Genomic DNA, 72,089 nt, shown 5'->3' with positions numbered 1-72,089 from the left:
TGAAATAGATGTCATTTCTTCTATTGATAATTCTTTGGTTTAAATTTCTTAGTTTCTTAACGATCGTGTGAGTGTGTACTGTTAATAGTGGTGTACGGTATGCTAGTTCAGACATAATGGTAACAGGTAAGTACAAATACACTGAGAAAAACACAAAGACTTACACTTCTCGTACAATTGCCGTGATGAAATAATAATCAGTGATGTCGAGAAACCCACTTGTTGAGAAATATATATATACAAACGGCTCGTTTGGGTTGAGAAAATATTTTACGTAGAGGAGCGAACAACGTTTCGACCTTCTTCGGTCATCGTCAGGTTCACATAAAATTATCTTCATGAAAAACAATTTATTATTGTATTTAAGTACAAATAAAAAATAAACGAAAAAATTAACTACAAATATAAACTAAAAGACTCCAACTAGAAAAGCAACACCCCCAAATCAGTGGACCTAACTTTTTGTCTCTCTCTCGGGGTTTCGGTATCATATGTACCATGGAGGGTCACGTGCTCTTTGACCTCTTCTTCCTTTCTTTACTTATGTGGTCATGCAGTGTTTGTTTGGTGTTAGTTTTTGGGTCAGAGTGAGCTGAATTACTCCAACCCTTTTCAGGGAATGTCCATGTACTAGTACACATATATAAATATTCTATTGCCCTATCAGTAAGATGTCTAGTTTGTTGGTGGCCCTTTATATATATATATATATATATTACTTTTTATTTATATTTTATGAATATTTATGCTGCTTGTAGGTTTTGATTCTTGAATTTCGCTCAAAGCTACACGGGAGTTATCTGCGCTAACCGCTCCTAACTTAGCAGTGTAAGACTAGAAGGGAAGGTAGTTAGTCATCATCACCCACCGCCAACTCTTAGGTTACTCTTTTACCTATAAATAATGTGATTGACCGTAACATCATAACGTCCTCACAGTAAAGGGCGATCTTATTTGATGTGACAGGGATTCGAACACGCAATCCTCGTATTACGAGCCGTGCGCCCCCTAACCATCTGACCATGCAGGGCAATATGTTAGATACGTCATGTATTTTGCCACTATGACTGTTCAACATCAAAATGTCTCCCGATACATCAATAATAACGATAAATTAAATTGAACCAGCATTTTCGTCAGTAAAATATGGATGTATTTCATGTTTTCATGATTGTACGAAATTTAACAATGGAACATCCCGTGAAAGATAAAAACCAAACGCTTTCACGTCAAGTATGCAGCTTAGAATAAATGCACTTGTCCCTGAATATAACAAATTGTCTTACGCAGAACAAGAATCGTAAAAGATGAGTCTACCCATATTCGAGATTTGTAAAGTAAAACAGTTAAAACTTTCCATAACTACATTAACTGTCTTTTATTGTCGCAATTAACAAAGGTAAACAACTTTCCATGTGATAACTTTATCTCGCAGTTGTGATTTTTTTTAATGTTAGTTCTTTATTACACATAATGAAAAATTGCTTTGAAAAACAAAAAAGACAGAGAGGGTGAAAAGAAATAGTGTTCTCACAAAAAATACCTTGAAATATTTCTCATTTATTGGTAAACTAAACAATAATTAATCGCTTGAAGGGGAAAAAATAAACATTTTTAAGACACACACGTTCGTGCCCAAACTAATGTTTAAGTTAAAAATTTACCATAAATCGAATACCTAATGAATTTGGATAACATACGTTCAAGCTAATTTCTTTTCTAACAGACAACCTTTAAAAGACACTGACAAATAGAACTGAACTGTGGACAATCGAGTATCTTAGTTTATGATAAATTTAACACTCAAGCTCATATTTATGCTTGGGATGTGCATTTAGTGCCATCTATTACCAAATAAACAAACAAAACAAACTGAATAAAAATTTTGTTCGTTATATATGTAAAAAACGGCTCGTATGGGTTTGTGAACCTGACGATGACCGAAGAAGGTCGAAACGTTGTTTGCTCCTCTACATAGTGCATTCGCTACCTATACCAGCCATTTTTACATATATAATTTTGTCTACAAGTGAGTTTTCTCGTCATCATGGATTAAAAAATGTATTCGATCTCTTGCAGAAGCTATTCGACGGCTATCTTGGGAGACGATAATTGTCTCCCAAGTGTTTATTTTTGACTTTCGCGCGAAAGCTCACGAGAGTTATCTGCACTAGCCATCCCTAATTCAGCAATGTAAGACGAGAGGGAAGGTAACTAGTCATCACCACCCACCGCCATCTCTTGGAATACTCTTTTACTCACAAATAGCGGTTTGACCGTCACATTATAACGCTCCCACGTCTGAAAGGGCGAGCATGTTTGGTGTGACTGGGATTCAATCTTGTTACCCTCAGATAGCTAGTTGATCATCCTAACCACTTGGTCATGTTGGGCCATAGATGGCTTGAAACCAATTTGACTAAACAAAATGGTGAACGTGTTTCTTTGTTATTCTATGAATTAAAATTCAAAACTGAATATATGCACTTATTTTCCTGGAAACTTATCAAAGAAAAATAGAGTATTCCTTATATCTTGAAAACTGTTCAGTTAATGAATAGACGAAATATATTTAACATAGAAAATAAACTATCGTATTTTGTTACATAAATGTTGGTTAACGCGTGTTCATCCTGATGTAAGACAAGTTACGAGAAAAATTCCTAACAAACAGAAGCTAAAAAGTATATTACTTGAATGTTACTGCAAAATCATATAAGTGAAAGGAAAACAAAAACATAATTTATATTCTTCTAAATTTATCTAACAACATTTCGGTTTTATTGAAAATTTAGGTTTATTTGATTAAAGCTAGTTCGATGTTCATTTCCTACCAAGGTAAAGCTAAGTACAGAATAAAATGTTTTACAACAATGTGAACAAGTTACAATAACATCGTATCTTTTTTCATCATTTCACCAAAATAAAATTTAAAAGAAATTGAAACCAACTTTATAATACTGTCTCTGAATGAATTTATCAAATAAAAGTCTTTCAGATGGCTAAATATAATTCATATCAGCTATTAAATCCTTTGTGATTGCAGGAACCAATGAAAGTGCAAAGAAATCATCGAGTATGCTAAGCTCCTTAAGCCTTGTAAAATCTTCGACTGGGTGAACCATGAGAAATTAATAGAAATCCCGCGTTAGAGGCCGGTAGATTGAGCACATATTAGAATACTAAAAACTCCGTACTGAAATCGATAAACAACGGTTCGAATTGGCATAGAATTAGACGGTTGGATTTTGGTTAAGACTGTTGTCACACGTTATTTAATTTGTATGCAATGTGGTTAGTGAAGGAGGTAATTGTTGATACAAACTGAATCAAGGGCACGAAAAGATAACCTGCAATACGAAATACACTGATAATACAGTAACATAAAGTTGCATCTGAGGAAGAGAAACAATGGTTGTAACAGTATTGTTGGTAAAGGTAAAGACTATGAGATCAGAATGGCTGCCAACATCAAAAAGGCAGTGGTATTTTGCGATCTGAAACAGCTCTAAAGATACACTCAGAACTTAATTATTTAGGAACAAATATCAGTAGTGACGACAAAAAGAGATAAAACGAAGAATGGACATTACAAAAAAAAACAAAACACCTTCATTTACTTTCAATGTTATGCCCTGGAAACATTATCAACTTTCACTGAAGAAGAGACAACTGCAATGTCACGTGTGGCTATTCCTATTCCACGGGATAGAAACGTTGACCACGTTCGTTGAAACAAAACTATGGTTAGATACATTTGAAAGTTGTTTGTTCTGTGTTGTTTTTTTTGTTTTGTTATGTTCGCAAAGTTGTTATACAAAACAATTTATGTTATAATATATATATATATATATGTAATGATTACCCAACGTCCTAAGTGCCACAGCGGAATGTTTGTTTACTTACAACGCTAGAAAGCGAGTTTCGATACACGTGGTGGGAAAAGCACAGATAACCCAATGTGTAGTTCAATAACCAATATATTTATAAGACATCGTATCCTAAACTTTCTCGGTGCGTGGCGCTCTCAGAGTCTCAGCAATTTTTTCATGCCGCCCCTAGGCAAAAAGAAAAACCTAACAGTTCCGTTTATTAAGTAGTTAGGTCCAGACAACTTAATACTTAATAAGTACTTACGTCGTAACAGCTTAGTAGCCGTTTGAAAGAATAATACGCGTAAATTGAAAGTAAAAACAATATTTGTATTTCATTTTTAAATAATCACAATTACTAATGGGGTATGTGCATCTGTTGGGCACTACACAATTTCTCAAACCTTGGAATCAGATTGGATACCGCTACCCTCATTTCCTGTTCCACATTAATTATTGCGTGGTACTTGCTTTTTATTACAGCAACCGCCGAAACCCAGCTTTGCAAAGATATGACGTCACAAATAGAATTAGTATTCTCTGAGCTTTAGCACTTAGCAGTGGATATTCATCATTTACTGATATCCAAAACTCAATTAGTTCCATGCTGCCAAATTTTTTTTTAAAGTCTTGTCACAAGACAGCTCAATAAGATTTTCTTTTTCAGCAGAGGTAAATTCAGATGGGGCCTTGGCCTAGAATGGGTCTTTGGATCCATATCTTCCGGAAGTAATTTTCAAACCAGTCACTAAACTATGTTAGGGGCTTCTCAAAAATAGATTTTATTTCGTACGTCAAATCAACTTCATTGGATATAAAAAACAGTCTTTGCCACCATCTTCATTCATTTTTCTTCTCCACAGTAGTAACTTTTTTCTGAAGTCTGAAACCTTCTCTGCGAGTTTCAGAGTGTGCGTGTTGCTTCTCTGCAGAGAGAAATTCAACGCATTCAGTTTTTCGAACAGATCACACAGGTATGCTACTTTTGACAAAAAAAAATCAGTATCCAAGAAATTTTTAGCACATTGGTGTTCTTCTTCTTCGAGATAAGAGTGGAGTTCCTGTCGTTATTCGAACACACGGAACAGTACATTCCCACGGGAGAGCCATCGCGAGCTACAGTAGTACAACAAAGATGTGTGCTCAGATCCCGTATCCTTACACAGTTTTTTAAAAGCCTTCGCCTTCTGTGGCTGAATTTTTATACAGTTCACCACTTTCAACACACTTTCCAGGGCTAGATTCAGTGGAGGACTCAGGTGCTTTGACGCAAGGGCTTCCCTGTGAATTATGCAGTGAGTTCGCAACGCATCAAGATGTTTGCTTTGCATGAATGCCTGCAATCTTCCATAGCAGCCGGACATAGAGCAACCACCATCGATATAGACGCTAACGCACTTAGTCCAGTTTAAGCTGTTTTCACACATAAAAGTGTCAAGGATCTCAAACAAGTCTTCAGCCTTTGTACCTGCAGCCTTCAGCCTTTGTACTTTTACAAAAGAGGTTTTCTACAATTTTGTCACCATCCATGAATTGTGTGTAGCAAATCAAATTAGCACTATTGTCTTATATAGCTGTAACCCGAATTTCTTTCTATTCATTTTGTTCGCGTAGCTGATCGTTGAGGTTTTCAGCCATGCGTTGGAATCTACGACTGATAGTGTTGTTGGATAAAGGCACCTTTGAAAGCAGTCTTCCAGCAGATTCACCAACTATGATGTTCACCATATCCACTTCAGCCGGTAAAATCAGTCCATCTATGATGGTGTGAACCTTTTCACATTTTGCAACACTACACGCCACCTTGTAGGATGCTAGCAAAACATTACATTACTTTTTTTTCTTTCAATTATTTTAATTTTCGTTTCATCACAAGTTTGCCACTGGTCTGTGGTTTACCATCCTTTTCTTCACTCCCACATTTCTTATTAATGTTCAAAAATATTTCCATTTTTATGTACAATAACTAAACATTAACAAAATAATTCACTGAACTTCACTAGACCTTGCAGACACGTGATCTCAACACCCTTCAGTTATTTAGACTACTGATGGATCTGGAGAGTCGACAGGTATTTATATACAAAATCTAAGAAAGGAGAAAGCTCGAAAAGTTACTGGCGTTGCCGAAAGTACAAGTAAACAAAAACATATCTCAAACATTAGAGAACGTCATCGAAAGGAATGTAGTACGATCTAATGTTAAACTGTGAAATAATTCGAGCTAGTAGTTCGCGTGGTATCCGACAGATGCCGATATCGCTGTGTTTCCCTCGAAAATTTGAAATATTCAGCGACGCCTCTGTGAGTTCGCCGCAGCGCACAGTGTTGGAAACACTGGTATAACATTCTATTCTACCCTACTATCTATTGTGAGCAATAAAACTCATAACTATTTTATTTTCTACACACATTTCTTTAAAGAGAAGACAATTTTCTCACATATTTTGTTATTCTTTCTTTCTCTTCTCTCTTTTGAATTTCGCGTAAAGCTACTCGAGGTCTATCTGCGCTAGCCATCCCTAATTTAGCAGTGCAAGACTAGAGGGAAGGCAGCTAGTCATCATCACTCACCGCCAACTCTTGGGCTCTTTTTTATCAACGAATAATGGGATTGACTGTCACATTATAACGCCCCAACAGCTGAAAGGGCGAGTATGTTTGGTGCGACCGGGATTCGAATCCACAACCCTCGGATTACGAGTCGAACCCTTCTTTCCTTTACACAGACAACACTTCCTATATTTGAGTTCAAAGCAGTTTTTTGGTACACTAAAGGATTAAAATATCACTGAAATTTAGAAACAGAAATGAGCATTTGAAGTTCAGTTATATCATACTATAATGGAACTCTTGCTTATATGAAAGTGGAAAAAACGTTTTTTACGCAATCTACAACCCCCAACATCGCGAAATGTTTACAATGTATGCACGTAGATTTGTAATAAAGGTCACTATTTGCCAGTTTTGTCTCCACTTTCTGTCGCAAAGAACTTTATGTTCTCCATTATCGGTGTGCAGATATGACGTCAGAATACGTCACACACGGATATAATGCAGTGGCGTCATCTATATAATTATAATAGTGTTGTCTGTTATGTGTCCATAAATACTTTACAGGGTGTGGATGGATCTTCACTAACATTGGTATAGGGGCTCATTAGGTCCATTAGGAAATACACACAAAATTTCAATTTTGCATTTTGCGGTTTTTATCAGTTTAACGTTTTTTTGTATTTTTTGTTACCATTACTTCGTCCCTGTCGATGGACTTTCACCACATTTAGCATGAAGGTTTGTTGGGTCATGAGAAGATACATGCTAGTTTACGGTTTCATATTTTGTGTTGTATTGTTTTTATGAGTTTTGAGTTTTTTAATTATATATGTAAAGGAAAGAACTTTTCTTGTCCTAAGATGATAACCTTTCATTAACCATGAATTTACGTAACTTCCGTCCAGGGTACTGAACTGGTATCCCAACTAGTATATATAATTTATGTTGATCAGTTATTTTATTTTATCAGTTTCTTTGAAAAGGTCCTTATATAATAGTTTTACTTGACAAATCACAAGCTTCCAAGTGTGTTAATTTAATGAAAGAATAATGTGAAATTGTGCTTTATAAATCACTTGAAAATTTATTGCTTTTGTGATTTTTTATACATTAAAATTGCCAAATTAAACTATTAATGGAAAGTAGCAAATAAAATTGTTAACAAACTTAAACAATTCTGTATTGAAGCGAAGTCTAAATCATGTGCAATGATAGCTATTCATTATATTTTAACAAAGCCAATTTTAATATTTCTTTAAGGTTTGAAAACATATATCTTGTTTTAATTATTGTCAAACTGCACACTACAACTGAACGAGAACTGGTTCAAATATATTACTAATAGTTTATTTCCAGTGTTGGTCAGAAATACTTTTCTACAACTTTAACAGTCAGAATACACTGCTAACTAACACATTAGAACACACTTTCTTTCATATGCTAGTCTTTATTCCTTTAAGAATTTAATCAAGAGAAACATCAAATAAATCATTTGTGAAACAAATGCTCTTGTAGACATGCATATTAAGCTCAAAGAGGAGACATTTTAGTTCATTTCTATTGAAGTCAGTATTTCATATTAACTTATAGAACTAATAACACGAGGAAATTATACTATGTGTTACATAATTTTTAAAAATCAAAGGATATGTTCTAGCACTAAAAACGCGAAGAAATTACGCTATTTGTAGACGTATGTTAAATAATTTTTAAAAATCAAAGGAAATGTTCTAGCACTAAAAACGCGAAGAAATTACGCTATTTGTAGACGTATGTTACATAATTTTTAGAAATCAAAGAAAACTTATCATTGGGTATTATAAATGATTTTACGTTGAAGATTGGTCTCGAGGATTTTATTCAAATGTTATTCAGTGGTTAATACTACGATAATAAAAATAACACTCAGAAAAACATAGAACCAAAAAAATAAACGATCAGTGACTGATGCAAACATTTTCCATTTCATCTTTGATTTGTTCAACATTGATGCTTCGGATGTAGATGTCACTTGTGAAGATGTTCCCTCCTCTTTAATCTCTTCAAAATATCTAGAATCTTCCATAACCAGGAAATACTCTTCAACTTTCATGCTTTCTGTGTAAGTTGGGAAACACAGGAACCGAACTAGCCAGCCGGGCAACTCAATGAAACGTTCCAAGACCAAAGGAAACGTTATATTTAGGTTTCTAATCGCCAGGGCCAATATAGAGTGGATAATAGAGAGAAGTGCAACCATCAGAGAAATGGCAGCATAATCAACTAAAATATCGCAAATATAAAACATATTAAAGACATAAACTTAAAAAGACACACACAAAAACAGCTTTTTAACTTGGAGCTCTTAATTCTTTCTGTATCAGACTAGCTTGCCCAACGCGCCCCCTAGTGGCACAACAGTATGTCTGTGAACTTACAACTCTAGAAACCGACTTTTGGATACCCATGTTGGGTAAAGTACACATAGCCCATTCTGTAGTTTTGTGCTTAATTACAAACAAGATCCAAGCAGTTGAAAATTATTCCTAAACGTAGGCGAACATAGACAAATACGGCATGTTATCTATGTTCGGGTTACAGGGAATGAATTACGTTTGTGATGAAAGAAATACTGTGCATCTAGTTATACGTAACTTTACTAAATGTAGAATCTGCAGTTTTGCAAGAACGAAGTACTTCCTTCTAAGCACGTTGCGAAATTACCAAATACTCTTTTAAACTAAGTGCCAAATACGTATTACTGAAATAAAGCGATATTTTATTTTAGTATCAATCAGTAATTATTTTATCAACGAAAACTGTGTTTTCTAAAAAGTTTTTTATTTTTTTTACAATACGTACCCAGTAGAGGTCGGCTTGTAGCTGTTGACGGAAGTATATGTGCTAACGCCGTCAGAACTCCCATTGTTGCTGCTACAGCCGCGACCCCTATTGCTGCTCGTGCTGATGACGTAGGAGGTATCCAAAACGTGAGCAAACTGAGGAAGAGGCTAAATATTGCTGGAGTCAGTATACATACAGCTAACGATGGAGTTCGTCGTTCAATAACAAGGGTAAAAACGACGACAGGGTAGTTAGAACCTGTAATAATTATTTAGATTAATTTTCTGCAAATATTTCAGAATGCGTGTAAAAGTATTATTGCAAAAATAAACAGTTTGTCTCTGGGCATAAGACTCAAACTTTAGTATTAGTTTATTCTTGCATTGCTGTTTTTGACTTCTTGGTCATGAAGATACTTCTACGCCCCCTTTATATGAAAAACATTAACTAAACTTAATTTCTATGAACAAGGCTCTTTCAATGGCGAATTTAAAGTTGTGTGGACCCATAAGCTAATATTTTTTGTGGACCTTCCATCCCATGTAATTCTGCATATAATATAATTATCAATGGGTCCCCATTAAGACCATGGGGGACCGGCATGGCCAGGTGGTTAAGGCACTCGACTGGTAATCCGAGGGTCACGGGATCGAATCCCCGTCACACAAAAGATGCTCGCCCTTTCATCCGTGGGGGTGTTATGATGTTACGGTCAATCCCATTATTCGTTGGTAAAAGAGTAGCCCACGAGTCGGCGGTGGGTGATGATGACTAGCTGCCTTCCTCGAGGCTTACACTGCTACATTATGGACGGCGAGCGCAGATAGCCCTCGTGTAGCTTTTCGCGAAATTCAAAACAAACCAGCGAAAAATTCAACAATTAAACGATGAAGCTATTGTTGTAAAACTGGTTTCAAGCATATTTTTGAATTATTATTTATTCTTATTATACATTTAAAATGATTAGGTATTAAAGACGCTATAGTAGACAAAATGTTTAGTAACAGAAGTTAAAGACATCTCAAACTGTAGCTAGAAAATATTTTTCTTTCTCCGATTTTTTGAAATAAATCAAAAATTATATGGATATATTACAAATAAAGCATGTAAAAGTTAGTAACTGTTGGTCTCAAAACGAAGCTCATACATTATGTGTTTTGTATAGTTGTGCCATGAATACGTATACAACTGAAAGGCAAACAAATAACAAATCATACAGGTTTTATTACAGAATAAGTTATGAACAGGGATTGGTTTGTTTGTTTTGAATTTCGCACAAAGTTACTCAAGGGCTATCTGCGCTAGCCGTCATTAATTTAGACATGTAAGACTATAGAGAAGGCAGCTAGTCATCACCACCCACCTAGAACTTTATGGCTACTCTTTTACCAACGAAAAGTGGGATTGACCTTCACATCATAACGCCCCCATGGCTGAAAAAGTGAAGATGTTTGGTGCGATGGGGATTCAAACCCGCGACCCTCAGATTACGAGTCACGTGCCTTAACCACCTGGCCATGCTGTGCCATGAACAACGAAGGATAAACAGAATACCGTGGAAGCCGAATGGATTTGCAGTCGCTTACATACTGCACTCTTCTTGAGGTCTCTATTTCTTTAGATACTGCATTATTTTTTTAATTTATAGTTGTTGTTTTCTTCTTTATGTTTTATTTGTATACCTTATTCTTCTTTAGGCCTATATTTCCTTATATACTCTAATATTCTTTATTCTTCTATTTCCTTAAATACTGTATTATTCTTTAAATTTATATATATATTAGATACCGAATTCTTCTTTAGATCTATTCATAGAAAATACATTATTCTTTAGGCCTATATTTTCTTATGTACTGTATTCTTCTTTAAGCCTATAGTTTCATCAATACTGTATTATTCTTAAGTCTAAATTTACAATTTCCCTTATTGTATGGTAAACATACATACTGCCAGTGATTCAAAGTTGGTTCGAAATTACAGTCACCCTATAAAGACATTGCTCTATACTGTGTTCTATTACGTAATTGCTTGTGCCCAAGGGATGCATTTTGAACACAGATCATTACGTTTGCTGGATTCATGTTATTAGCTAATTAGGAATTTTTGTTGTGGTGTGAGTTCTGTTCAAACTCGACTATTTACAATAGTTACCGTAGTAACGATATAGGGGATATTCTGTAAAATATTTGTACTTTTCAAAATACGGGGAGTTTAATATGAATTTGGTTTGCTCTTGAATTAATAAGTTAGCATGCCAAGTTTGTTTTGGATTGACCAAAACTTAGGAACAGATATGTCTACAGACAGACAGAAAGTTTTCCTTGATAATGGATACTTACCGCACCGGTACGGCATGATGTGAACCTGTGTGAGAAATGCTTTTACCGCACTGTTTGTACTCAGTTATACTCCATTTCGCTCGGAAAAGTGCGATAGAGGTTTACTATTACAACACTAAGATAGTTTTATTATACCCAAGTTTTAAAAGATTGCGTCTTACCTGAAAACATGTAATCCAATCGCCGCGTTTCGGTTTTCGTGTCTACAAGTCTCCAACGAAGATTTTGAGTATAGTTTGCCAAGTAAACAGCTTCATCGGTAATACTTATCCAGAAAATATTTTGTATGTTCAATACGTCCCCCTATAAAGTAAATATATGTATATATAATTATTAACGTAATCTGGTATACGTCCCGTTAGAAACTAAACGATTTTCACAGAACAAAATATATTTCTTTCACGTATTACCGTAATAGGATAAATAACGATTTTAGTCTTACAATGTATAGAGTTAGAAAAAAATCAAATTTCGAAAATACATCTCTGTATGTTCACCAGTGTTTTTAATGGAAATAGTAAACGTTGTAGTTGCGATAGTGTTAAAATAAGTGTTTAGTCTCAGCTGTAACTCACACATTCTATAACATTTTATTATAACTTTAAAAACATTTAAACGGTGATGAAATAATAAACTAAAATAAATATATATCTGCATTAAATGGTGAAATTTTAAAACAATGGGTAATGTTCACAATGATGAATATGAAATAATACACGAGACATCATCCTGAAATCTACTGAGTATTTTAAGCAAACCGAAAACTAGAAGTACTTATTAACACCAGTTTTACTTCTGATGGTTTTAGTGATAATTAATGGAATGCAGATATACCGTTATCTAAAAAAACGGAATAAAACGTGATATTAATATCCTTAGATGGGTATAACTCTATAAAGTAAAATCCACTTTAAATCTGAAAGTACTGTAAGATAGAAGTAAGCCAAAAAACAAAATTAAAGGAATTTCAATACTTATTTCTCAAGATTCCAACGCATGCCACGAAAGCACAGTAGACATTAGGTGATGAAATAAAACATATCACAGAAATACCCTTAACGTGCATTGTGAAGAAAGGGTATTCATAATTTTGTGTTAAAATGTCGCTAACATATCTACTATAATAACTGAAACATTTCTTAAACAGTAATTTTTTCGTATACTACCTACCTACCTTGTCACGTCAGCGGGGCTAGCGCCTAGACAGCTCTGACTAACGTTACAAGATTTTTCAATCTTACTTGATCGGTCTGTAGGTATCCACTTCTGATATTCCGATAAATATATACGGAGTTTTTTTATATAAATGGTAAACATATCATGCACTTGTTTAAATATCTTTTGGACCCAACAGATGGCGAAACAATGAATATGCACGCGACTGTTTCTACAAATAAAATATATACTGCACAGGTATAACATAAAACTACTGAAAAAAGAATATTAAAATAATGAAGTTTAAAATGGAGCAGAGGTTCTGCTACAAAAAGTGATGAATAAGGATTAGAACCACAATCACAAATTTATAAAATGTAATCACTACTTTAGCAGCTTTATAGATTTATCTGTAGGCTAAGGTAAGAATTACATTTTTATGAATTTCTTATTGTGGTTTTAATTCTTTTAAAATCTATAGCTATCAGGGATAATGCTGTACTGAATGTTTATAGATGTTATTTTTATTCCATGGACATGCAGAAAATTAACAGATAAACAGGGAAAAAAAATTAAATTGAGATTTTTGGTTATTCGTGGAATTGCTATAAGAAGTACGCAAAACAAAAAAATAGTACAATAAAAAGTATACAAACAAATAAAGTGATATTAGGCTAGTTGGATAGATTTTAAAACGATTTTCAATTTTATGTTGAAGAGCTTACACTATATTAAACTCTGATCTCAACTAACCTTGGTTTTGCGTCCTTACCTCTTGTTCCCAGGATCCAAACGTAATTTCGCAAGACTGCTGATCAAATGGAAAGAACTTTAAGTTGGGAAGACAGACAGTGTGCAAGATAGCAAAAAGCGAGTAAATCATTTGGCCATCAGAAAATGATATTATATAGGGTTTCTTTCCATACTCCTCCATACTTGCCCTAGTATGAATTAATTATAATGAACCTTACGTATTAAAGCACATATTAAGTAATTATTAGATCAATATTCATCTTATGATACCGATCAGAAAAAGTCTCAAAATCCATAATGCTCTTTATACCCAGGTTTCTAATATTTCCCAGTCGTTTCTTCTTTCAAAGAGTATTATATACATTTACTTCTAAACCGTAGAACCCTGTAACTGTGTATGCAATTATATATATTTTTTCTCTATATGGATATTTATATATATATATATATATATATTTTTTTTTTTGGTATGAATCAAACTAAAATACAACTTCGTTTAGAAATGACCATACTGTACACATGTCAAAACATTTAGAAATGACCATACTGTACACATGTCAAAACATTTAGAAATGACCATACTGTACACATGTCAAAACATTTAGAAATGACCATACTGTACACATGTCAAAACGTTTAGAAATGACCATACTGTACACATGTCAAAACATTTACAAATGACCATACTGTACACATGTCAAAACATTTACAAATGACCATACTGTACACATGTCAAAACATTTAGAAATGACCATACTGTACACATGTCAAAACATTTACAAATGACCATACTGTACACATGTCAAAACATTTACAAATGACCATACTGTACACATGTCAAAACATTTAGAAATGACCATACTGTACACATGTCAAAACATTTACATTATGCAGAAACAAAACTAAAGTAAGAAACTAAAACATTAATTCCAAACAATAACAATTAAGAAATATGGTAATAAAACACCAATATTACAATTCATCATTTAGATAATGTACTTCTAGAAATAACGACTCAGTTGAAAATAAGAATTTTTTTTACCTTTAATTTTAAAATATTTTGCAGTTTGCAAAAATTGGATATTTAAACCGCTATAAAATAGAAATTTAGAGTTTCTTTAAAAGTACATATTAACTGAAGCAAGTTTAACTAGATAAGACAGTATAGACTTTAAAAACGTTAAAATGAAACATTGCAAAAACTAAGATAATGTATATTCGTGCTAGATGTAATAATGCCTTCTGATTTCGAAATTGGATAAATTAACTTAAAGATAAGTTGCGATAACTGTTTAATATACAGACACGAGAATAAGCTTTGGGTTCACAAGATTTACCGATTAAAAACGGATATTTTTGGCTTCCATAATTTTTCTTCTGGTATGCGAAGATACCAAAAGTCCTCATCCTTGATGCCCCATTTTAATCTTTCATCATACCATCCCTAAGAAAAAAAAACCTCACTGGTTACTTATGTAATGATAGTTGTTAATGTTACACTTACATAACTCTGGTTCAACTAACTACTTTAATTAACTTATTTAATGCTAGAATAAAATAATCTATCATGTCAGATTTCACGATTTGCTCAGTTTGAAAAGTTCATGAATTACATTAGTGGCTTATTCAACCCAACTCATGTTAACTGTATGTTATAACGTATCATGCTACAAATATAAACATGCATACACAGATCACTTTGTCCTCCCAACAATGAATAGTTTCTTCCCTTTACAAATAACGAATAACTTACATATTTCTATACATTACAGATATTTCATAAACTTGCTGGAAATTTAACATAAGACTAAAACACTAGGCTTAACTGAAAGGAATGTTTAATGTTTGATGTCCACATGAAGTACACATGTTACAGATATTTCACAAAACTGCTCGAAATTTAACAGGGATCAAAACACTAGGCTTAATTGAAATGAATAGGTAATGTTAAAAGTTCACATATGTTTTTTCCAGCTTAGAACCAAGATAAGTAAACACACTTACCCCAGACGGTGTACACACGGTACTAAGCGTTCCTGTATTCTCCGCCTGAAAAACAGCGATGGTTGATTAGTCATCATTTTGTATTTACATATATATGTTTGAAACAGTAGAAATAGTTCATATACACCTGACCCTCTCAGTACTATAAGACCTAAGCACCGATCATGAGAAAGCAAATATACTACTGCCAAATATCTGTAACATGACATGTCTAAATATATGTAAGGTGATATGCATAAATATCTGTAATGCGACATATATAAGTATCTATAAAATGTTATAACTAAATATAATATCTGTAATGTGACACACCTAAACATCTCTAAGGAGACATACACTGCTAGCCAAAATCTTAAGGCCAATAAACATAAAGAAAAAATATGCATTTTGTGTTGTTAGACTCAACCACTTATTTGAGTTGAGCTTCGAAAGATGAAAATAAAAAAAGGGAAAATAAAAATAAAAACTTTTTTAGCTTTTAATAGGGAAAATGTGAACAGTATGAAATTAGCCTAAATACTAGCTGGTCAAAAGTTTAAGACCATACTGAAACGAAGAGTTAATTGGTAAACACGTAACGAAATATAGTAATTTGTGTTCACGCATTAGCGTTGTCAACATCTCCCACTGCCATCTCCTGTAAAAACATGGCAAAGGCTAAAAAGTTGACAGAGTTTGAACGTGGCAGAACTGTCGAGCTGCAAAAGCAAGGTCTCTCTCAACGTGCCATCGCTGGTGAGATTGGGCGTAGTAAAACTGCTGTTGCAAATTTCTTAAAAGACCCTGAGAGATACGGAACGAGAATTTCAAGTCGTTAGCCCATGAAAATTTTGCCGGCGTTGAACAGGAGGATTCGACGGGTTGTCCGGTAGGACACCAGCCTATCGTCGAATCATATTAAGGCCTTACGGACGCAGAATGCAGCTCAAGAACAATATGACGGCATCTACGAGAGAAAGGCTTCAAAAACCGTGAACGTCTTCAAAGGCCACGCCTCCTTCCACACCAGGAAACAGCTCGGTTAAACTTTGCTGAGAAACACCAAACATGGGATGTAGAAAAATGGAAGAAGGTTTTGTTCTCTGATGAGAAATAATTTAACCTGGATGGTCCAGATGGGTTCCAACGTTACCGGCACAATAAGGATATCCCACCGGAGACATTTTCTGCATCACACAGTGGAGGAGGTTCCATCATGATCTGGGGTGCTTTCTTCTTTCATGGAACAATGGAGCTTCAGGTTATACAGGGGTATCAAATAGCAGCTGGCTACACTAGCATGTTGGAGAGAGCATCCTCATTGATTGAAAGCCCTCGCTTGTGTGGAAATGACTGGATCTTTCAGCAGGACAACGCTGCAATCCACAATGCCCGCAGGACAAAGGACTTTTTCATGGCGAATAACGTGATTCTTTTGGACCATCCAGCGTGTTCGCCCGAACTGAACCCAATTTAAAATGTTTGGGAGTGGATTGCAAGGGAAGTCTATAGAAATGGACGTCAATTGCAAAGAGTGCATGATTTTCATGAAGCCATCTTAACCACTTGGAATAACATTCTAGCCAGCCTTTTGCAAACGCTTATATCGACCATGCCAAAGCGAATGTTTGCAGTTATTCGCAATGACAGTCGTGCAACTCACTACCAAGACCTTTTGTTGGGCATTTCCTACCCTGTTTAGGACTTCTTTTTGGTATGGTTTTAAACTTTTGACCAGCTAACATTTAGGCTAATTTCATAGTGTTCACATTTTCCCTATTAAATGCTAAAAAAAAAAATATTTTCCCTTTTCTTATTTTCATCTTTCAAAGCTCTACTGAAATAAGTGGTTGAGTCTAACAACACAAAATGCATTTTTTTTTTATGTTCATTGATTTTGGCCAGCAGTGCATACAAATATCTATAAAGTGATATATCTAAATATCTGTAAGGTGACACATCTAAATTTCTGTAAGATTATATATCTCTTTACCATTGAGTGTAAAATGTTTTAAGTGATGTAATACGAAATCTTTAAGATTAATATTATCATCGAAACTCTGACAACTAGTCCCTTCCGTTAACTTAACGTTTTTAGAGTTAAATAATAATAATAAATAAACCCTGACTACTACAGTCTCTTCCGTTAACATAACGTTTTTACAGTTGAATAATTTTCAAGTTGTGTTAGTTTACATTGCGGTACCTAGACTTGCACATGTCTATATTTGTCAAACAATGACCATTTCGAATTTTTTTATTTGACGTCTATATTTTAAAGCTGTGGGTACAACTGAGAGTTAAAAGTGAAGGAAATGTCAAAGACGTGAACAAATGTGTCATAAAACATGGTAATAAACAAATCATGTTCAAGAGCAGTGGGTCCCAAACAAATGCTCACGGCACACTATGAAAATAATGATAACTTCGTGTCACACTCGTCTGACTCCGCACCCGGAAAAAGGAGAGTTTTTCTTATTAACAACATAAAATACAATAATTTGTTGCTATTTTGAATGAAATAAAATGCTCTAAATCCAATAATAAGGCCAAGTCATCCTAAATAAACTTGATTATTTCACACGGTCATGAAAAATCATACTTGATGTCATACATTTACACAATTTTGCGGCACTCCGTTGTTTTAGAAAACAACTCCAAAACAGGAGGTAAACACGGAAAACTCCCATATTTTGACAAATGAACAATTATATTGTTATCTGCAACTCCTCAAAAATCAGTGAACTTCTAAATAATTTCTCATTGTGTAGATACCTAATACTTTATCACATTTGTTTTCTAAAAGAGTTTAAAGAAACTTTAAAACAAACTACACTGTTCTTAATTATGTTTTATGTTTTGTTTTACTGCTTATTATTATAAGTAACAACCTGACCAAGTCTATTATAAACAGAAGTCCAAGATGGATAGAAACATTAAATGTGCTGTTATACATCCCAGGAGGAGGAATATACTTGTTTATTCTTTCCAAAATCTGGTTAGTAAACTCATTTTCGGTAACTTGACTGTTTCCCTTGGCTCTTCCTGTAAGAAAAAAAAAAGGTACAATGACAACATGTTAATTTTTTTACTCATAATGCTAAAAAAACCTGGTTTTGATATCCGTGGTGAGCACAGAACAGATAGCCTATTGTGTAGCTTTGTGCTTAACTACAAAAAAGCAAATCCAGCTGCATCAAGACTCTTGACAAAATACCAACAGTTCCAGTTTTTGTGGCCATTTCTCTGGTGACGCATCCAGTATCAAATCCGTTTCTATTATCGGAACCCAAAGGAATAGTGAGTTTCATTGCAATGCTTTTATTATCATTTACTGAATGGGAGAGATTTGAGGGTTTTGTTTCGTAACGATACTCATTACTTTTGTGGACAAATACGTTCCTCACGATTGGTTGTGGCATAATCTTACAGCATATCGTTTGGCCAAGCGAAGTTTTTAATTTTCTTTGTATAACAATGAGTTATCTCTCTCTCAGATTTCCGCATCATTTAGTTCTATAATATGTAGCATCTTTTATTTGTAAATATCTGTTTTAGTAAAGGCTTATATAAACATAACTATTCAAGAACAACCAGTGTGCTGTGTGTGTTTGAAAAGGTGGATATCTTTTCGAATGAATATAATTCGCTGTATAAAAAATATAAATAGACATGTGATACCACATCCGCACCCTCCATTTTTGTGATCCTACATTTGATTTCTGAAAACGTTAAAAGTGTCACATATAGTAACCAGATAAGGCGGGTTAACTCCATGCTGTTATGCTACTTATAAAGGATTAAGTTTTGTGTAGGCCCGGTATGGCCAAGTGTGTTAAGGTGTTCGACTCGTAATCCGATGGTCGCGGGTTCGAATCCCGGTCGCACCAAACATGCTCGCCTTTTCAGCCGTGGGGGCGTAATAATGTGACTGTCAATCCCACTATTCGTTGGTAAAAGAGTATCCCAAGAGTTAGCGGTGGGTGGTGATGACTAGCTGCCTTCCCTCTAGTCTTATACTGCTAAATTACGGACGACTAGCACAGATAGCTCTCGAGTAGCTTTGTGCGAAATTTAAAAAAATCCAACAAAAAACAAACAGCTTTTGTGTAATTTAAAATGATTCGTTATGATACAACATTAACCAATAAAAAAAACGTATGGTGATGTCATGAGTTTCACCCAGTATATTAAATATCACGTTTTATCGCAAGATGTTTTAAAATGGCTCCTATGGATAGTTTTCAAGCAACCTGTATTATGTTCTTGATTATTATTCAATTGTTCACCAACATACTATTGTTTAGGTTTACAAGTAAGTTATATTTAAAAGTTATGTTTATATTGAAAAGGAAATAATACGCTGAGGCACAAACATTTTAACGAATTGAAAGACAATATCTTGGGACAATATTTTAAGAACATAAAAATGTTTTGGTAAAAGCGTTAAACGACACCATAATCGATTATTTTAGCGCAAAGTTACATAATGGATGGCTTGTACACCGTATGGATGTGAGCTCCATACTGGGACGTTGTAATTCCGTAAACATACCACCAACCAACCACGGGACACGTTAAAAGAAAAGGAGCTTTTTTTTTACATAAGTAAAGAAACAGTGTTATTCTGCCATCACTCCTAATTCCTTTACATATTTCACTCAAAACATAATAAAGTAATACAGCTTTAAATATACATGACTTGTATGGCTCTTCCAGCCTTGTCAGTACAGAATCACATGAAATTGTCCAAAGAAATATTCAATCATCTAACATGTAGAATAGAAATACACTTCTAAAACTTTTATAAAATAGTTCTTGTCACGGCAAAACGCTTTTTTTTGCTTTAGTAAAAGAGATTGTAAATGTAGGAGTAATTATACTTAGTACAAAATACATACCAGAAAAACAAATGAGGATGAAAACGAAACATACCACCGTCTCCAGGTAAAGAATATTATCTTTTTTGGTCATTTTAATAGTTCCCTTAACATTATAAGTACCACTCAGTCTCTGTTTCTGTAAACGATGATAACCAGTTGGGTGTCTTCTTTCGTTCTACTCTTTTACATACTTCATCAAAGTCGACACTTTATAAATACGAATATTTCGTTGTTTCATTAGGGCAGTGCGTTAATATATATATATATTGAATTCGATATGTTTTTCGTTCAGAATATTTTTTGCATTTTGAACTGCTTAGCTCTTTTGAGAATTAAACAGCTTTACCTAAACCTAAATTTATCTTCAAAATTTCCAAAATTATAGAATTCAAAAAAGATGCGCCTAACGTCTCTGAATTTATTACTCTAAGATAAAGAATCACTCCAATGTCTGACACGAAACTGGTGGGAGGATGTTTGAGACGTCGAGGGTAGTGCTGTCGCAGAGTCAAGTTTCGATCACCTCCTCTCTTTTAGAAGAGCGCCATCTGGTAACTAAAACCTAAAGTGATTGAATAAAACGTACGTTTAAACTTCAACTCCATATTTGCTTGGAGAAGTGAGCCTTTAAGTAAATATATATTCATTTCCTGTGCCCCTTGTGTCATGTTGTAACATTTCTCGAAATAGAACACTTTTTTATTATCTTTTCCATAAAAGACCATTCAATTATATATACAAAACATTTACAAAAGATTAATATATGTAAATATTAATGTAATTTAATAACAAAAGGAACGAGAAATTTCCAAACTATTAAATGATTCATCTCGATATATTTATTTTTCTTTTCTTCTTTTTTTTTACATGTCCCTGGTACAGCGATAAGTTTACAGATTTACAATGCTAAAAGCAAGGGGTTCGTTTCCCCTCGGGCCTGGCATAGCCAAGCGTGTTAAGGCGTGCGACTCGTAATTTGAGGGTCGCGGGTTCGCATCCAGGTCGCGCCAAACATGCTCGCCCTTTCAACCGTTGGGGCGTTATAATGTGACGGTCAATCCCACTATTCGTTAATAAAAGAGTAGCCCAAGAGTTGGCGGTGGGTGGTGATGACTAGCTGCCTTCCCTCTAGTCTTACACTGCTAAATTAGGGACGGCTAGCACAGATAGCCCTCGAGTAGCTTTGTGCAAAATTCCAAAACAAACAAACAAAATCGTTTCCTCTCGGTGGACACAGCAGATGACTCGATGTGGCCTTACTATCAGAAAACATGCACATTCTTTTTTTAAATCAAAAGATTCTCAATTTTTTCATATGACGTTTCAAGCCAGCTGGAAATGTAATAGTTGTCATTATTTATTTATATGGTTAACTTTATATACGACCCACAAATCACTAGGCTGGCCATCAACAGAAAGTCGTCGTACGTTTATCTTTTATAAAGGTGCTTGTGTAGGTCTGTAAGGGGCTATCTTAGTATTTGCTTGTTCGTTTACTTGCCTGAGACCTGAAGGGCGTCGTCTCACACTCAGTACCTAACTTTTTTTTTTCTTTTCATCCACAGAAATGACGCTGTAGTGCCAATATGTGCAACAATTTAACGTTGAAAGTTCTTTTCTTTAATATAAAGCTTAAATAACTCTACTTTAAGTAGAACAGCGTGATATGACGTATTCCAGTTATTATGAGGAATTTACCAGATTATCGTTATTATTATAACAACTGAAATATAACAAGAATTATACACTACCTTGTATGGAAGCTAATTTAACCTCCGTAATACACAATTGTAGTACGGATGATATTTATATTTCTACATGAGCCTAAATTATTACACCTTCAAGAAGTTAAATCACGTATATAACTTTGTGTGTTATATTTAAATGACAATTATGTGAGTTCTAGATCAAAAACACAAACTAATACCTTAGAAGCAGATAATAATTTCCTGTTGAACCATTATATTTTGAGAATGTACTTTTAGCTTTTTGTAATGTTGTGTCAGAGTTAATGTATAGTGGACACATAATTTATTTTTCTTCCAAAGTTTATTCTGTAATGATAGACATGAACCAAATACCTAAGTATATGCGACACTTTACAAGTATTGAAGGAAACATGTCAGTTTTAAGCTGTACATGAGAGGTATTTGAAGGTTAGCACGAAGGGGGACAGGTAATTTATATGTATGTGAAGTGTGTTGTATAGTTCTATAATAAACACACTTTGATTACGTGTCTCTTTTGTTTTATTTATGATAATTAATAATACACTTCAATAACTATATGCGGAAGGTATTATTACATTAAGGCGTATTTCAGTATTTTATAAAATGAAAAGTTTTTGTAAATGGCGTACTATTATAATTTGAAGTTTTTTCATGATGACAAGAAACCCATTTGAAGTATAAATGTATTCTAAAGACGGCTGACATGGATATTAAATCTTTACTTAAAATTAAGTACAGAACAACGTTTCGACCTCTTTAGATCATCTTCTTCAGGTTAAAGTCATCAGCTAAGACAGCGATAAGTCTTCGGATTTATAACACTAAAATTAGCGGTTCGATTCCCCTTGGTGGATACAGCAAATAACTCGATGTGGCTTTGCTATAAAAACACACGTTGTCTTCAGGTTACAAGAAGGTTGAAACGTTGTTATGTACTTTATTTTACTTGAAGCTTTAATACCCATATCAGCAGTCTTCAGACTACATCTTGAAGTTTTGTTCAAGGATGCTTGTTAAATATGTGAACTAGATGGATATTAACCATTTGATTTATGACTAAAGTTTATTTAGGAATATGCTTGCTTAAACTGCTATGCATCACTTTCAAAGTGTAGTCAAACAGATGTTTGAATTTAAATCTTGCTTGGCAGTTTTCAGTGGTAATGGCCCGCAAAGTTTTATGAGTTTTATTTGTATGGTATAATTTAAAGTGAATAATCTATAGGACATGATAAGTTTACTATTTTATGTATTTTCTATATTAGTAGACTAATTGGTTAAATAGTAATATGTGACGATCCCATAAAATAGTGACAGCTTCTTCTTTCTAACTATCGATGACGTGTTAAGACATCATCCTCTACTCGTAGCCTAAGTGTATGGGCGAGTCCACGTAATCATCTTCGACACAGTTTGAGTTCGCGTTTATGAGCTGGTTTCAACAAAAAATATTTGAATAAACATTAATGATTCGTTTTTTATAGCAAAATGAACTACTAGTATAAAGTCAAATTAGTAAAAGTATTACTGCATAATAAATATTTTATTATGATGTAAATTGTTGTATAAAGTGAAAGTAGTAAAATTATTGCATAATAAACTTTTTTGACGATGTAAATTGTTTTATAAAGTCGAACTACTAAAATATTATTGCGTAACAAATGTTTTATTGATGATGTAAATTGTTGTATAAAGTCAAATCAATAAAAGTTTTAATTAATATATAACATCACCCTTTTAGGAGAATTTAAATCTATAGTCATGTATTGTGTGCTTCAAACTGAGTAAAATATAACTGAGTAAGTTTTAATTAAGATGCTATCCTTTTAGTAGTAGTTAAATGGTAAGAAAATATTACGACAAATTAATTATAAATGCAATAATGAATTAATATTAAGTCCTTTCTATAATTATTTAATTATAATTGGTTTTAATGATTAGTATTAAGCATCGTTTTAAGGACATTAATTATAAATGAATGAATTAATTAGTGTCAAGCATCCTCTTGATTATGATTTAATTAATTATCTATCGAATTAATGATTAATAGTCTACATGATGAAACATGTATTGCATGAATCATGGGTGCATGCCATGGCAGCCTGGAAATATGTTCTCTATAGCACATTACCTTAATATAAATAACCCTAGGTACCCTTAAGACGATAATGATACTAATAACAAACAAAGAACTATGATAAAATTAATATCCAAACAAATAGTGTTAATTTATCATTTCAGTTATTTGCTTATAAGTACAGAGACTTGTCAGTACACTTTAGTAAGTTTTTGGAGGATTTCTGTTCCTTCGTAAGGAAAGAAGTTAACCTATATATATTCTGATATGCAATGTTGTGACCAGCGAGGTAACCCAAGATACATGTAGTATATTCATGTCTATACTGATGTGTATTGTAGTGACCAACAAAAGTAATAGACGTTACATGAAGTAGCAGACCTATGTCTATACTGGTGTGTAATGTAGTGACAAACATAAGTAATCCAAGTTACATGAAGCTGGTTGGTTGATTTTATGGCACAAAGCACCTAGGCAATCTGCGCCAAACGTCCGATAAAAAGATAAAAGTAAATTCAGTAAAATTCATAAAAGGAAATTAAGGTAAAACAAAACAAAGTTAAAAAATAAATAAATAGCATAAAATCAATGTTTACATCTAGTCTACAACATTAAAAGAAAAACTACAGTAATTCAAGTTGTAAAGGACTTCTTGTAGCGTGACTGTAATAATCATAACTCGGCAGAAAGACAAACAGGTAAGTACAAAAACCATCGTCAGTCACCTGAAGTTGGCCTTTCCAGTCCTGGTTTTGAGTTACTTAATGTTACGATCAGTTTCTAATTTCAACTGAACTAGATGAACTGTGATTTTTAAAAGGGAGCCACATTAAAAAGATGTAAAGTATATATCAAAAAATTTAAATGGCATTAAAAAGATTAATGGCCTTTAAAAAACTAAAAAAAATACCAAGGTGGACAGTGTCACCCTCACCAATAACACTGTCTAACGTTATGGACAAACCTTTGGACAGAACATGCTTAATATGGCGCCGTTGTTGTGAATCATAACGATAACAAGAAAGTAAAATGTGGCTTATTGTGATCCGAATGTTACACAAACTATATACTGGTGCATCAGTTACAGATTAAAGAAAACGATGAGTTAAAAAACTGTGACCAATGTGTAGTTTAGTTAGAACAACTTCTTCTTTCCGATCCTTACGGGAACAAGACGGCCAAAGTTCAATATACGGTTTTATTTGGAAAAGCTTATTTTCACTTTGCTCACTCCAAGTCGACTGCCAGCTGGCACGCAGCTGAGCCTTGTATACAGGACCATAGTCCATATATGGGACAGACACAGCGGTGAAAGTGCCAGAGTAGATAGACTTAGCTAAAGTGTAGACGAGCTCGTTCCCGCGAATACCAACGTAGCCCGGTATCCAGAAAAACTTGATAGAAGTAGATGTTAAAGAGAAATGGGCCAATCGGTTTTGAATATTGGCGAGAACAGGGTGTGAACCAACGTGAAGCGATTCCAGGGCCAGTATAGAACTAAGCGAGTCAGTATAAATCGTGCAGTTCGAGTACTGCTTAGCTTCTATGTGATCCTGGACAAGAGAAATGGTATACAGTTCAGCAGTGAACACACAAGCTACAGAGGGGATTCTGCACGGAACCACCGAACCACAACAAACCATGGCAGAGCCCACGCAGTCACCTGATTTCGAACCATCTGTATAAATAGGAATGGAAGGATGGTTCGAAAGATGTTCAGCAAATAACAGACAGTATTTCCAATCAGGAGTGTCTACTTTTCTCAGATGACTTAAAAATAGGTCACTGTTAGGGACTGTAAAAAGCCGTGGTGGAATGGGCTGACCAGTGGATACAGCAATGTTATCTAAGGACAGACCCAATTCATCTAACTACGCCAGGATACGAAGGCTAAAGGGAGCAATGGCAGACCGTCTGGTATGAAAAAGCATGGGCCATCGAGGAAGGAAAACACAACCCCAGGTGGGATGCTTTGATAAGGAACGAAGATACGAAGCATATAGTAAAGACGGTTGATAAACGGCGGATGTGCAAAGAAGGTTCATGAGACTCTATGTATAAGCTCTGAACTGGGGAAGTGCAATAAGCCCCAGAGCAGAGCCGAAGTCCTTGATGATAAATAGGGTCCACCATCTTTAAGGCCGATGGTCTAGCAGAGCCATAGACCAGTGATCCATAGTCGAGTTTCGATCGAATAAGAGCACGGTATATCCTTAGCATAGAACGTCGATCCGCTCTCCAAGTGGTGGTACAGAGGACTCGGAGTATGTTCAGCGCTCTTGTACACTTGACCCATAGCTCCTTGATGTGTGATATAAGATAAGCGCCAAGAACTTAGGCTCAGAGACCACAGGCAGCACAACTTCACCAATACGGAGTTTAGGATCGGGATGAATACCCCGTCGGCGGCAAAAGTGCATGCAAACGGTTTTAGAGAAAGTAAAACCGTTTGCTGTGGTCCACGTTACATGAAGTAGTAGATCTATGTTTATACTGACGTGTAATGTTCTGATGGATTTTACCTACAAGTTTGATTTCTAATTATACTAATAAAGCTGGGTTATCTAACTAATGGACACCAGATGGCACTGTTACTGTACCTATTCAGTTTGTCGTCCTTCTGTATTTCTTTCATTGAATATTTGACGTTATAATACATGAGCATTAAGGTGTGAATTATTCAATTCATACTTGAAACTGTCGGTACTCGATGAAACTCCATAATTACGACCGTCCTTGACGATTCCTTCAGTGACGAAACCATGGTAACAAATGAAGTTTTGTTTTTGTAACGTACAATTCTTTGTTCTTTTCCTCCATTATATTAATTATAACTTGTACATGTGACATACATTTTGTATACACTCCCAGAAACTGTACGTAAGATATTTTAAAACCACATTATAAATTTCGTGCTTAATTTCTCCTAGCGCGTTAAGGCGTGCACTTCGTAATCTGAGGGTCGCGGGTTCGCGCCCGAGTTGCAAACATGCTCAGCCGTGGGGGCGTTATAATGTGACGGTCAATCCCACTATTCGTTGGTAAAAGAGTAGCCCAAGAGTTGGCGGTGGGTGGTGATGACTAGCTGCCTTCCCTCTGGTCTTACACTGCTAAATTAGGGACGGCTAGCACAGATAGCCCTCGAGTAGCTTTGTGCGAAATTCCAAAACAAACAAACAAAGCTTAATTTCTATTACAACTATAGTACTTTGATCACAACAAGACAATGTACGTGTGAGCAGTTAGCCAAGCAACAAGCTTGCAAGAACTGCTATCGCTAAAGAGGAAACCCAACGCTTGAAAATGTAACAGATATCTAAGTACATTCTGTACTGGAGAAATATAACATTTCTTGTCTTAAAGCCAGAGTAAACATTCCTAGAAAGATCCGGTTTGACCGATCGAGTTTTAACGTTTGCCAATAATTTTTGTTTTTAATTAGATTTTCCCATTGTTTTATTTCACTTTATATTTTCCTTCTGTTTCACCCTTGAATGTTACACTTTTTACTTAATCACCTTTCATTTAATTCATCATTTGTTCTGTTTCCGTATTGTTCTTTGTGACTTTACATTTAGTTACTTTTGTTGTTATCAGAAATATTTATTTAATTAATATGGATTTGGCATAGTACACAGGTATTTTAGTTTTTGTTTTAACCCTTTTGATCTGGTATGAAATTTCTCTTAATTTTTTAAGCACAAAAGATTGGATATTCTGTGCATATATTTTCTTAATTTTGTGTTAAATACTTTGTCTGTGTATTTTTTTATTTGTCAAAGGAAATTATATTATTTTCTATTTATTGCTATTTGTCAGCTCCAGAATCTTTCTAACAAGTAAAGAAGTTTAAGGTAACAGATGTATGTTTGCCTTTCAAATTATATTACTTTTGCTGCATACCTCTACACTTTCACGTACAAACGTACGATGTTATATATCTATTGACGTAATATTATGTATTTTCATTGGTTCGTTTTTTGAAGTAAAAATGAAGTATACCATAACACACTTTTGGTGTCAGCTTGTATTACACTTACTCTTGTTTATTTTAACCTACAAATAAACCCTTCTAAAATGATTTGTTTGTAATCAAACATAAAGCCACACAAAGGCCTATCTGTGCTCTACCAACCAGTTTCTAGCGTTGTAAGATCAATGAGGGTTCTTCCAACCAATGATCCCTAAGGATAAGCTGAAATAATTAGTTCTATCATTGGGCATCCCAATAATTAATTCTAAAATTGTTCCCGAGAAGCCCAGGTATATATATTACGTGTTTTGGTAATAAAATAACTTCCCTCCTTGTTGTCACTGGAAATCATACTTTTGATATTTCAAATTTCACGTAGTGTATATGAATGTGCTATACATAGGCTGCAAAAGTATTTGACGCGAGTCTAGCCTCACATCTGTGTTCCCTTACCAATCCTGTTAAACTGGGTTTCTTCTTTGTTCTCTTTGGCTCGTCATCAGGATATTATCTCATTGAGTTGTAATTACTGGCTGATTCCTCACGGTATTAACTGTAATGTACACATTTGCCACATTGATCCTTGGAAAAAAGTTTTTATTTCCTAATGGTTTTCTTCCCCACTTCCTGTGCATATGCCCTTTTAAACTGTAATTTTCACGTAGTCTACTTCGCTCATTCTGAATAAACAATTATCTGATTAATTCTTCAAGCTATTCAAGACCACTACTATGTGAGAGAGTTGACCTTTAAAATTATCAGATCTGACAATCTATAGTTCTTAGTTAGTGCTTTTAATTGTGTATGTGTGAATTTCATTGTTGCTAGTTTCATTGCTAACTGAACAGCTTCCCTTACAGATGTCCATGATACTTTGCTTTAGCCTAATTTGTTTATCCTAATCTACTAATATACCTAAAAATTGGTTGCATACTAACGAATTCATCATTTCATGTGAATCAATTGGATAGCTGACAAGTCTTCCACGTTTCAGCAATTTTAGCTGTCTGTTCCTTACTCTGCTCTTAAACTTTATTTTAGAAAATATTTTCAACGTAACACTCTTAAATTTATTTGATAAGACAGCCACCAATGACTGCTACGATTTTGGATTCTATGTTAGAAAATTGTATAATGTTGTTAACACTGTTCCTTGTAAATAAACGACAAGAAGAATAGCTTAGCATCTGTTATTCTACCCAATCTCTTTGATTTTCATTATGCTTCCCATACGGCGCTCAACTCGTGATCTGAAGGTCTCTGGTTTGAATCCCTGTTCCACTAAACATGTTCGCTTTTTCAGCTATCGGAGTGGTATTAACGTTACGATTAACCCCATTATTCGTCGGGAAAAAAGTAGCCCAAGAGTTGGTTGTGTGCTGATGACTAGCTGCCTTCCCTCTAGTCTTACACTTTTAAATTGTTAAAATAGTCTTACACTATCGCAAATAGCTCTCGTGTAGTTTTGCGCGAAATTCAAAAACCAAACCAGTTTTCAGCGCTAAAATCTGATATTATTTGGTCCGGCATGGCCAGGTGGGACAAGGCGTTCGACTCGTAATCTGAGAGTCGCGGGTTCGAATCCCCGTCGCACTAAACATGCTTGCTGAATTCCCAGTGGAGTACAGAACGCGAACTGTCCATTGCAAATTTTTGCGTTACCCAATCGAATTTTACAAGCCATTATAAAACTTTTGTAATGTAAATTATGTTGTTTTTTTCTGACACTAGTAACTTGACAACAATTTATTTACGCATAAACCAGACGACTGTCTCTTTACAGTATCAGCAAGTTATCAAGGACGTTTAAGTCAAGCAAATGAACGAACGGTTCACGCCTGATATGGCGTGCGCAAGGAGGTATCAGTTTCAATAGCGAAAGTTTATTCTCAAATATCTGACGCGTGTGATCAAATTCAAAGCATGCGCATTAACAGAAATTACCTTTATTATCGCAAGAACCTTAAGTCTTGTTTTCACTGCCCAGATTTAGCCAAGTGAAATAACAATAATATATAAAATCATTCGAGTATCAAAAATTCTCAAAGTTTACACTAAAAAATTTCAAAAAGCCCTCAGAAACACAAAGTTCATATTATACGTGGTATGAACCAGACTTTCGTGTTGGTATGTTACGGACATTATAATATCAAAGTCCTATAATATTGTTAATGAGCAAATAAACATGAAAGACAAAGACTAAATTACTTAATGGATAAGTAGTAGCACAGATCAGGAGGTATATACAACATACATGTACACATGCAACAACCGATACCCTGCATAAATTTACGTAGAGGTTACATATGAAACAAACAGGTACGATTTCGCTTCCAAGTAACGTAAGATGTATAAATTGAACTCTTGCGAGATGGAACACACACACACACACACCCGCCTTGTTGCTTTTTAACACAGAGATATGAACAAGTAACGCAGTTTCCGTCTTCACACTGGTCAATATTCGATTATGAACGACAGTTATTGTTTTTAAGCATCCGCGCAAAGCCAGTCAAGGGTTGTCTAGGGTAGTTGTTTCTCATTTTGAATAGAAAGAGAGCCCCCTAGTGGCACAACTGTATGTCTGCGGACTTAAAATGCAAGAATCCGAGTTTCGAAACTCGCGGTGGGCCGAACACAGATATCCAATTGTGTAGAGTTGTGCTTAATTACAAACAACAACTGAAAGACCGGAAGGAGTATAATTAGTTAACAGCATCCTCTGCCAATTCTTGCATAACCGTTAACGAGACGCGAACATTGGACTCACAGTTCGGAAAGATAGCCACTAGGCGGCGCTCGACACAAGTCGAAAGTTATTCCTCTTTTTTTAAGGTTAAAAATGAAATAAAAACCATTGTCGCCAGTCAGTTCCATGATACCAGTAGGCTGGTTCTGAATTTTGATATACATCGTTTTGTCCTTAATGACCTTTTTAGTGATGTTGGTACCACTTCTATGCTAAGTGTTATATTATTTTTTTACAAACACCAGATATCCTGTAATTGTAATTTACAAATGAGATTTTGAACATTTACAAAGGTACTTTGCAACAACATTTTCTTATGAGAAAAAATAAAAACAGTTATCTAATTAATATGATTCTAATAAAATTAAAGAAAAAGCGTAGTGTCTATTTTATCAGACCCTATTTGTCTGACAAGAATATTGCGCATGTGTGATATCGATATCAACATCATGATCCCGCTAAATTACTGACAATAGCGACCCCTAATATGAGTAAAAAAGGGAAATACCTTGAGGTGAAAAATATAAATATTGAAAGAATAAATATAGTATTTTTAAGGAGTAAGTAAAAATATAAATAATTAAATACAGTAGAATATGGCAAGCTGTTTTTACATTTATTCCAAACCGAACTTTTCTATCTATTTTCAACACTCTCTACTTAATAAAATATTTAATAAACTGTACAAGAAATCTTATAAATTTGTAAGAAAACTTTAAGCACGTAAATTATATACATCTTTTTTTAATTTTAAGAATTATTTCATTTATCTGCAAGAACAGTCATCAGCTACTTACCTGGTTAGCTGAAATAATAACAACAGCAAGAAAACCAGCAACAAAAATACAATGGACCAATAGTTGAGTAAATTGACAAATTAATATTTTTTTTGTGAAGGCCTAATAAATAGCTTAAGAAATTTATTGAAATGATCACATTTTCTAGTCATATATTTTTTTCTATTGGCAATATATCAAATAATACATTTTTTTTTTTTACGGATTAATTTGTGAGTCGTTATTTATTACAATTCTTTATTTAATTATACAATTAAGTTTCAAGCTAACGATTTAAAGAGGATAATAAACCAAATAAACAAATATGCCTATCAAACTGTAACAATTAGTGACATACAGGCCAATAAACGTTAGTTAATTGTTATCACTTACAAAGCAAGAAACAATGTTAATAAAGCCAATTCAGTAACAATACTCAATATGTAATTCAAAAATCTCAACCATTCTTAAAATTATTCTAACCCAATTGCCACAAAAACTAATGTGTATTTTGAATAAAAAAATAATACTCAGAGATATATTACTGTAAGTTACAATCCATTAATAATTACTTGTCATCTTTGTGAGAAAGAAAGGAAAAAAAGTCCATTATTGACTTGGAAGATCAAGAAAGTTACTAATACAAGGTTTAGTGAAACTTGCTAGCAAAACTTATAAAAGTTCCATCAAAATTACTTACTGACACACCATACACCATTTATTTCATGCAGTTTGTAAGAGAGTAAACATCAAAACTTTAGATAAACCATTCTTGAGAACATTATAACACTCATGAAATTTACAAATAGTAACAATTCAATTATAAGATCAATGGAATGACTATCCAATTTCAGTGGTTCCCAAACCTGATGTTGCAAATTTGACCTGAAGACAATTGCATGCAACAATAACAACAAAATCAATGACCACTTGAAATACATTTAAAAAAAATTATGAAATATCTGAAATTTAATCAGCACTGATAAAAATTTGGGAACCATTGTCCTAGATACTGAAAGTGTTTTGATGCAAGTCTAAATCAAACAAAGATATTAATATAACAAAAACCAACAACAATAAATTGCCACACTAAATACTGATAATCTTAATATTATATTGATTCTGCTATCTATGGCATTAGATGTGTAACTTGGTCTTAGAATTTTGGTTTTGTTTCTTGTCTGTCCCTAATTTAGCAGTGTAAAGCTAGAGGCAAGGCAGCTAGTCATCACTATCCACTGCCAACTCTTGGACTATTCTTTTACCAATAAATAGTGTGACTTACTGACACATTATAATGCTCATAGCTGAAACGATGAGCATGTTCTGTGAAGGATATTATATCAGCAGACTATGAGGCAAGAGCTATTTTCATTGGAAAAAAAAAAATGATAATACAAAGAGCCAATGTGCTCCAATAATTTCTGCTTCTAGATTTTCAGTTACAAGTTTTAATACTCAATTTCAAATAGTTATATTTTTAACCAAGTATTGAATATGTTTTTTAATTAAAATTTCTCTCATTCTTAGCCCTGACTTAATAATTATTCTTAAAGATTCCAATTTTGTTATCTTTACTCCTTTGGCACTAGAAATCACCTTCACATCTGTGCTTTTTTTACACTGTCACATGCAGTATCAGTGAGCTATAACTAGGGTATAATAACTCATAAATAATGGTTAAATATCTTTCACAATACTCATTTATTTTCATTTTAATATCCCCCTTAAAAAATTTCCTCAAAAGGTTTCTGCTTTTCTCACAACTATTTTTACAAAGTTTTAAATTTTCTTTATATTTGCCTTTGATCCAAATAATAAAATCAGAAAGTGCAATCCCCTTTCAATAATTAAAGAGTAACAGAAATTTTGCTTCAAAATTATGTTGTTGTTTTTTTCAATCATACTACACAACTTTCTTATAGCCATAAACTGGCCACACCCATCATGAGAAATCTTTATTATTGTGTTTATTCTTATCAGCCAGTAAAATAAACAAAACAGAAACTTGAATTTTTTTTTTAGCTGCAGCATAGCATCTCATAGAACAGCTTTGACTTTTTCCAATTACAAATTTTTAGCTCATAGCTTTGCCATCTCTTGAACAACTTGAGATCTAATTACAGTTTTGGACTCAGGAGGTCAAACTCTTTCGATTGATGTATTTGACCATGCCTAATGCCTCATACATTAAATTACTCTAACCATGCCTAAAAGAATTTTAAGTGTTTGAGCTATTGAGAATTCCCTCGTTTTATTTAAATTTAGATATTAGCATTTTTGTACTCGTGGGCTAAGCACCAAGGCCAAAGACTGCTAAAGTTCAGGTATAAGTGTCTATAATTTGATCAGTGGTAAGACAGCTAACCAGCTGCACCTGGTACCATATTGACTTTGAACTCAATGGCTAGATTGTTACTTTTATAAGATGCAAAGAAAAGCTGCTAGTATTGCAGGACAAATCTTGGAACTTACAACTTTATGTATAAGCAATGACATTCGGAAATAGTGTTAAGGCAAAATAATTAGATAATACTCTTGGCACAGCTGCACTTCAAAAAAGGTAAAAGAGTTTGGCATGATTAAAATATAGGAGTTATTGATTCATATTTTTACAAGTAAATTGTGACAAAATTAAATATATTTTTTTAATTTGATGATGAAATTTGTGTTGGTTTAAATACTATTTTAAGTTTAAACCTGAATTTAATACATAAAATAATGAAAATCACTCAATAATAACCATTCCCTACAGCAGTCAAAGCAGCTGACTGTATACTGAGTTGTTCTGTATACCATTCTGTTATAAACTTTCCATGATATTTAACAGGTTGTTACTATACACCCACATTTTATAATAAAAATTAAACTTGTATAATTGCAATTTTATCATCAAAATATTACATTCATGGTAAAAAATACATTTTCTTTTCAAAATAATTTGCAGCAAATAATGTAATATTGGTAATCCAGCAGTAATGAGATAATCTTAGCACAGAATACACAGAACCAGTTTTGTGATATCAAATGAAACCAGACAGCTTTAATAACTACAGCACACTCTAGTAATAAGTTTGGTTTTGTTAGTAATTAAGCAGTGAACTATATGTACTGTGTCAACTGTGATTATTAAAATCGATGACGTTTAGCATAATAATCAATTGTTAAAGAACGATTTTTAATCATAATGAAGTGATTTATTTTCAGGAGGATATACTACATGTTTAAACAGAATATTTATCTGACCTTTTGAGCATTGTAAAGCCCTCAGAGCCACCTGGAGGGAAGGGTGATTTGTTTATAGTTACTAAACAAATTGCAATTCCCCAAAAAAATGTTACTAAATTTAAATACATTGCATGCAAGCATGGGACAGAAAAAAGATCCTTAAAATATCCCAAAAATAAACATTTTTTTCACGACTGAAAAATGTTCTGTGTTTTAATAACTTACAGAAGAGTCTTGAATTTCAGACTTTTAATATTAAAATGACCCTTGTTCATCAGGTAGAAAACTTTAAAATTCTTGACTCTGAAACTATGGATTATGGACTCTTTATTAAATGAAGCCTCCCCATTTTGAATGACAACCCAAAACTAAATAATAACTTTCACTCCTCCCTGTTGTCATTAATATAATCAGTTCCAGAACCAAAGCATTTTTATTTGATTATTAGCGCAGATAACCCTCATAGCTTTGTGCAAAATTCAAAAACAAAAAAACAATTTGGTTGTTAATAAAATTATTTAAAGATGAAGTGTTACAACTTATATTCAAGCTTTTCTTTATCATGTTTTCTCTTTATAACATTATTTATTAATCACATGTATGCTACACATTTCAATATATTGTTAACATTTAAATATGTTCTTTTTTAGCTTCTGATTGAACACAAAATCTACGCATTCAATAGCTAATGGTTTATTTTGTAGTTAGAATACTGTGAACTAACTTACTGAGGTTTTAACTCTGATGATGGAATTCAAGAAAATTCTGAAACATCCAGTATTTATCATGATCCTTGTCCATAGTTAACAAGATCGCATAACTTTTCATGTTGTCGCATAAACCACAGCTATCAGTAACATTACAATGAATGATTTTGTACTAAATCTCATGAAATACTGTATAAATTTTAATTTGTCAAATGATTAAAATCTGAAATACAATCTCTAGATTTTGATATATATGTAGAAAAGTGTTTTCTAATATGGAAAAAAAATATGTTCTAAATCGCATATCCTTAAATTCGTACATGTCAGCACCAGTTTATCAGTACAAAAAAATTATTCAGTAATGGATAACACACATTTTAATTAAAATTTATATAAACACCATGTTTATATTTAAGTCATGTATTTTAAATCCCACTACAATACACTAACAAACCAATCTATCTGAGAAAAGACGGTGATATACAATATTTTCATAGTGTAAGATTTTGAAATGCAAAAAGTGGAAACACAATTAAGCATGACTGAACATCAGTTAACATAGGGTAGTATAAATATAACCATATATGTTTTACAGTGTTACAATTAAAAACAGTTGGTTCTCAAGAGACAGTATTTTTGTGTACTGATAATACAAGATGAAACTGAAACTAAAACCATTACATACATTCAGCATATATAAAATATGCAGAATAAAGATCATGAAAAATTTCTAGCTTTCAAACAGCAGAAACTTTGAAGAATAGTTGCTGAAATAAACATAAAACAAATATCTTCAAAACTATACAGATGTAGTCATGCCACATCTTTCTACAAGAATTGCTGACCAGATTTCAGTACATTATATGCTTTCTGCAAAAAAATACTAAAAAAAAAGGGTCAAAAGTACAGTATTTACAAGTGTACATGAAATAAATAAGCTAAGGAAGGTTTCTTTTTCTTTTACTTATTTTGCAGTATTACTTGCCATCTCACCATCTACTGCTGAATTTAAGTCCGGAAGAGAGACAGAACCTTTCATTCCTCGTTGGGAGAGCTCTTTTAATTCTAAGTCTCTTGTTTTTTCTGAACGACGTTGAATGAATTTTCCACTTGTGAAACCTTCAGAAAAAAAAATTACAATCCTTAAAAATGTAATTTAAAAAAATCTACAAGAATTTAAATAAAATGTTTTTGTATAAATGGGCCACAAGACTCTACCTTATGTTCGTAGGTGTCCAATAAATTAAAAAGGAGAATTTAGATAGCATTCTTTGTACGATTAGTGTTTTTAGGCACTAGTTAGCCTACTATGCTCTTCAAGAGAAGTATGAATGGCTATTTAAGTGGTGATGTAGTACTTTGTATGAAGGGACTGACCCACTCATTTGGTTATTTGTCTAGTATTAAGAAGAAAAAAAAAAAGGCTAGATTTTTGTTATATTGAGAAACACTTCTCATTCCACATACTAGAAACAGAGCATTGGGAAGACAACTGAACACATACAACAGATGGACCTACTCAGGAACTGCTTATGACAAAGCAGATCCACATCAAAGACATGTGGGAGCCATCCTTTTTTTTTTTTTCAATGGAGGACCCAGCAAAGGACTTTAAAAATGTCATAAGGCACAAAAAATAGTGCAGGGTGCTCATGAGTCAGTGAAGCATTTCTGCGAGTTATCTATCACAAAGACTTTCACCTGAAATTATTAAACCTAGTAGTTAAATAAAACTACAAAAAAAAATTCATGATATCTTTCTGATGCACACACTTGTGAAATTCTATTACTTTAACATTAAAAAAGTTTTATCCAATAAAAAAATTACACAAAAAATAAAAACTCTAGTCACTAAACTACAGAAAAAGAAACAGTACTGCTGCTTTACATGGAAATTATTATGTTGACAACTTCATGATTTCTTGTTACATCATATAATACATAATTCTGGATTCTGGTGTTATTGTTAAAAGAGGAACAAAGCCATAAATATTTAATGTAGAAAAATAAAAGATTAGTTAATAATATTTAACATCAAATTAATTTGCGATAACCATTCTCCTTAACAATGGGCTTATCTTGAATTATTTTGATTTTAAGTATTGTTAGCAAAATATGCAAGAGTTCATTAAGAACATTCTTTTACTGCATTAGGTTACATAATCAAAGATAGTTTTCGTTTTTAAAGCTGTTCAAATCTTACCTTTCTGAAATCCATTAAATGGGCTAATGATTTGTAACCTGATCTCTTGCTCAGAAATCAGGAGGTTGTAAACAACATGGGTACAATTATATCTAAAAAAAATCATATTTTTTAAAAGTTTCATGTTTCAATACACACTTTTTTGTCATTGAGAGGAACAACTCTTACATGATTGTCCACTAGAGTTTAAACCATTATTATAGAAATATTATTTTTAAATCATTAAAAAAAATTAAGAGGTCATGTGAAAATGTTTTTATTTTAGTTACACTACAAACATGAAAACATAAGTTTGCTAAAGAACAACACTACTCAAAAATTACCATTCTGAAGTACATTTGTTATTAATGAAAACATGAACTATGAACAAGAATGTACCATAAGCCTACATTTAGTACATTCTCTTACACATTTTGAATCTTTTCCCATTTATATTCTGAGAAATGTAGTGAGTACTTTGGCTTATTGTGCTTTAAAAATAATATATTAAGCTGCATAATTAAATATTGAAATGTTTTTCCAGGGAAGCCACTTAATAAAGCAGTTCATTCAACTAGGCATCGAATGTGACATGTTGGAAAAAAACAACAGTACTTCATATTACCACATCTAAGACACTTACCATATACTGAGAACTCAGCTGTTGAAAAATATTCTCAAAATTACCTTCAAGTAAAATTATCAAGTGATTTAAAATCCAAAACCCTTATAAACTGCAGAATTCATTATATTAATTCCACCACTAGATGTCTCTTGAGTCACATGTTGAATGATGTAAATGTGATGTCTATAAAACCTAACAATATGGCTAGGCATTATATTAACTGTGAAACTCCTGTCACAAGCAATTATTTTCAAGGTCTTTCAAAAATGGACAACAACATTTATTAATTTGTATTTACTGCTCATCTAAAAACATCATATACATATATTTTGTATTACTTACTACATTTCATTTCAGACATTTTTATCAAATTAGACAATTTCATCAAAAAATAATTCAGAGGACAAAAACAACAACATTAGGAACTTACAGTTTTTTAGCTCAAGTCAGCTTCTACAACTAATGCTTTTAATATTACAACCAATTTTTAGGTTTAGGTTTGCTTTGGGTAAAAACAGAAAATGACTACAAATCAATTAGCATAATTTGATGAAATGGTTCTTGTCAATATTTCATTAAGACTCTTACACAAAGTAATCTGTTTACACTAGTTTTTATTCACTGTAAGCAATATTCTATTAACACATTATGGACAAGTGGTTATCCCTTGACTTGTACTTTCTCACATGAGAAATACTTAACAAAAGTACACAAAACTTAGAACAAATTTCCCAAATAATTTCTAGCTTGACTTAAAAATTGATCTAGTCTGATTAATTTTTACAATTATTTTACAATGTGAAGTTTCCAATAAAATATGACATATTCTTTTTTGTCTTGAAATTTAAATTTCTTTTTATTGTTGATCAGATTATTTTATTTCATATACATTCAAACAGTCTTATCATGACAGACAGTCATTCAGTATATTTACAGACAGTTTTAACTTGACAAGCAGTCATTCAGTATATTTATGGACAGTCTTAACTTGACAAGCAGTCATTTAATGTATTTACGAACAGTCTTAACTTGACAAGCAGTCATTTAATGTATTTACGAACAGTCTTAACTTGACAAGCAGTCGTTCAGTATATTTATGGACAGTCTTAACTTGACAAGCAGTCATTTAATGTATTTACAGACAGTCTTAACTGACAAGCAGTCATTTACTGTATTTATAATCTTAACTGACAAGCAGTCATTTAATGTATTTATAGTCTTAACTTGACAGACAGTCATTTAATATATTTACAGAGTCTTAACAAGTAGTCATTTAATATCTATACAGATAGTCTTAACTTGACAAGCAGTCATTTAATATATATATAGATAGTCTTAACATGACAAGCAGTCATTTAATATATATATAGATAGTCTTAACATGACAAGCAGTAATTTAATATATATACAGATAGTCTTAACTTGACAAGCAGTCATTTAATATATATACAGACAGTCTTAACTTGAGGGACAGTCATTTAATATATATACAGACAGTCTTAACTTGACAGACAGTCATTTAATACATTTTGCTGATTTCAGTAGTTATCACTTCTGACTATAAATCATAAAAAACCTGAAGAAAAATTGAAAAATCTTATATGACCTATGACCTGATCTTTTATCACAGTTTCATCAACACCTTTCTCAAGCTAGGTAACATTATTCTTGGCCAAGAGCAACTTGTATGTTAAAATATAGATTCTTTTCAACAAATACTAAGTTTTCTTACTTATTTACAATGTTTGAATATGAAAATGTACAAAGTTTTAAAACAAATAAACTAAACACCAAAATGTTTTCAGGAATCACAAGAACATCTAAAAATCTCAGATTTGTGGATTTTCTCAAAGTTTACTAGCCTTCCCATCAAATTTACTGTTCACATCTCTGCAGGAAATCCATGTGGTCAATTTTACACAAAACAATGAATCAGTGTTCGTACTACTTCATGCACACTACATTGACACAAATAGTTTATAATTGACTAAAAATAAATATGAAGCTCCATCTACTGTTCAGTTTACTACTTGTGATTGAATTAAACCTTTTTCAGAGAGTTCCACCCCGTATCAATAACCATGCAAAATATGAATCGAAAGCATAAGACTAGACTTCCTATATAGACTTAAAAAAAAAAAAACATCTTGCTTTCCCAAATTTTTCCTGACCATTCACATTACATATACATGTATATAAAGGAAATTATGTTAGGAAATCACCTCATTATTGACTTTAAATGAATTATTTAGCTTATATACTAGACATATTAGCTACCAAATACTTTCTGCTAGTGATTACTGAACAGAAAAAAAAAGTCCTTTTTGGTATTTTTAAATCCCCCCCCAACTATAAACATCCTGTCATTGTGGTGAGAAAAATAAAAACATCCCCAAGTATCATACATATATATATATAGATTATAATCTGTTCTATTTACTATAATTTGAACTTTACCTATAGCTGGTTTCATTAGTGATTATTCAGATCAAATGCTGTGGCATCATAAGAAAATAGGATAAAAAACTGATAATAACAAAACTGTAAATAAATTATGAACATATCTAGCAATACAAAACTTGGCTGAGAGTAATATTAAACAATGATAGTTTCTTAGCAAATAAAAACCTCTGTTTTAAAAAAATTCTGAAAAAAATCAGTACGTACTTTGTTTGCAAGTGAGACTCCTCAGAGCCATGAAGAAGTACAATGTTTTAATTTTTGTTTGCAAATTTCTCTAGATACATTTTACAAAATGACAAAACATTAATTCTAGAATATCTGTGAGTTAAAATTCTTGAAACATAAGAGACAGAATTAGTACTTTTGGTAAAGTTTTCAAATTTGATATGTAGGTGTGGCACTTAGCACCAGAAAGATGCTCTGTGGTACAGAAGTGTTTCATATATTCTGGAAGTAAAAATTACCCATGTAAAAATTGTTTTACAAGGGTCCTAAAACATAAGGAATTATTAGTTAACCAGAAGTTACATTTTAATAAATAATAAATCTTGACACTTACCTAAGACACCTCCACCTACAGCAGCTGCAACACCAGCTAACTTAAATCCTGCCATTAAACCTAGTGGTCCTCCAAGAATTCCACCTACCAAAGCACCTGTTACAGGAAACATGCTTGCTCGTAATGTAGTTGCCTGAGTTGTGAAAAATAATGGAAAAGTAAAACATATCTTATGATTAAAATAGTATTAAACAGTTAATCTTACCAACTGCATATTTAATATATTTACAATATTTTATACTTTTTTCTCTCACTCAAAAGTTGAAACCTTTCAGCAAATATTTTCATACCAAACTCCAACGAAAAATTAATGCATCTTTAAAAGAGATAATTTCTTTAAATATCCAGTTTGTCTATAATATTGCAATTTGAATTCAGTTTCCTTCATAAAGTTAGGGTTTTAGATAAAAATGAAAGTACTTTTGAAAGAACAAACTTGCATTTAAGAATCAAAACAGTGGATTCATTCCATGAGTTACAATTAATTTTGAAGAATTTGCATTTTAACTCATTTCAATTTTACATTAATTACTACCTGTAAAATAATTATTTTAATTTAATTTTTGTCATTTATTACAATAAAATACTAAAATATAACCTGTCAAAATTGACAGGGAAAGAACTGCCACTCTTATCTCCACTCCACAGAACACTCTAACTCATATTTCATAGCTATCTAAAATAAATAAATTTTGCAAAATCAAGCTTGACCAATTAAAAGCCAGAAATTTTGCTGTCAGTAATAAAAAAAAACGACTTGTTTTAAATATACTATCATGCAAAAGCTAATAATAATAAAATACCTAATTTTAAGAAAAATAACTTTCAAAACCTACAGGAAATTAATTGAAGAAATATTGAAAAGGCTAATCTAAATTGGAAAAATTATAATGAAGCTTACACCACTAGAATATTCTTCATCAAATGATATTTGGTACTTCATCCAGTACATTGCATCTTAAATGCAAGCCTAAATTTTGAGCATACTAAATAACAGTGATACTAAATTTTTAAATGAAAAGATGTTAACTGAATATTTATTATCTTATCTGTTGACGAAAAAACCAGCAGATTATTTGTTCAAATGACACAAGAATGACACATAAGTGTGTGAATTTGTTCACTAATAATGAGACACTGTATGGTTGCAAGACCCAAATTATTCTTTATTAATTCACATCTGGTGTTTAAAAATTTGTTCATTTTTCCACAAACTCCCCCCACAGTTTTGGAGATATTGGGACCAACCTTGACATGTGGAAATTCAGTGTGGTGTTATATGGCATAATCCCCTAATATATGGGGCTATAAAATAAGGCAGTCATAGGAGCAAGATGGAAGTATGAAAGTTAACAGGATCAAGTATGGCACATGTCCTCAGGTGCCACAGGGAATCTGGATTTCCCAACAGGGCTTGTGTTTGGACAAGGATCCCACTTTGGACACATACAGAAGTAACTGAGATAATGCAGGAGTGTGATTAGATCAGTGAGGCATCTTTGAATCATGAGGTCATTGAAACCCACAGCAACAGTTCCTTGTCACTCCTGGTAGGATCCACAGTTCATGTCCTCACCACACTTATGAGTCAAGTGTATGCTACAAAAGCAAGTCCAATTACATTACTTGACATGAGTAGCCTAAGAGTTGGCAGTAAGTACCATTAACTAGCATCATTCCATTGAATTCATCACTTTAGTAAAGCAGAATAAGTCAAATGTTAGAGGCACCTTTTTTTCTATATGCTTTGTGCAAAAGTGAAGAAGAAAAAATATTACCTAGTTTAACAAAGAAGCATATGAATAGATACTTAAAACACTGATATATATAACAAATCTGCTAAGGAAATAGATTAGGTCAACTAGGTGGGTTAAGGATACATGGTACACTACACAAAAAGAAATAACCTGATTCTAATGTATGTGATTCTGTCTCTCTTTATGCACCATAACCAAAAACATTGTTGTTGACCATGGTTTTTCACACATCTCTTTTCCTTCAAGCATAAATAACTTCCAGTAATCATGAGTTCATTCATTTGCATAGATTCTTAAATAAAAGTCTTCAAATGCCCAACAAGTTGTGAAGAAGACAGTTTTGTGAGTTACTGGTCCAGTTTAACTAAACCAGATCTTAGCACATAAAAAAGAGCTTTATTTCCAAATTTTTAAATGAAAGTAAGTCTGCAACATCTACTAATCAATTAAAATAAACCAGACAGGAACAAAGTACCACAAATTTCTCTGTGTACAATATCTAAAAAAGACATTAGTAATCATGGTATTTCATAGATCTATTCTCAATGAAGCACAAATAATTTCCAATATCAATAAACTCATCTATTTAGATAGACTCTTGACCTCTGTATTCCATGGTCTCTGCTTCCTTTGATCTTTCCACTTACAACCAGACTTCCAATTTCTTCTTTCCCCAAAACATGTCCAATAAACTCCAACTGTCTCTTTATGATGTTAGCTGGCAGTTTCTTGCTCTTGACAAAATATCTTTACTTTAGATGTGACTTGTCCAATGTATCTTCAAGATGCAACTTGATAACCATAATTCAACTGCTTCAATTCTCTTTTCCATACTTGGTAATACTGAAATACCATAGACTATGCTCTGAAAAATACTGAAATAGGATGACATTTCTTGCTGCAGGTTGCAGTGTTCAGCTATCATTCTCCCAGTGTATATTATTACAGATCTAGACACAAACACAACCAAAAGCACTTGACTGTCCTGGTTTGTAATTATCAGTTGGTCAATTTCTTCCTTGGTGTCACAGAGAGACAAAGTTTGGTCCCATTCTGAACACTAATTAGGCATAAGTTTAAATTTCTTATAGTTTCACTAATATACATACACTATCATATTTAATTTCACTTATTTTATCACTGTTCACAGAAGCACCTAGTGATCTAATAGGGTCAATGTTAAAAAAATACAACTCCCCAAAACAAAAATAACTGCTAGCAGACATTTGCACATTGCTATGATACTGGTACACATGAAAATATTTATTCTGCAGATTGACTGAAAAAATTAGAGGGAGCATTACCTAGGATTCAACACATCTTTCTCCTTTGAGGTTTACCACTGCAGTGGTGAATTAAGAACTCTACACAGGAACAAAATAATATAATGTGAGTGCTGCCAAGTTGCTTCACTTTGCTTTGTTTACAAGATACCTATTGTTTGAGCTAAAGCAGAATTTGAGTTTCTTTTCACTCAAACATATTTGGATAAATATAATGATAAAATATTAACTATTTCTGAGCAAAAATTTCTTAAATATATTTTGATTTTGTCTTAAATTTTAAAATTTAATATTCAGCTATGCACTGACAACCTGAAAGGTGCACAATAGTCCAGACAGTGTTATGAGTGATTGTTTAAAGTTTGAATATATTATTTCACTTATGTACCTTTCTTTTGCATTACATACAAGGTGTTTAAAGAAACCTACAAGGTATATTCAATATAACTAGTTCATATATTGGTTATAAGAAGCCCACAAGGTATACTCAATCTAACTGATTTATATATTGGCTATAAGAGGCCTGCAAGGTATACTAAATCTAAATAACTTATATACAGATTACAAGAAGTCTATGAGGTATACTTAATCTAACTAATTTATATATTGGTTATAAGAAGCCTATGAAGTATACTCAACCTCACTAGTTTTGGCCTTGAAGATTTCATCAACAGACTGCACCAAAATGGTGGCTATTAAAAAAAAAGAGCAGTCCATTTTGAAGTACACAGAATTCAAGATTCTTGTTTTAATGCACCATTAACTCTGCCAATAGGAACAAACAAATGACTACATAAGTAGTTCGAGGACAAATAACACTGCTTCTTGAACACTTTTGGGTGTTCCTTATAGATTTTTGGCAGCTGATCATGAAAATCACATCAAAGTTTGCCCATCACGTACCATTTCATCGAAATCTTCAGTTTTGTCATGTTCACTTGGCCATTGCTACAATGGAAAAATAATATCTGGGCAACTGGAATCCATCAATGCTCGCTGACTACTGTTGGACACTGCAACGTGATGCACCGGACAATGAATACAAACGAAAATCAGGAGCAAAATACTTTTAATTATGTTCAATTTAATAGCATATTAGAAACATAAATGCAATTAAATACGTTATTGCCGATAAACAGTTAACTGTCTATTTCTCAGAGTTCCTACATGATGAAGCAAAACCAAAACTATATTTGTGCATACCTGTCACAATCAGCAAAAACTTTTCAAAAAAATTGTTGTGCAGCGTAATCTATTTGTTTTTTAAGACAAATACTGATGATCTAGCATAAGTAAAAAAAAAAAAAGTCACCTCAGTAAACATAACTGAACATACTGGAGAACATTTTAACCCTATATTTGGAAGCTGGCAGTGTTAATGAAATGTGTTTTTTACCAGCAAATGGTATGTAATAATGGTACCTGTTTATATTCTCCAAATCTAATTCAATTAGAATTTTTTATGTTGACACACACAAATACATGGATTAAAATCCCTGTCTAGCTACACATTCCAAACACAAAGATTCCATCACTGAAGCTTCTGCTACAATTACAAAATATGCTTGTTAAGATTCTTTGATGAATGATAAAAATTATAAATCACAAACATGCTGAAACTGACATGTAGAAGTGGTATAAAACACGAGTGTGTGTAAATGAAATACATTTTTACACAGATTTTTTTCATTCAAATGATATTACATTCCAAGATGCATATAATCATTTGCAGACAGGCTGTACATTGCTTACATAAAATAACTGTTTATGTTTGAATTTTACACAAAGCCACACGAGGGCTATCTGTGGTAGCTGTTCCTAATTTAGCAGTGTAAGACTAGATGGAAGGCAGCTAGTCATCATCACCCACTGCCAATTCTTGGGCTACTATTTTACCAATGAATAGTGGAGTTTACCATCATATAATAATGCTCCCATGGATGAAAGGGTGAGCACGTCTGGTGTGACAGGAATTAGAACCCATGATCCTCGGATTATGAGTCAAGCATTCTAATCACTTGGCCACACTAGGCCTCATATAAAATAAATTACTAAACATTCAATAAATACATATCTTTGAATAACTTACCATCCCCAGATGTTTAGTGCCTTCACACACATTTTCATCAGCTTTGTACAAGTTACTCTCAATATTATCTATGGGCTTTTGCTGAATCTAGAAAAACACACTAAAAGTCAGACTACAGATTTACAAATACTACATATGTGATAAATTTCATTAAGTTTAGAAGCAGCCTTTTAAATATTTTTGATTTTACAAGCAAAGCTTTTCAACAATGAGTAAACAAAAATGTTATAAGATGGTCAGCAATAAAACAACTACATTTTAATCTGTTGTTTTATAAGTAATAGGTGAGAAAAGCTTAAGATATAGAATGGATTAGCTTAAAAAATAAATGCATAAAACCAATAATTATGCAAAAATCTGAAGAATAAGAAAGTGAGTATACAAACTCACATTTTTCCTGTAACAAAGTGTAGAAAGAAAAAATTAAATAACATAGAAATAGCTAAGATTAATTTAATATTTCATTAATAATTGCCTAGAAGCCAAAATCATAATTAGTGTATTAATGTAACAAATGTTGTAGTTAAAGCTATCCTAAAATTATAAATGCATTTTTTGTCTTTTACTTATTGTAACCATGTAACCAGTGATACAAATCAGTTTCTCAGTACTTTTTGTTGCTGCTTAAATACGATTTGTTCACACACAGAAAAAAACATAAAAGCTTGATTATTCTTTTGTCTTCAATCATTAATCATGTTGATATCAGTTTTGAAATATAACACTACAATTTCCATAAATAATCATGAGAAATAATGAAGTAAATATTAGTGATCAAATCTTACAGAAAATAGTAAAATATATATTTTTTCACTCCTACACACCATAAAATATTGTAATTCTAAAAACAAAATAACAATGTACAACTGAAACACTACACGGATTCCTACAATATAACAGCAAACTTGCAATTTGTTTTAATCTAATTGTTTCACATGAAACTAAAATCGTAAACGTGGACATCAAAATTCTACGAAATCATTACATGTGACTCACCGTGACTAGTTCTGCAAAGTGGTGAATCAATGAGTTTAATTCCATAAGTTCCTGAAAACAATAATTTTTTGTCTGTCAACAAAAACATTAATCAAATTTAAAATGCCCAGTGATTGTTTTGTTTTTTAAATGTCATTCTGTTGAGAATAGTGAGGTACAAATGACAAAAAAAAAAATGGAATTTTGCATTATTTCTGTTACAACACTGAATAAGTAAAACAAGGCTGTGAAAAACAACAATAGTTTAAATAATAAATGTTTAGAAAATGAATCCATTCCCTTACATTTGGTCTCACAGAATACTTTTTAAAACTTTCAACATTGAACAGAAACAACTAAAAACAGGAAATGTTTGTTCTATAGGTTAAATTTACTTTCCCCAGGAATAGGGTAGTCAAACCATTTATCAATAAATAGGAAAAAAATAAATAATAAAGACACACAAAACTCAATTTTCTCCACCTTAGGTTGAAATATTTTTACTCCATAAGTACTTAATATAATGTGTGTTTTAAATACATCTAAATTAGTGATGTAAACCAGGTAAGTAGTAAATGGGGCCCAAGTGTGTTTGTTTTTAAGTTTCACCCAAAGCTACACGAGAGCTATCTGCACTAGCTGTCCCTAATTTAGCAGTGTAAGACTAGAGGGAAGGCAGCTAGTCATCACCACCCATTGCCAATGCTTGGGCTACTTTTTTGCCAACAAATAGTGGGATTCACTGTAACATTATAATGCCCCGCGGCTGAAAAAACGAACATGTTTGGTATGACGGGGTCCAAGTGCAGCCTGCAGGTAGGCAATTGGATAACACTGCTCTAAACAATGATTCCCACCACCAGTCCACGACCAGTATCATTCTACATGGAGATTTCAGCTGATAGATATGATGGTTGAAAATAAAAGACTTTTCGAATATAGCTATGGAAGTACATTTTTTACAATGTAATTTAAAAGTACTTCAAAAAGTTAATATTATACAAAGCAGTCCATGAAAGCTCAGGATCACAACCAGCTATTACACAGTTAGAAAACAGTTGGAAACTACTAACCTAAAGGACATGAACAGTCCACAAAGAAAAGCTGTCAATTAGTGTAATTAAAAAAACACACACACACACACATACATACATACATATGTGATCAATGGACATAAGTCAATGAATTAAAAGTTCTTTTTCTATATCTAAAACACCTTTTGTTTCTTACAAAGGCACATTTCTAATCTACCAGTAGCATGAACTATAGTGTTATTTCAGGAATGACCATTTATAGTGTTATATATTGTAACATACAACCAACTACAAAAAATTGTATTTAACCAAGTAACAATCATTAGTCCAGTAACTATATTTACAAACTCCATATTTTCTGCAATCAATAATGTACAAGCCCAAAAGAGATAAAAAAGGACAAGTCTAATCTCACTGTTCTTGATGGACCAATACATTCTTCACTGTCCAGTTAAAGGTCTGATGTCTCTCAGAGCACAAGCAGAGAATTATCATAAAACCTACAAGATTCTGATAAAAGAATTAGCACACAAGATCACATATAATAAGTACAGTGGATTCAAAAAGAGAAAAAAAACACCAAAAAACTTAGAACTAGTAACACTTAACAAAACAACATTCTACCATTACAACCTTTCAGAATTTCCAGTGACACCCTTGTTCTGTGTTTTCCTGTTTTAAGATGTCATATTTGTTTCAATAAATATATAAGGTAATTTTATCCTTTTGCTGTGTTGTTTGGATATAAACGGATAAACATTTATACCCAGTGACTGCGAAATTCAAATTTACCACACAGTTACAAAAAAAAAAAATTCTCTATACTGCAAAATCTAGAAATAGGAATACCCTACTCCACTTGAAATAATCACCAAACCTGTGTATGTGCTGCCATCTCTATTTCTACACCATGAAACCTGGATGTTTATTTACCTCATTACAAAATTGCAAACTTTGCAACAAAACAAAGTATAAAGACAGCTTCTTCATATTTTTGGATATTGTTATCTAAACAGTTTGTTTTATATTTTGTAATGATTTTAGCCTCTTACTGACTTAGTATGGCCTATATTTATGTAATATATGAGAGAACACTTTTATTCTAATTTTCCTCAATTTTTAATTTAAATCATTTTTCGTTATCCAATACAGTTTAAAAAATATTTCTGTCAGATATAGAGAATACAACTTATTTCAATAATGAAAAAGTAATACAAAGTGCCAAATGTATGCTTTAATTTTTTGGTGAATAATCAACACTTTTTGAGAATCAGGCTGAAAATCAATTGCACAGTGAAAGAGTTAAAGACAATAAAAATAAGACCTAGAAAAGAAAAAAAGTCTTTTTTCATAGTGAAAGAATTCTATATCTAATAACTGGTATTTTCTGTTATTTCTTTTAAAAAAGTTTTCCATTTTACTGTTTAAATTTGGTTTTTGAGCAACATTTCTGGTGTCATTACAACTTATGAAAAGAATTACAAATTTCAACCTGAACTAGACTTTATACACAAATGGGTAAACAACCAGGTCAGAGGTCCATAGAGTCCAGTTACAACCACCCACATTTTACAACTGACCAGAGAAAGGGAAGCAAGGCAGCAGCAGCAGTGTTACAAAAACTATAAACCAAATAACAGGATTAATTATCACTTTCCTATTGAGTCCACAACTGCAAAGTGTGAGACATGTTTAGAAGTACCATGTTTTAACCCTTAAACCATTTGATCTAAGGCTCACTATAGTGTGGAAGTTTATTAGAACACTCTAATTTTCATGACAGTTTAAGTTAGTATCTATGAAACAAAAACCACTGTAGTTTCAAACAGTGGACAAAAAAATTATTAAAATAGACAAATAACTGACTTTTCTTCACTTCATCTATGAATTTAATACACGTTTTTGCTTTAAAATATAACAAGAAAACCAAACACATAGCTACAAATTATTAAATGCAACAAACTTTTAAAATGTTCAAAACTATCTAGTCTAAGTACAAAGTGGTGCAGCAACATCATACTGTCTAGTCTAAGTACAAAGTGGTGCAGCAACGTCATACTGTCTAGTCTAAGTACAAAGTAGTGCAGCAACATCATACTGTCTAGTCTAAGTACAAAGTGGTGCAGCAACATCATACTGTCTAGTCTAAGTACAAAGTGGTGCAGCAACATCATACTGTCTAGTCTAAGTACAGTGTGGTGCAGCAACATCATACTGTCTAGTCTAAGTACAGTGTGGTGCAGCAACATCATACTGTCTAGTCTAAGTACAGTGTGGTGCAGCAACATCATACTGTCTAGTCTAAGTACAGTGTGGTGCAGCAACATCATACTGTCTAGTCTAAGTACAGTGTGGTGCAGCAACATCATATTGTCTAGTCAAAGTACAAAGTGGTGCAGCAACATCATACTGTCTAGTATAAGTACAGTGTGGTGCAGCAACATCATACTGTCTAGTCTAAGTACAAAGTAGTGCAGCAACATCATACTGTCTAGTCTAAGTACAAAGTGGTGCAGCAACATCATACTGTCTAGTCTAAGTACAGTGTGGTGCAGCAACATCATACTGTCTAGTCTAAGTACAGTGTGGTGCAGCAACATCATACTGTCTAGTCTAAGTACAAAGTAGTGCAGCAACATCATACTGTCTAGTCTAAGTACAAAGTGGTGCAGCAACATCATACTGTCTAGTCTAAGTACAGTGTGGTGCAGCAACATCATACTGTCTAGTCTAAGTACAGTGTGGTGCAGCAACATCATACTGTCTAGTCTAAGTACAAAGTGGTGCAGCACCATCATACTGTCTAGTCTAAGTACAAAGTGGTGCAGCAACACCATACTATCTAGTCTAAGTACAGTGTGGTGCAGCAACATCATACTGTCTAGTCTAAGTACAAAGTAGTGCAGCAACATCATACTGTCTAGTCTAAGAACAAAGTGATGCAATAACTTCATACCACTGCCTTTAGTTTCTGCATCAGTTACCACTAGCACAACATTTAAGATTTTCACCTTTTCATTGTTTCATGCTGTTACGTGTATGTAAGCGATGGTTTACTTTTCAAAAACACAGTCCCGTATGGCTAATATAGTGTGGTGTTGCCAGATAAATACCAAAACAAAGAAAATTAATGCTCTTTAACAAAGTCAAGTCCTTACATAATGATGGTTGGATAAGTAAAATTATACAAGATCTAAGCAGTTAAACATGTACACACTGCACAGACACAAGAAAACCTACTCCTTTAATCCATTATCATCCTTGGAAGGGTCTTTACTAGGGCTGATAAGTATGTAGATATTGATGCTGTGATACAATACATATGTAGACATAGAAGTTTTACCAATGGTTTATAATATAGTTTAACAGTCTTGATAATAAAATTTAATTAGAAACAGATGTATAATGTGAAGAGCTATGGCAATTGAGTCTCAATCTGTAGCCATAGAGAAGGTAAGCAACATTAAAATGGACAAACTTTCTCCTCAACCTGAAGAAGTCCAAAAGGCAACATCCCAAACTCGAAATGATGTGATCCTGCATGCCATGCCCAACCTGAGGAAATATAACTCATCCAGTCTGGAATTATGAACCTCCATATTCACTCCTCAATTGATTGGTCAAAGTAAATTCTTCTTGTCTCGGGAATTATAGGGAAGATATGGAATAAATTGGGCTTAACTAAAGACTAGGGATGAGACCACTTTGCATGTGGAATTATGAGAAGGCAATGTACCCTCTTCCACAAACATTGTACTGAGCCAGTATTCATCAAAAAGAAGGACCATGCTCGCCCAATTGGAAAAGTCGAGCATCAAATCTGAATTAGTATTATGAGTAGACTCATACCTAGGCTAGTGTCTCTTCTACTGAAATTTTAGAAAAATCACCACCCCAAAAACTGGAAACTAGGTGTAGTAGGGATGGACTTCCTAGCTGCACTAATAGGACATGGAGGGCAATGCATATTGGGGAGTACTGAAGAACAATAATCTGGAAATAGTGCAATAGGTGAACCAAGTTCCCTAAATTCTGAAAAACAAACCAACCACAATTCATTCAATTAAATAATTGGCAGGGACAGGCAGGATCCCTCTATCCTTTAATCATGATAATCCATGAGTGTTGGTCCAGTATAGTACAGTAATACCACTCAGTCAGCCACAAGGTGATCCTCTGGAATTCCTCATTTCTACCAAGCCTGTTGTAACCTAGATTAAGTATATTAAATTAGTGGTTGCTATTGCAGAATTGGTTTGATAAAAGCAACACTCGTCACAGAGGGATTCCTGTGAAGATGAAGTATGGGACTCTTAAAGGTAAAAAAAAACAGAAGAGTAGCAAGAAAAATATTTAACCATCTGTATAATCTAGTGGATGTGGGTAAAACAGCTATAGGTGTTAGATGAAAACCCTCAGATAAAGATACTTCTAGATCTATCAAATAATATGAGATAAAAGTATTGGGGAGATCCACATACCAACCTACACAATGTGCTCCAATGGGCAATTCAAATGGATCACTAAGTGTATAGAAATGTGATGAAGGTTATGACACATAACTCACAGAAAAGAGAGGCCAGAATAAGCAATATGGATCAATTTAATACCAACTTCAATAATGTAGCCAGGGATAAATCCTGGGAAACTGTTGTTTAAAGTCATTGTCTAACATCTCTAAAGGCATTAGCATTAGTGCAGGCAACAAACTTTAAAGACCCTCACTGTTATAACAAACAGTTGAGACATGACCATTCATAGAAGTGAGGAATAGTGAGCAGATGAATTTGTAAAAAAGATATATCCTACTTTCTGGTTACCAGTGTCTTACAGAAGAAGAACTAGTCTGAGGACACAGATAGAATGATTAAGCATTCTATACACAATCAGCACAATCCCCTCTAACCAATGCTGTGTGAAGGATACATATCCTTCAAACCTGATTTTTAAACTTCTGGACAGCTTGGTGTACAATGTTAAATCATGGCTGCCTCCACAGAAATGACCAAAGAAATGGAAAGAGTGCATACTTATGAAGGTACCTCAGAAGCAGAAACCAGAGTTTAGATGCCAATCTAGAACTTCAACAGGGTTAAACACTGGGTTGGAATGAAGCATAGCTAGTACTTTGGGTAATATACAAATTTGTGGGAAAGCCAAGGGTTGTAAATCCAACCAGTCCTGACAGAAAGCATCTATTGCCAAAGCCTAAAGGTGAGATACTACAGGCCAAATTGCTAGTAGTTGGGTGTTCAAACCCACCAACCATACTAACAATGGTCCCAACTCATCATCAATTGGTGTAGTGATCCTGAGAGTCTTCCAACAAAGTTTAGATGGAGAGCAAATAAGTTGGCACTACATACAGAATGAGACAAATCCTAGAAAGTTGTAATCTCTTCATGTTAACTACAGACTCCACTCTAAAACCCACAGCTGTTCTTTCATGCAATTGAGCAGTAAATCTCCCTGCATGAAACACAATATCAGTGGTGGATAGCAAAATAAGTATTTGTTCCCAGACTTTTCACTATCAAGGAAGATACAGACTCAAAAATAACTGAGGAAAGACCCAAAATAAAACACACTTAATGGACCAGCTGAAGAAATGGAGTCCTAAGAAGTTGATCTCAAAGTGGCTTTTTGAGAAGCCAACAGAATAAAGGAAGGCACAGGAGAAAGTGAATCGAGATCCTCTCCAGAATATCCAGGATTTCCCTCAATTGCAGTCTCAGACCCCACATGAAAGAACACCACTGAATCAAATATTTTTCTCCATCTCACTATGAATAAGATCACTGACAGTGAGTCCCTATTCCTCCCATTGTTGAACAATGTTAAATATCAGAGGTGGGACAGGAGAGACCTGAATTGTCCTCCATGCCAAAAATAAGAAACCAGGAATTCATGCCATATATCACTTGCCAAAAAAAAAAAAGATTTTATGAAAATCAACTTGGTTACACAAAAATCTCTCAAAGTATTTGTAACAAATCATAGTACAATTAAATCTATCAGTGGATGCTTTGACTAGAAAAAAAGTGATAATAGTATCTGAGCAAGGTGCTTATATACAGCATCAGATAAAGGATGCATCGATATAAGTGGAAAGCATCACATGACAAATGTTGCCAAGGGCAATTAAGTGGAGAATAAAAGACTGGAGCAAGTGAGAAAACTTCAGACCACTTCTTAGATGGGCAAAGGAAAGAAACCCTGGCAGTAAAGTAATAGCTGTAATAATGGTCATAATGACACAGTCATAATGAAGAACCAAACTTCACCCAGTTAAAAGGGTTTAGAAATATATTATTAACTAGCATAGCTTATAATATTTCTTTACACTCAACTACCACCTTTACATAGTGAAGAAAACTAAATTTTGTACATATATATAAACATTCACAAACACGTCCATATTGATGCACTTCATTGTTTAATTTAATGAAAAAAATTTAAATGTCAAAAACAACTTAAAGTTAATACACATCTGGCTTATACAGTTTACAAATCTAGTTATGAAAACATTCAGTCAATGAAAATACAATACTTGAAAGTTTATGAGATATACAGTATTTTCCCAAAGAAAATGCTTGTGTTATTCAAAAATAAACAAAAAATTGACTAACCTTTTTCAAAATGTCCCACGATCTGATGGCAATAGAATTTAGAGGTCGCTCATTCTTTTGTTGTAGCTGGGTATTAACTACTTCTAAGCCATCTTCTACTGATGCTATGTGACCATCATGTGGTTGATTAGATACTCTGTCTGTTTCATTAGTGGATAAACTATCTGCAAGGAAAGGAACAACAGGTGGAGTAGGACTTCTCTTGGAACTGCTCTCTTCTGCAGCATAGGGATCAATATCAAGAGAAAATTGTGTGAAAGGCTGTGTAACCTCTGAATGAATTTCTATAAGTAAAAAAATGTGAAAATTAACTCAACATAAAGTTTCTTTAAGCCTTAGCCTAAAATAACAAACTGAAATATATGAAACTTTCATAAAATTTTCAAAAACTTTTTCTATATGAAGGTTTAGGTCCTGTCTTGCTCTTGTGATCACTTTCTCAATCATCAACTGTACCAATTCTAATGGCTAGGATTACATACTATTGTCCAAAGCTACAAAATTCCATAGTAACAAGTTTTGGTGAAAGACAGTGAGAACAGTTGAGAATACAGATCTTGAGAAACATTTCACGATCCCTTAAATGTACATAGATGTTGGATTCAATGACCACTAGAGTGACACAGGAGGGCTTGACAGGGTAGCTAATGGAACAGCTAGAATTCAGCCATCAACCTCATGAAAACAGCCACTGTTTTCAGAAAGTTGATGCAAGCTTGTGAATCAATTTCAAATCTCTGTTTAACATTACAATATCACAAGGTATTACTTGCTTCACTCCAGTGACTTCTTGGGTCAGAGTTCTCTTTCACAATCACAATTGAGATTAATGCTTGGAATATGAGTTTTGTAGCCCGTTATTCTGAATCCTCAGCTTGATGAGGTTTTTGGTTGCTTTTTTTTTCTCTTTTCCACTGATAATGCTGAAGTCTTAATTCTTTCAAAACATTGTTCTACATATTTTAACAACCTTGCTAAATTAATATATCTTTTAGAAAATCAGCAGAGATATTCCATTCTAGCCACAAATTTATCTATGGCAATATCACAATGTTCAATGGTTGGAAATTCACAATGAACTAAAACCATGTACTAAATAAGTCATTGTGTCAAGTCCAAATAAAAAATAAAAGTTAACATTGATAAAATTAAAATTGTCATTCACATCTCATCCTTGATTTTTTGTTTCCAATTAGATATCAACATAATTTGACATCTTTAAAAAGACAGAACTAAAGTAAAAATAACTGGTATAACATACCTTTTGTAGTGCTTTCTTGTTATATGATACCTATAACAAGCGATAAACAACACAAACATATGTACATATAATCATGCATATGGCCACAATGAATGTGACTGCTACATCAGTTTCCCACTATGGAGGTTAGACTTACTGATGCTATACATACTTTTTAACATCATTTTGAATCAAGTACAATTACACACTAATACCCTTCTGATTAATCGTAAGTGAATAAGTAAGACAGGTTTATTAATTACAACATGTGTATAAGAAAGACTACAAGAGTAAAAAAAATGTGTACTCATGGAAATTTGCATCTGACAGATTTCACAGATCAAACTAGAAAGCAGAACACCAAGTTCATAATGTGCTGTTTTCAAGAAAGTAGATAATACAAACATTTGGGATTCCCAAAGTGTCTTAATATATTTATATTATCAATAATAATTAGTAAAACAGAAAAAAATGTATTCTATACATTTATTATTCAATCTTAGCGAGACACAAAAGAAAAAAAAAACTGACACAGAATTACATTGGTCATTCCATCACCTCACTTGATCCACTATCAAACTGTTTATTGACATGTATGCACTTGCGCTCCGATGGTAAGGAAATGAGTGAAGAAAAACAAAAGCAAAATATTAATCTTGACATTCTTAAAGAGTTTTCTCTCTCTCCATCTCATCTATATTTCTTCCCCATTTTTTTTCCTCTTATTTTATCTTTTCTTTCCTTTTCCTCTCCTCTTTTTCTTTTTTTTCTTCAATCTCCCTCTGAGAATGTATATTTTTCTCTGAAGTTGGGGTCAAATGGTCCCCCTAAACCCCCATGCCCTGCAGACATGATCAGATGTTTACATAGAGAATTTCAATATTTTACATAGTTATTATTATTGTATTCAAAATTTAACAACAACAACAAAATCACAATTCCAGTTAGCTTTCTTATAGAAATTTGATATTCCTTTAAAAATCTTATGTACTGGGTAAAACAGGAATTACCAGCCAATAACAGATTAGCATAAAATGACTGTAACATGTAGAATATTGTACTCTGTACAATCTGTGTCTTAAGGGAGCTAGCCCTATATTATGTACAAATTGAAGGAGTAAAGAGAAATTATTCAAAACATAAACATTAAAATAATAAAAACATAATATTAAATTTATATTACACACACTCATATACGAGGGCTGTTCAAAAAATACGCGGACTGACATCATAAAACAAAATGTACTTTATTTAGAAGTTACAGGTCTGGGACCCCTTCAAGGCACTCTCCTCCCCAACACACACACTTATCCCAACGGTGTTTCCACTTGTTGAAACAGTCCTGAATGCCTTCTTTTGTAATGTCCTCCAGCTCCTTCATCGCATTTGCCTTAATCTTGGGAATCGTCTCAAATCTTCTTCCTTTCAAGGGTCTTTTGAGTTTGGGGAACAAGAAAACATCGCGAGGAGCAAAGTCAGGTGAGTAGAGGGGGTGGGGAAGAACAGTGATCGAGTGTTTGGCCAAAAATGCACAAGTTCTGAGGCACAAATTTCGCAGCAACATGGTGCATCTTCAATTTTTCGGTCCAAAATCTCGTAACAAGATCCAACTGATATCCCAAACTCTTCAGCAAGCTCCCTAACAGTCAGACATCAATTTGCCCGCACCAGGGTGTTGATTTTGTCGACGTGTGGGTCATCAGTTGACGTGGAAGAACGTCCAGGATGCTCATCATCTTCAATGGACTGTCGAGCATCCTTAAAACGTTCATGCCACTTGAAATATGCCGTACGCTTCATAGCAACATCACCATAAGCCGTGTTAAGCATAGCAAAAGTTTCAGTCGCAGATTTTTCAAGTTTAACACAAAATTTCACAGCAAGTCGTTGCTCCTTCAGGTCATTCATTCTGAAATCCGCCAAACGAAAAAATTGCATTTCACTTAAAACTGCGTAGCTAATACACAAATGAAGATATCTGCAATCGGGAAATGGCGTGGTAATCAGCTGATCTGTGCGAACCTAGCGACACCAAGCGGATTCCACTGGAACCAACTGGAGCCACGCAATTCAAACAGTCTGTGTATTTTTTAACAGACCTCGTAATCAGTAACTGTCAGTCAGGAGAAAAAAAGATCACAAAACAAGCAATTAAAAAACATTTTGTAAATGTAAAGTGATGTAGGGATAGCAAGTGTCAAAAATAATGCATACAAGAATATATGGATGACACAGGTTTACATGGATCTTTCCTACATTACTTTTAATATTAAAATTAATGGTACATTGTAAAGGAGTATACTTGACTTTCTTTTTATGCAGCTGGAAGTTATATATATATATATATATATATATATATATATTCCTTACAGTTAGTATACAGTTTACTTATTCATCACAATATCATGGTCATGTCAGGGTAGACATCAATGCAGTGTAACTGACAACCTAGGATTTATCTACAAGAAAAATGAAGTCAAAACATGTCTTGATCATCACAGCCTCTTCCTACAAGGTCACTTTAATTGACTGACTTCAAGAGCCAGTTAAATTATAATACTTTACTTTGTATGTGTTATTAATCTCTGTTCTTATGTGCATGGCTTCAATAAATTATAATTATTCAATGTACTAAGTATCATCAGAATAGCAACACTAGGCTTAATTTTCATTAGCCTCAACAGCCAAAATACAAGCAGTCAAAGGTAAGTACTATATTTCTTGTTTGTCAAAAACATTTTTTATTTATTGTTATAAAGGTAACTAAAATGTAAATGTTATGAATTTAATAGGTTAAATAAAATTACATATGGCAAGAAAATGAAAAATAATGATAAAAGTAATTTTTACTTTCCAGTCATTCTTGAAAGTAAATATGGGTGATTTATATTTTGTATTTTTCTTGTGGTGATTAAAAAAAATGACTAAACAATAAACTTTATGTTCACTTAACTCATTATTATAAAAATTTTAACAAAGTATTTTTTAATTTTAACGTAAAAAGCACTTTGCACTCAAACTCCAAGTGGTCAATACTGGCTCCATCTATTCATAAATAAATCTTTAGTTATAATACTTAATAAAAGAACACATTTTTGTGTACAAAAGACTAACTGTTTACTGAAAAAATTTTAAAGTTTCATAAAGACCCATGTACCATATTAAAAGTAACAGTATGGAATATCAGGCGGTAACTTTGGAATTAGAAAGTTGATGTAATAATCCACTAACCCCAACAGGATAAAAAACAAACAACAGGTCTGAATTCAAAAACTTAGGAATGTTGAACCTGTTTTATAAGTTCAGGCTTTAGAAATCTTACAGTATGTATATGACAGAGTTTTACCTATAAACGAAGTAACAGCAGACAAAGCTTCTTCTCTCACGTCTCTCACTCTTCTCTCAAACTCAGCATAATCTTCAATGCATACTTGTTGTCCAAGAGTTTCTAATTCATTAATGTCAGATTTTAGTTGTTGCACAGTTCGTGATGCATTTACTTGCTCTATGTGAACTTGCTGCCATAACCCTAGATCTTGAAACTGAAAAAAAAACTTACTTACAATCTATCTTAGCTTCATATACAACAAAATTCAGCTTCATACAAACTAATCAGAGATGTAATAATCCCCACTCACAATGATACCAAGTTATAGATAAGTTAAGAATTTGAACTTTTTTTAAAGATTTTACCATTGTACAAGGAAAATAAATCTTCAGACAAATAGAAATACAGAACATACGTACTGCACTATAGTATAAATCTTTTTCAACTTACGTTGTGTTTATTTTACTCTTAAGTATCTTGTTATTAACAAGTTATATACATTTTGAGTGTGGTATTTTAACAAGGAAGCAAATTACTACTAAATATTTTATAAAACATTCATAGAATCATCTTCAATCACATGTACTTAATTTTCAGAAATGAGAAAAATATATATATATTGAGATCTAATATATCTATATGTGTATTTAGAATTGTGTAAAAAGTATCATTAAATTCAACACCTGAATTATAAATCATTTCACGTACACTATATAATATATTTAATGTCAAACATTTTTCACATTTAACTTCTGTGTGCCTTTTGACAAGACTGCAAAATCAAGTTATTGTAAACAATGTATTAGTGATACATAATATATTTACTGGTAAACATAGTAGAAAACAATGTGATATTAACAGTGTAAAGTTAAAAATAAAGTCCTTAATAATTTTTACATTTCTGCATTTAGCTTGTACAAACTATACTTATCAAATAATAACACTTCATTGTAAATGATCCAAACAGAATTACATACTTGGTTTATTTAGAAATCTATATTTTTGTGTCATAATTATTCAGAAACATGCATAATTATAGCATATTTATAAATAATCAGTTTCATTATTACCAATTTTTGAATACAAACACATCCTTTATCAACATATTTGTTTAATACTTGTACATATACAAAAGACTGCCTATGATCTACAAACATACACAGCTTAGTTAAACTAAAATGAAATCTGACAGTTTTAGTTTCTGGTAGCATACACACAGATATTCTTTAATCACTTCTAAATATGGTTTCTGGTAACATATGTATGACACTGTCTTTTAGCATTTTTCAATAGTTTGTAACCCAATATATACCAATACATGAATTTTTCTCTACTTAAAATAACTTATGAGTAAGTTGGAACAGATAGTCAGTGATGACGAGAAACCCACTTGTTGAGAAATTTATATGCAAAAACGGCTCGTTTGGGCTGAGAAAACACTTTAACAGATAGTACTTTGGAACAGATAGTAATGTATTAATGAACAGTATGATAACAGATGGTAAAAAATTACAGTATTTTATACTAATGTGTGTGTTATTGCCATTGTTAACTTCATTAGTTGAAATATGATTACTACTTTACTAGAAGTTAACATACACTGATAGATTAGTCACTAGGCTTGAGGTATTTTTTACTTGGATGACTAAACTGACATAACTTTATCCACAGATGTTAAAAATTGCAACAGTATTAAAATAATTTGTTTTTCATGGCACAAAAATTCCATAAAATACTTCATTTTGTCCCAAGATATTTTATGGGCATAAAAAAAAAATTATAGACACCTTTTCAATATTTATCTTGTGTTTCAAAAGTAGGTCTAAATGAAGAGGAATAGCAATCTTGGTAATCCTTCTGAGGGCAATATCCAATCTTTTCAATGGTTGCTTATGAACAAATTCAGATGTGTCGCTTTCTGAGAAAGTTTGTTCACTTTCACTGCAACTTCTCATCTTCTAGCCTTGAAATACTACTGAAAACATGAAACATAATTGATTTGATAATTCATCACTTTATCCTTTCACTGTGAAAAATAAATTTTCTGCTTACAATCATGTATAACATTACTGATAGAAGTCATCATCACTAGCCTAGCTCTTACAGCTTCATAATGACTTACGCTGTTTGTCATGAAAACATAACATTACCATGGGTGACCTCACTTGTTTTACATTACATGTTAATTATTATTAGCTTACAATTTTGACAGAACCACAAAAGAAAGGACTATGTTACACACTACATGTACATATAAATAGTTTATAAAATATCAAAGTTAAAAAGTAAGGAAACATTTACAGAGAATAACTCTTAAATACAGTAAATCTTACTATCACCACCAACCTTGTAGCTGATTAAAAAAAAAACATATACAAAAAATAATAAGAATTTAACATATCATACCAATCTGTAACTAAACTTCACCAACCTAAAATATGTCAATATCTGTATTAGCTATTAACTCTAAATAAGACCTCAGCATTCAAAATACAAAACAATAAGCTTGTATTCAATAAACTTGTGTTAACAGTACGTAGTTAACAATTGATTTAGTTTCTGTTAGCTAGTGTTTTAACAACTATTTTATATCAACTAATATTCTATTGCTTCACCTCATTAAAACCATATCAAGAAACCTGAAATCATTATACAGCTGGAATAACTTGACAATTCTCATCACGAGGATAGAAGACTTGCATTCTCGTGGTATACTGCAATTGGTACAGCAACATTGGTATGAAGTAGTGTTTACAAAGATGAGGCCTGATTATGATAATATTTTATACCCGAGTTAAAATTTAACTGGTACAATATAGTTATATTGTCTCAAAGGCACTAAATAATGAGTTACGTGAGCAGCAAGTTTATTGTTTAGTTAATATTGTTTGTTTTTATTGATGGCTTAAAATTGCTGGATTAAGTTACATGTATTGCCAGCATAAAGTTATCAAGAACACTATAAAGCCTGCTGAGATGTTGTCATATTACTGTATAAGACCTGCCTCAGAACATTATAGTTCTGTCTAAGGATGTGAGATTCAAGTACCAATTAAATTAAATTTGCCTTCCAAGCATTACAAAGCTCAAAGAGAATAAGGCTAAGATTTATGAACAATGGATGGCAAATAGCTTTACAAACTTTATAAGCAGTATTCCTTTTTATCCAAATTTCTATAAGAGGTCTTACTTTGGTACAATGGCAATTTTTGAACAACTAACATGCAAAATGAGTAAAATAATGATATTCAAAGACAACAACTGGGTCACATACTTTATAACCAGTATTAGTAAGTAATGAATTAATCATAACTATATTAGCAGCATTTAACTAAATTTAACTCGAAGATATTAAGACTTGGAATCTAGAGATTCCTTTCAGGCTAATTAACTATTCTTCATTCATTATACATAGAATACTACCAGCATTTATTTAGAATATGAAACAAAGCAAACAACAAGAAAGCCATAATGCTATACAGTCCCACAGAAGTCACTATTCCATTAAATAATAATAAAACACAAAGCTACATGCATTCACATATGTATACTAGATTCTGGACAAAGTCTCACCTCTATGATTACTGACTCTTGATTTAAAATAAACTTTTCACATTGCATTCCTATTAATAACTACAGACCTTTCCAAGAATTTGGTGTTACTTTGATAAGGTATAAACTATTAGACTTGAATGTGGTAATCAAATGAAGTCAACCACCAACCTTTCTTTAATTTTCATAAATATTCAAGAAGTTTTTTCTTAATGTTGCTTCAATTGTGGGTAATTGATGTTAGTTTTTCTTTACATGAATTGAATCATCCAATATTTTCCACTAATTTTTTAAAAATTTTTTGATCTCTTGTATTCAACTGAAAAATGTGTTTGAAAATTGTTTTACCAAAACAGAATAATTTCTCTCTAATGAGATGCCAATTTTATGCAACCAAGTGCAAAATATTTTACAATGTGTAATTTCTCATCTTGAAAAATACAAGTTATAATTTCCAAATGACCAAACTAATTATATTCTCACTTCAAAATGAACAATGCTAAATTTACCAACAAACAAACTTTCAAGTCATACTGAAAAAAAAGTGATAAAAAATAACTAAAAAGGTAAACTGTATAGAAAAATATTTGGGTGAGACATTGTCTGTATACAATGTATAACGTGTCAAAAAAGTTTTAAATAAATTAAACTGACAGCATAGCAAACCATCTGATAAACTGTCCACATTCTTGCATATCTGTAGCTTTACTTGAAAAAAAAAATGTACAAATAACTTAAAACTAATTATTATCCCGAATATTAAAGTTAGTATTTCCAGCCCTTTCAGTCAGTTACTCAAACTCTTCTTAAATAACATTTAACGACGTAATAACTACAATAACCAAACTGATGCTCTCCAAACATTGTCTACAATTTAAAACCAAACTCATTAAACGTACACATATTAAAGTGAATGTATGGCGAACTAGATATCCATAATATATATACATAACCAGCATGTATAATGGAATAGTGATGAAACTGAGTAAGCCTTGCAAGAATAAACAATAACTAAAACTACTGTTTCCAAATTTAAATACAGAAGAAGAAAAAAGGTTTACTTTCAAATTATTAAAATTAAATTAATGGTGTTGTAGCTTCATGTCACAATTCGCATGTTCAAACTTGAAATGTGCTGTCACCAATTATAGAATCACTAATGCTAAAATTCTTATAAATGTTAAAAACAACAACACGTATTTTATTTTTAAAGTTTTAAAATGAAACCAAAATAGACTACGTACAAAAATTAAGTTCTACTTTCCAAATTTTAGGAACTAAAACAGTGATTAGACAAATTCAATTGAGATAACTGGTATTACTAACACTTCTTAATAATATTAAGCACTTTAAGTCTATAATTCACATTTTCACTTGAGTATCACATCTTTATTTTAACATTTAACCTTTCCAAATCGTTGTTATTATTAATCACAATGTGTCATATTACTAGAAGTTGAAGATGGTTACCAGTTTCGGTTCTGTTGCAGCACAAGTTTGGATTATGGAAAGAAAAATGGCGAATACAGATAAGTTATAATATATTTTTTTCTTTGTTCTTTTTAATACTTTTAAATTTACAAACTTTTCTGTTCAATATACTCTCTACATAATTCATTTTTCAAACATTTATTAGAAAACACTGAGAGAGTAAGTTTTCAAAACTATATTTCAAAATTTTATTTACAATAACATTCTCCAAACGTTTACAATAAAGCGTTATTAGAAAGAAAATTGAATATCTCCGGAGCCTTTATAAACAAGGTCTATAAAATCATTTGTTCCCCAAGAAAATCCACTTTTACTGGTCAGGCGCAAAATATTCTACCTCTTTAAATGCCTGTCCACTCTATATTTGAGAGATATGTTAGACACAAGTAGATAGTTTTAATAAGGCGTATAGTTAGGATCTATGTACATTGCTTAGATTAGTGGTTTCTTTATACAGGGATATATATATGGTCACCAGCTAACTAGTATGGTAACTATAGTTGAAAATTCGGAATTTAGTGCGTTACGGTTAATTTTTTTTGTTATTGTTTTAAAGTGACATTTAAATTTGCAAGCAGTCTCTCAGAGTTTCGATTTTATTCATTGATTTGACATATTGATGTTAAGTGTTGACATTATTAACAATTTTAAATTGCATTGTTGTTGTTGTTTTTTAAGTTTACCATGTATTTCATTTTTACCTATCAAACCTTCCACTTCATTCTCTTTCTGGCCCGGCATCGCCAGGTGGGTTAAGGCGTGCGACTCGTAATCTGAGGGTCGCGGGTTCGCATCCCCGTCCCACCAAACATATTCGCCCTTTCAGCCATGGGGGCGTTATAATCAATCCCCCTAATGGTTGGTAAAAGAGTAGCCCAAACGTTGTCGGTGGGTGGTGATGACTAGCTGCTTTCCCTCTAGTCTTACACTAGAAAATTAGGAATGGCTAGCGCAGATAGCCAACGTGTCGTTTTGCACGAAATTCAAAACAAACCAAACTCTAAAGAAGTGTTTCCTTATTATTCTAAAGAACATTTCTGGTTTGCATTTTTTAGGAAAATTTCAAACTCTTCTATATTTCTCTTCCTTGTAGTTCGTAACTAAGTGATATACATCATTGTTTTTATGACTAGTTAATTCCAGTCTCCGTTTTAATTTATTTTGTAATAATTGTTAGGGAAACATGCTCACATCTTTAACGAATATTTTCCCTCGAATTGAGCCCCAGATTCTATCGCTGTAAACCTATTAACTTACCGCTGTCCCACCGAGAGACTTTTTTACATTAATATAAAAAGTATCCTTTGTCTTAAATGTTTCATCTTTCTTTTAAATGACATGATTTAATTATTCTGCATTTACATTTGGTATCAATTAGGAAATAAAAATGAAACACAGCTTCCTGTATTTCACCCAAAAGCTTGATGGATTATAATGCTAAATGTTGAAATTCAGTGTCACTTGTGTAAGAGCACATATTTGACACTGAAGAGCTTTTTGCTTGAGGAGTACAAAAAACAACAACATTGTGTCCAGTTTTGGGCTTTTTACCTTCGGAAAGGCATTGAATCGTTGGAAGAGGTTTAGAGATGGGTAAGTAGAATAGTGTCTAAGATGTAGTGGTTCTTATATAAAGAGTCTGATTTGTTTTGAACATCGCGCAAACCCACTTGAGGGCTATCTGCGCTAGCCGTCTCTAATTTTGTAGTGTAAAACTAGAGGGAAGGCAGTTAGTCACCCCCACCCACCACTAACTCTTGGACAACTCTTTTACCAACGAATAGTTGGATTAACCATTACATTATAACGCCCCCACGGCTGAAAGGGCGAGCATGTTTGGTGCGGTAGGGATTCGAACCCGCGACCCTCGGACTACGAGTCGAATGCCTTAACCACTTGGCCATGCCGGGATTTCTGTAGTTTTACGAGTCAACATTAAAAGAAAATATTATCGTATTTATAATTTTAGGATGACTTTATTTGAGTGAGAAGATATTTCTGTTTTTCATTTCGGTAATTTTCACAATTATTCTTAACTTATTAATTGACCTAAAGTATCGATCCTTTGATTATATACTGATAATTTAACTGGCCTCAAGTATCGATCCTTTGATTAGATACTAATATTTTAACTGGCTTCAAGTATCGATTATATTGGTTTGGTTTGTTTTGAATTTCGCACAAAGCTACACGAGGGTTATCTAAGCTAGCCGTCCTTAATTTAGCAGTGTAAGTCTAGAGGGAAGGCAGCTAGACATCACCACCCACCGCCAACGCTTTTACCAACGAATAGTGGGATTGACCGTCACATTATAACGCCCCCACGAATGAAAGGGCGAACATATTTAGTGTGACAGGGATTCAAACCCCCGACCTAATATTACGAGTCGAGTGCCTTAACCACCTGGCCCCATGCCTCCTGTTGGAAATGTAAACATATAAAGATACAGTAAAATAACCCTATTATGATATTTTAGCTCCAGGTCAACTAGATATATCGTTTTCCTTCAGTAATCTGCTCTCTACGTATGTTTCTTCCATACTAGCTCACCAATGGCATAGCAGCATGTCTGTGGACTTGTACCGCTAAATACTGGGTTTTGATACCTGTTGTGGGCAGAACATAAATAGCTTTTTGTGCTTGATACAAACAACCTTCTATATTCTGAAAACGTTAAATGTTGATTTGTTCGTGTAACTTGTCTAAAGCACAATTATACTGGTTTTTCTTCTCCCTCTTCAAAATACAGAAACATTGTAACCTGTTTACCCAGGATACTTCTTTGATTTTTAATTTTTGTTCAATATGTTTGTTAGAAGCAATTTATATTTAATGATATTTATAAAGAGAAATTTGAAATATCAAACAACATCAAAGTGCTGGTATAACAACAACAATTGTCGTATTAATTTTTGCTGAATACACTTTGATAAGTAAACAAACTGCAGTAAGATCAAAGTAGTTTGAAATTATAAATTTAAAAAATCATATACAATGCAGAGTGAATAAAGAATTGTGTTTCTCAATTTCTAGAGGGAGCAAGATTCCTTTCGAATCATCCTCTACTTTTAGGCTCTAGTGCATATAGCTGCAAATGGGTTTCATGAATAATTGTTTATGTCTATTACACCAGCAACTTTATTGACTGTCTGGGAGGTTCATCATCCGTTCTTACTGAGAATCAGTTTAGAAGCTTATCTGCTACAATGTGCATGTGATGCTACCATGGCCAAGGGTTTGGAGTTAACTTCATAGAAATCATTGTTTCTTCGAGAAGAGAGGGAATTTCGACAAGTCAAGAAGAGATTACATTTAATCTACTGTGAGCTGCCTGGTGCAGATACAAAGAAAAAACTGATTGTGTGGAAAGACAGAGGGAAAGAGGTAGGAAAAGTCTCCACAGCAGCTGATGATCGTGTTCTGAAACTCATGAGTCTGCAAAATCATTGACTGTCATCCACAGGTTTTGCAAGAGCATGACGGGACACTTCAGGGGTTACTGGTTCCACACGCACTGTCTGGACTTTTTACATTCAGCCAGTCTTTCAGCAAAACAGCCATGAAAAAAAAATCTTCTCACCAACAAGATTTCAACTGAGCCAAAGAATATGCTGACCGGACTGAAGCAATGTTGAACAAAGTGATTTTCCTTGACAAATAAAAGTTCAACCTGCATGGATCTGATGGGAAGCACTTTGTACAACTTCAATAAGTTTAATAAGAGAATTTCACCTAACTTGTTTCAATGCAATTGTGAAGCACCTGTCAGGTCATATGAGGATGCATCTATAGCCTGGGTGTTGAGCACCTGCATATGTGTAAGACACTGTCAATGCGAACATGCAAGTTGAAATCACAAAGTCCTGGTTGAAAATAATAGGTCAAAATAACTTTGATGAAGCTGACCAGTGCACATTCCAGGAAGACTCTGCTCTTCAACACAGGGTTAAAATGGTTAGCAGTAGACACTAGACAGAGTTTGTTTTTTGAATTTCTTGCAAAACTACACAAGGACTATCTGTACTTGCTGTCCCTAATTTAACAGTAAGAGAAGAAAGGGAAGATAGCTAGTCATCACCACCCACCGACAACTCTTGGGCTATTATTTTACCAACTAATAATGAGATTTACCATCTCATAATAACATCACCACGGTTGAAAAGACAAGCATGTTTAGTGAGATGGAAATTCGGGATCATGACCCTCAGGTTCACTACACTAGCTGGAAAACAATCCAGATCTCAACTCTTATCGAAAAATGCTGGAAAGTATTGGGTAGCAAAGAGCAAGAAAAGAAACCGAGAAGAACTCTGAAATTACAGGAAGCCCAAATCTACACATGACATCATGAACTAAATCCTAGTTACATTTAAACTTTATTGCACTTTACGCCACAGCAATGGTAAGCAGTTTTTAAGGCTAGTGAGGGCACAACCAAATATTTTAAGAAGAAACAGATTCTGTGACCACATATGTCAAGTTCATTGATTACGTTGCTTTTAAATAAAGGTTTTCTTTCTCAGAGAACATTTTTTGTACTGGCCAAGTATTTGTTGGTCATCAGTTTCATTTCTCAATGCCATTAGATACAAGAGATGTCCAAATCTGGTAAATTCTAAAATACCAATTTAACCAATCTTTACAATCGCAGTGTATGAATACTTTGCATCATAAAGTGCTGTCAAAATTTAGTTCCAATACATAATGTTCCACTGCAACTTTATCTTAGCTTTGGTTTTCATAAGACTAGATGGTCTGCATATTCAAAATTGTTTTAATAAATAATATATACATACAAAAGTGTGTGTGTGCATGTGGTGCATTTCATACACAGTTTATATGTTGCTTTTCATATTTCATAGTTTCTCACAACCTTATCTAGATTGTCTGCATCCTTTTTCTTCTTTGTTCCATGATGAAATACAGACCAAAGTAATATAAATACATTACTAAAGAAAAGAAAATACTTAAAAAGTACCAACTATTATGATACTGGACAAAAAGACCTCTATGAAGTAATAATATATTTTATTGCTTGTTAATAATGTATAATAACACCACAACTGTTCAGCTACAAATATCAGTACACAAATTGGACATGAAATGATAACATTTATTCAATCAAGCCTTTCATTTCTTAGAGAAAAACAACAGTTTAGAAAGTTTACAAATAGCTGACCTTTAAATGGTGAAGCATTTTTTTTACAAACATGTCATCACAAACCAATAATTAAAACAAAACTGGATTTTTTTTTTTTTTTTTTTACCTCTGTGAAGAACTTGTACAAAGTTTATGTTTTGGCTGTCTTGCTAATTCAGGATGAAACTGCATATTGTAATACCTAGGATTTTCTGGGTTAACTAAATGATCTTCCCTTTCCTCTCTCGAAGGTTTGTGCAACTCTCTCAGCAATGTTTCTGTTCGTTCTCTTTCTTGTTTCTCTCTCTGTAGTCTTTCAGCACGAAGCTGTTCCAATGATACGCCCGAACGTTGAATGTGTTTTGTATTTCTTTCTTTGTCTTTCCTGTGTTTCTTTCCACTTGTGTTACCGCTCTGCTGCTAAGGTATAACAGAGTGCCATCAAGAAACAGACACTACTATAATAGAAAACAGTATAAATTAATAGCTAAACAAAATTACCACACGTATACTGACATTTGAATACATGACATGCTAATGAAATTACTGACCACTACGTAAAGATGGACATTCATAAAAGATATGTTTATTTATTAGATACTTCAAATGACTACATAAACAATGTTCATTACTTCCACGACTCTCGTATTATCTCACTTTTTCCTGAACAATGAGTCAGGTTAAGAAATTTTTCCTTCTATTCTACAAGTATCTATAGGTAATAAAATACTGGATGTAATATCACTTACTGTCTAGTGCTTACATTCCTGGTCATCCTTATTGATACCAGGACACTTTGAAGTGGGAGAGAGAAATATTCATCTAGAGACTGTAGTTTCACATTCTTATTGTAAGAAATCAAATTTAAATATAACAGCATAAATGAAGATAAGCTATATTCTAAATATTCTTACTAAATATAATATATTGTGAAAAATTTTAAAAAAAGACAAGATAATTAGAAAGGATTTTGTCCCCATTTATTCTGGACAAAGTAATGGCTCATTTGCACACAGAATATAACTCTTATCTGTCCTATGACAACTCTTCAAACTACATAGTAAAATGTAGAAACAGAAGTACCACTCCCTAACAGGGAACTGAAAGGATAAAGAAATACAGTTAAAAAAAAAAAAGACTGAACAAGTTTTATATTGAATGTTTTATGAAGGGATTTTTTGACAGCTATTCACTATATACTACAGTTATAAGGCATACACCTTCCAAAAAAACTTTTTTTTTGTTCACAAAAAATTAGTTGTCTCTAAGATGAACATGTTAATGCCACTACAAACATTCATATGAGTTTTCTTTCCCACGTACTGTGAATATATATGGTTAAGTAAATGGTGCTCCTACAAATCTACTCATATATAGAAGTCTAATATACAAGGACAAAAAAAAAAAATTTTCTCATAGTATCCAACTGGTGTGTGTGTGTGTGTATTTTCTTATAGCAAAGCCACTTCAGGCTATCTGTTGAGTCCAATGAGGAGAATCAAAACTCTGATTTTAGAATTGTAAATCCATGGACTTACCACTATACTAGCAGGGGACTAATCAACTGGTAAAAGTTATTTTTATTTTGAAGGACTTGTGTTCCCTTCATGTCAATGTTGCATGTCAAAATGCAAAATCAGTTAAAAATCAAAATTTGTAAATGTGATGCAGAAACAGAAATATTAAAGGGTTAGTTCAGCATTACCAAATTTTTGTTATCCATGCCCCCTTTAATAAATACGTAGCTTCTTGTGCACCTATACACTCTTTTTTCTTAAATGAATGAAAGCGTGTGTTTAAGTGATGAGATGTAATACTTGGATATACATTAAAAAGCTATCTGCATTGTAGCAATTACTTATTATATTCATCAATAAATATATATATATTGAAATGTTTAGTTTTTATCATCAACTCAACACCAATGATTCAAAAGACCAATCACACCCATTCCTGGGGGGTTAACACCACACACTTTGGAAAATCTTGAATTATTCCACACAAGTGATTATGAAAGATTTTCTAAAACAAAATGAAAACTTCAATAATTAACTAATTCTATCTTGGAAGTTTTTATTAATAATAATAAGGCCCAACCTAAAATGTACATTAGAGATTACATCTGTAAAAAACAAAC

General features: G+C 33.0%; 3 protein-coding genes across 17 annotated transcripts in view; all 3 read right to left on the bottom strand.

Moving 5' to 3' along the window:
- Positions 1-7,756: 7,756 nt before the first annotated feature.
- On the bottom strand, positions 7,757-20,828 carry LOC143222113 (neuronal acetylcholine receptor subunit alpha-5-like). The gene is made up of 8 exons (XM_076448088.1): positions 20,383-20,828; positions 18,378-18,526; positions 15,503-15,547; positions 14,836-14,942; positions 13,518-13,686; positions 11,752-11,893; positions 9,270-9,509; positions 7,757-8,690 (listed from the first exon to the last, which is right to left on the bottom strand). The coding sequence occupies exons 1-8, from the start codon at positions 20,453-20,455 to the stop codon at positions 8,296-8,298; spliced, it is 1,320 nt and encodes a 439-aa protein (XP_076304203.1). The 5' UTR covers positions 20,456-20,828; the 3' UTR covers positions 7,757-8,295.
- Positions 20,829-31,913: 11,085 nt separating this feature from the next.
- Positions 31,914-64,881, bottom strand: Syx17 (syntaxin 17). Of its 5 annotated transcripts, none has more exons than XM_076448086.1 (8): positions 64,791-64,881; positions 61,556-61,743; positions 59,787-59,982; positions 55,201-55,484; positions 47,559-47,609; positions 46,563-46,649; positions 41,434-41,566; positions 31,914-36,723 (listed from the first exon to the last, which is right to left on the bottom strand). In XM_076448086.1, the coding sequence occupies exons 2-8, from the start codon at positions 61,721-61,723 to the stop codon at positions 36,569-36,571; spliced, it is 1,074 nt and encodes a 357-aa protein (XP_076304201.1). In that variant the 5' UTR covers positions 61,724-61,743; positions 64,791-64,881; the 3' UTR covers positions 31,914-36,568. The 5 variants fall into 5 exon arrangements, with proteins under 5 accessions (XP_076304201.1, XP_076304197.1, XP_076304198.1 ...); XM_076448082.1 differs by having other exon boundaries at positions 64,565-64,803; XM_076448083.1 differs by having other exon boundaries at positions 61,556-61,740; positions 64,565-64,801.
- Positions 64,882-69,823: 4,942 nt separating this feature from the next.
- LOC143222111 (leukocyte receptor cluster member 1 homolog) overlaps positions 69,824-72,089 on the bottom strand; it is a 25,868-nt gene continuing 23,602 nt past the window's right edge. For 6 of the 11 annotated variants that reach the window (XM_076448070.1, XM_076448073.1, XM_076448071.1 and 3 more), the window contains one exon: positions 69,824-70,372. In XM_076448070.1, the coding sequence (XP_076304185.1) occupies positions 70,076-70,372 (297 nt within the window). In that variant the 3' untranslated portion in view covers positions 69,824-70,075. Of the gene's footprint in view, positions 70,411-70,701; positions 70,747-72,089 lie in introns of all 11 variants that reach the window. The other 5 variants (XM_076448080.1, XM_076448079.1, XM_076448078.1 and 2 more) reach the window with 5 other exon arrangements.

The sequence above is a fragment of the Tachypleus tridentatus genome, chromosome 8 (genome assembly GCF_004210375.1).
Source record: "Tachypleus tridentatus isolate NWPU-2018 chromosome 8, ASM421037v1, whole genome shotgun sequence".
Lineage (NCBI taxonomy): Eukaryota > Metazoa > Arthropoda > Merostomata > Xiphosura > Limulidae > Tachypleus > Tachypleus tridentatus.
This window is presented reverse-complemented; position numbering and strand designations above follow the sequence as displayed.

Excerpts from the sequence above, each read along its gene's own strand:
- LOC143222113 (XM_076448088.1), bottom strand. The coding sequence starts at position 20,455 with ATGACCAAAAAAGATAATATTCTTTACCTGGAGACGGTGGTATGTTTC. Across the intron at positions 18,527-20,382 it reads CATCCTCATTTGTTTTTCTG|GAAGAGCCAAGGGAAACAGT; the intron begins GTATGTATTTTG and ends TTTTTCTTACAG. Across the intron at positions 8,691-9,269 it reads TACAAGCCGACCTCTACTGG|TTGATTATGCTGCCATTTCT; the intron begins GTACGTATTGTA and ends GCGATATTTTAG.
- Syx17 (XM_076448086.1), bottom strand. The coding sequence starts at position 61,723 with ATGAGAAGTTGCAGTGAAAGTGAACAAACTTTCTCAGAAAGCGACACA. Across the intron at positions 59,983-61,555 it reads ACAAGATAAATATTGAAAAG|TTTCAAGATCTAGGGTTATG; the intron begins GTGTCTATAATT and ends TTTTTTTTTCAG. Across the intron at positions 36,724-41,433 it reads TGTAGGTGGAGGTGTCTTAG|GTTTCACAAGTGGAAAATTC; the intron begins GTAAGTGTCAAG and ends TTTTTTCTGAAG.